Genomic DNA, 72,089 nt, shown 5'->3' with positions numbered 1-72,089 from the left:
AAAAAAAAAAAAAATTTAATGACTTTTTTTGTCTTGAGATCTGTTTATGTTTGGGGTAAATTTCAGGTACTATGTGAATAATAATAATAAAGATTTTTAAGTATGGAAATGTTAATAATTATCTCCCCCAAATAAACATATGAATAACCCTAGCAGAGAAAATAGCACAAATGTGAAACTAAGAAAATTCATATTTTCTTGGATGTGTATTCTTAATATATCAAAACTATCATGTGTGGCAACAATTCAAAATTCTCCTAGATTCTTATTTATTCCTCATTATATCCACTACTGACTGCTATACTATTGCATATCAGGTTAATACCAAGTTTTTCTGAAATATGAAAAGTATTATTATTATTAGGTATGCAATTGGACCTTGGATTTATTTCATTTTCTTTTCATTTGCACCTCATAAATTTTTCTCATCTCATAAAGTTGTAAATTATATTAACATTTTATACACAATTTCACTTTATTGAAGCAGAAAAAGTTGATAAATTACCAATTACAAGAAAAAATGTCTATGAGGAAAAGTATAAAACTAAACATCAGTTCAGAAAAGGGCAAATATAAACGTTAAGATTTCTAGATTTAGCAAATGAAAATGCAAGACACCAAGTTAAATTTGATTTTCAAAAACAAATTAAACACTTTTAGCATAAGTATATCCCATGCAATATTTGGGACATACTTAAATGCCAGCAGATTATCTATTGCTTATCTAAAATTTAAATTTAATTGAGTGTCTTGTATTTTATCTGGTTAGCCAAATAAAGGTGAATTTATAAGTACTGATGTATCATTTATCACAGTTTCATCTGTTTTTCATCAACAGATTTCTATGTAACAAAGTCAGATTTCACACATTCAAGAGCTATGACTTTCTGCTGGTCTCAGGGAATACTGCCTCTTCTAAATTTACTAAATATGGTTTTCCCTTTTATTTAGGGATAAACCTCTTAAAAGGGATCAGTCAGCGGCTTACACACTTCTAGCACAGCAGCAAGAACACATTAACTAACATGTATTAAGGGCGTTAACACATATGAGCCAGGAGATGTGCTAAATGCTGTACATTCATTGCCTCTTTTAATCCTCATAACAGCCCTCTGAGGTGAGTGCTATTATTATTACCATTTCACAGATGAGGAAACTGAGCTAGGAAAGGTCAGGTGACTTGATTAAGGTTGCGCAGTGAGTCAGTGGAGAAGTGGAACCTGAAACTCAGACCAACCTGACCATGTCAGTCCCCACAGTACCATGTTGCCTTTTCTCTCCCAGTTAGGAAAGAGACAGCCATAGGTGCACCCCTTACCCCACATACACACGCCCCGCACCGTTCCTGCTCTCTTAAAGATGTGTTATTTAAGGATGGCCAGATCCCATGTGACCCCAGCTGGGTCTTCCACCTCTACTACCTGAGGCCATACAAAGGCATGCTGGGTACTCCCAAACCCCCCTAAGATGGTGAACATGATACGTGGGCACAGAGAGAGGAGGATCAAAGGATTTCCCATTGGATTCCAAACCAGGCAGTTTGCTTCCTTCCATCATTCTGCTCTTTATCAGTAGACTACTGTTTTAGAATATTTTATTCCTAATGGTAACATTACCTCATTTTTGCACTTGATACAATTGAGTACTTGATATTTGGAATGGCCTCCTTGTCTATATGCTTATAAGCTTAAGGACAGTTTTTCTGAAGGTCTAAAGATCGGGCCTTGAAGGAGAGCCCACAAAATCACTTTGTGTTCCATGTTCAGTAACCTCCGCAACTCATTTTGTGCCAGAAATTCACCAGTGCACAATAAGGGGCCAATAGGCAGTGGCGGGAGTTGGCTCAAATGCCATAAGGTTGGAGGAAGGACATACCAGGCTTCCTAAGTACTTCACACAAGGCTGCCAAAGGATTAGCTGGTTGTTCCAATGCCAGGTTCACTTAACAAGAACATGGCAAGTTGTGGATGCTAATTGGTTCTCACAAGTATTTTGGATGGTATAAAAATACAACTGCAGGAAATAGAATTTCCCCGTAGAATGTGACCCATTCCTGTAAATACAGTGCATTTTATAGATTTTAATGTATGAAAAATATTAATTTGGGGCATGAAATTTTCAAATGTATATTGCTCTCCCCTCCATGCTACAAAGCTTCCACACCTACAACAATTAAAATAAATACAGAGTAATAGGATAGTTTTGTACTCCCGTTCCTTTTTCTCCATCTTGTTAATTCATAGCTTTGTCCCGTGATCACCGGCCTGAACAATGGCTTGTTTTCATCTCAACATCTCTTTCCACACATTTTATGTATGTATATGCATGCATATGCATATGTGTGTATACATATGTCAAAGAGATTTCATTTTCATTTTCAGTCTATGTTACCATTCCTGGATTGGGTATACACCTATTCAAAATTATAGATTTTTATATCCTTGAAACTCAGAAAACTACATCATTGGACTACTGCATAATAGCTCTCAAGTGCACACGGACCCCACCACCTAGGGTCTATGGGCATCAAGGCACAGGTTTGAGAGAAGGTGGAGGATAAAAGAAAGGGCAAAGAGAAATAAGGGTCTACAAGGGGAGAAGAAAGTGTATTCACCAGCCCCACTCTAACTCCAAATACCCTTTCTTAGCGACATCATAACCAACTGGTAATAAAAGTAGCCAAAAGACTCTGTTAACTATGTTACTAACTCTCAAATAACATGCTCTGCCAGGCTCTTTACAAATCCTATACCTTTCGTCCTCGTAACAACCTTACGACAAATTATAATTCACACCATTTTATCTACCTTAATCTTTCTTTCTGACAAAGATTCTCAGTTAATCTAAAAAAATAAAGCCTCATTTTCTTTTAATTATTTCCAAAGCAAATATTTCAGAAATACTCTTTCCCTCCCCACACCTGTGTGGGCCACTAAGAAGATAGCTAACCTGTGCCTCTGTAAGTCCCTTCATTGAAAAGTCCTTCGGGAGGCAACTAAAGTCACGGAATCTGCCTGTGGACTGAGGGTTGTGGTTCTAGGAGCTGAACCTCACCTCCTGAATGGGAAGTCAGGATGCAACTAGGGGAGGATCCTTCCCGACAGCAGCTGTGCCAATAATTCACCTGTACGTACACAGTGGCGTTTAGTGAGTCAAGAGTGGCCAGCATTCAGAATATGAAAATAACAAAATCCTTTATTACACTATGATAGTGCTGACCTGTCTATTGGTATTAATATTTGACAACGTGATTTAATATTGACCAATATCAGAGCCATATGGAGAGTAATGTTCTCTATATTATAAATTACATGCATTTCATAGTTAGTTTGGTTTGTCTCATGGTGTAGCAAACACCAAGAACTGAACCAGATTATAATTTTTGACCTGCTAATCCCATGTTGCCAGAAGTAATCATTGTAACTGTCAATATGCCTGTTAGATTTACCTTCACGTGACCATTAACACCTTGTCTCAGTTTTCAAGCTTTCTTTGTTAACTACTAGTTAGACTTTGAGACCTTTCAACAAAAGTAATTGCTACGATTCGCAAGTGATGATAGAACAGGTCACTGATTTCCCCCATTACCCAAAGCAGTCTTACTAGAATGAAGGTAGAGTTTTGCAAACTACCTGTTTTCACAGCACATAAATAAGAGACTGGTAAAAGTCTATAGACTGTATTATATTACAGTTTATATTATGTTATTATATTATATTGTATTATGTTATATACACTAACTACAAAGTTTTTTTTTCCTTTGTTACATGATTTGTAGTTTTTTATTCAGTTCTTGAACTTTAAATTATGTTTTTCTAATATTATATTTCAATGATGTGCATTTGGAATATCACTAAATTCAAGAAGCACCTGGTTACAGGTGGCCCTGAACTAAATGTTATGTTAATCGAAAGCTAATGGCATAATTTCTAACCAGCAAGAATATTCTAGAGTAGACAGCCTCATGAAGACCCATGAAGCAAAATTAATGCGATCAAATAAAATATTAAGAGAAAGATAGATAACTATCTTCTAGGCACTCTTGGAAGCATATTACATACAGTGAAGTAGTTAATCCTCACAACAACACAATGATGTTGGTACTATTAATTTCCCCATTTACAGATGAAGAAATTAAGGCAAACATAGTAAATAGCAGAGGATTCAAATCCTGGCATCCATGCTTTTAACCTTTACACTACTGCCTCTTGTCCATGAATTCATGCACTGCCACTAGTGCATGTGTAGTATGATGATGCAGAAAAATACTAGATTAGCCAAGAATGAGTTCCACTTTCACATTATATGGTTAATCTAGGAAAATGTTTTCAAAGACTAGATGTGGGGTATTATGGGTTGTATAAATGCTTAGGTACTTGTGCAATAGAAACATTTTAAGAATAAGGAGCTCTTCTTAGAGGAAGCCAATAAATGGTAAGTAGGACAGAAAGATTAAATTGTTGTATGTGAGCACTGGTGAAAGTGAGGCACAATGGGTAAGTCTCTGAAGTACAACACACAGTGAGGATCTTGGATTTGCTCCAGGAATAATAGGAAGTCATTAAGTAGGGTCATGACACAGAGAAAAGGAGCAGCAGCAAGAGTTAATAGCCACAGGGTTTCCCTGGTGGCGCAGTGGTTGAGAGTCCGCCTGCCGATGCAGGGGACACGGGTTCATGCCCCGGTCCGGGAAGATCCCACATGCCGTGGAGTGGCTGGGCCCGTGAGCCATGGCTGCTGGAGAGTTTAGAGCCACATTCAAATTAAATGGAATGGGTGCTGGCAAATTTAACAGAGTGCTCAAAATTAAGGATACCAATTCTTTACTGGCTTTCCTATCTTTTCTTCACTGGACTAATTGATAGAAGAATTAGAGCCATACATTGGGTTAGAAGAAGGAAAAATTAGAAGGGACAAACCTTATTGGGTAAGACTAGTAGTAGTAGTAGTAAAATAATAATTTATTTGAAAATGTATGCAAGGAATAATTTACCCAATTGCTTCTTTATAAGTGCCAATAATTTTGCAATTCTGAAGAATACAAATGGCCAATCAGTGATTATTAATGATTTATAACAGTACCTTTCAAGCTATAACTTGCATCAAAATTACCTGGATGGCTTGTTAAAACACAAATTGCTAGATCCCTCCCCCAGAGATTCTGAGTTAGTGGGGCCTGAAAATCTGTATATCTAACAAGTTCTCTGGGTAATGCTCAGGATTCTGATTCAGGGACCACAGTTTGAGAACCACTGGTCTAATAACAGGTTAAGCATTTTAAAGTATCTTAACTAGTCCACTTAAGATACCACATTAGTGTTTATAAATCAGAACATAATACAAAGAAATGAGATAATTTAAGGAAAAAAGTGTTAATCAGAGGCAACTATCATTTTTTAAAGTACATAGGAGAGAAGAACATGTTAAAAGACACTACAGAGATGTAATCAGCAAATTCAGACTCTACAGGAAAAATATGTAGTTTCTTGAACAAATGAACTACAGGGAGGAAAAGAGAGAAAGTGGTGGAAAATAAAGCCCATCAATTAAAAAGGTCTTAAAGGACCTATTAACCAACTGTGATGCATGGACAGTTTTTTATTCCAATTCAAAAATGAAAAAAAAATCTATGAAAAACATTATGATTTTTATGACACAACTGAACATTTAAACGATGCCTAAGTATTTAATGATATTAAGAATTACTGCTAATATACGTATGATAATGACCTTGTGGTCATGTTCAAAATACACTTATCTTTTAGGGATAATGGGTAAAATATTTACAAATAAAATAAAATTATGTCTGGGATTTGCTTCAAAATAATACATATATGGATAATTTTCTAAGTCACTTTTAATTTTTAAATTTTTCTTCTCTTTTCATTTTATAGTACTAAATTTTCCAGACTTCATGAGACAAAAGGGTGGTGGAAAAGTGACAATATGGCTTCTAATAGATTCCTAATAACATGTAAGAAGAAAATAAATACCAGGAAGGAAAGCCACTAAAAAGATGAAAAGATTCAAGTATAAATCAAAAAACTTTTGAAATGAAAATGCTCATATAACTTGCTTATAATGTACAGTTAATTTAGAAAGGCAGGAAGTGGATCTCTCTCCGTTGATCTTCTTCATCTCCCATCATGTTATCAGAGTTGAATTGTTCCGTGGCATTCAGACATTCTATGAAATTAAAGTTCTTTGTCTACACCAAAAACCATGCCAGAGAACACAAAGAGAATTACAAGTTATCAGATCCATCCACAAATAACAGCATTACAAAATACCATAAGCAGAGGGCTCCTGAGAAATCTTTCATTCTTCCAAACCCCACATGTAATAGACTGTCCTGCTAATTAAGTAAGACAGATGCTGCATCTGGCCAGAGAAGGGGATACATGTCATGAACAGCCAGGAGAACTACTACAAAGTGCTCAAGATAAACATGCTACTTCCTTCTTCCTCCTTCCTAAGCATACCTTGGAAGCATGCAACTTACTTGCCTAAACATACCTTGCCCATAACTTGGGCTACTTTAGTTCAAAAAAAAAAAGGGCATGTTTTATTTTTAATAACAACTGCCAGAATGCACTTACACTATATGCTGGTCTGATGTAGGAGCGTAGGGGAAATAAATAAATCATAGTTATGAACTATAACAATGTAAATAGGCTTTATTACACTCAGATCTTACATGCCTTTACAAGGATAAAATTAGATAATACTGCCATTTGTCATTATATTACTGCAGAGTTTACAGCACGTTAAAGCAGAGAGAGGAATGATATTTTGTTATTTTCAATAGGCAGGAAACTGAGGCAGTAGAAGAAAAAGTGAATTGCCTATGATTTTGCAGCAAGTCAGAAATTCAGCTATACAACTCTGTTTGTATTTTGGAAAAACAACTTTTTGTTAATGATATCTGTGAGTCATGCTTTTCAATGTCATTTAAACACAGAAAATAGGTAACAGGGGCCTATTTGATGCCAGGCCCCATGTAAATTGATTAGGAAGGCATGAATACCAACATTATAATAACGGATACTTAAGTGCTATCATATATAGGAAGCATTATATTAACTAATTTGTTTCTCATAAAACCTCTTCTACATACGTATCATTTTCATTTCTATTTTACAGATAAGGAGCCTGAGGCACAGAGATGTTAAGTAGTTTGTCTAAAGTCACACAGATGGTAACTGGCAGAGGCAGTGCAAAAGGATACATTAGACATGGAGTATAAAATTGAATATGTGGTCTTGGGCCTTCAGTAAGAAAAGGGGAGATTTTCATCGAGAAGGGGAGACAGACATGTAAACAATCACCAGTAATACTAACAAAGAAAACGAAATTGAAATGTGACCAAGGATCTGGCAGTATTTAATAGCGCATATTCAACTACTCAAACAAAATCTCTCCTTTCATATCAAATAACTTTTCTGCAGGATATATCTCTTTAATGCCATCATTAATTACTCCATCAAGTAATTCTGAAGGCTGAGGTGGCCACAGAAATGAGGGAGATATAGTCACTGCCACGGCTCCAGAGGGTCTGTATACATTGGGCTGGCTGGGCTGACAGAGGCTTACAGTTTAAAAATAAGAAGTGCGTTTGTGTAACACACTCTTCTAAATTATTTTTTAAGATCAAGTATGTTTTATTCTTTCACTATCCCTGACATAAACTTAATAATTGTTATGTGAAGTAACCACTTTTTGATTTATTTTAGTAAATTCTGGCTGCAAATAGTCCTGGATTTCATAGAGTTGTGTCTGTGCTCTATTCTCTTTATCTTTCAAGGCTACAAAGAAAGGGCCATATTTAAGTCACCCTAAAATAAGATTCTGGTGTATAATAAGTAACATTTTAAAATCTAAAAATTAATTATAGGTATTTTCATTATAAGATGTACTCTTAGGTCTCAACATACTGTAATAACTCTAATCACCGAACATTAATAGATATTGGGAATGATTCAGAATACGGAATTAATACTGAATTTTGCCCACTGAAGTGTCACTCTTTGGCTGAATCTACTACACTAAGGGCCACAAATTTATCTCCTTCCCTCAAGTATGCCAACCACTTGTACTTTCCTAAAGATATGCACAGCCCTCTTAGAGAACATACAGCATCTCAACATGAATACCAATCAGTTCACAATCACTGTTATAACCTAAGACTCAAGATTCTGTTCAGAGCCTGTTTATCTCCAAAGTCAAGATTATTACATACTGGCATGGAAAGTAGCTCCAATGTGCTTTCCACCTTGGAGGATGTCCAAGTATTGGTTCAATTCTAAGGTATTCAAACTGAGGGAAGTCCCAGTTTTCCCACCTACTGAAAACATTCTCCATTTTACAGATTGGTCTGAGCCGAGACTAGTAGATTTAGGAAATTCTGAACTCAACAGAAAGGACCTAAAAATATTTATGGAATAACTGCTCTGAGTAGAGCTGTCCCTATCTTAACACACCTGTGCAGGTCTCAGAGACCAAAAACGGGATATAGGAATGGGCATAGCCCTGATGTCCCAGCATACACTGCTTAAGTCACACTGGGGACATCCTGTAGAAAATGAGTTTATAGACACTGAAATTATGAAAGCTATATTTCTAACGAACACTTTAAGTACAAGTTGTTATTGTTTGTATTAAAATGAATGAAATTCCCTGGCAATTATAAGAGGCTGTAAAACTGTCTGGGCTACTCTTTTAGACAGCATGAAATACGTCTGTCTATTCCTTCCACGCATTCAAAGGTATAATTTATTTCAGTACTCATGTTTGTGCTTAGACTTTTCCAGTGCATATTGTGGGCATTATCCAGTATTCCATCAAAAGAACAGTGGCTAGTGTTATATTAACTCCACCTTTTTAGTAGTTTTCCTCCTTTGGCAAGGCTGTGCTTCTTTTAAATGTACCTGATTTTAGCATAGAGAGTCAAATCTCATAAAAGTCAGACTACCTGACTCGATAAATCTGTTCAAAGCCTTTTACTGAAGTGGGAATTCTCTGTTTCTGAGAAATTGAAAGATTTAATGAATATATTCTTGTTATATTAGGATATCTCATTTTTCCCTCTCATAAATACTTGGGCTGATGATTTCCCACCCATTGGCAGGGAATGGCATTGCGCTCACTGCCATTGTAAGTGCTCAGACCCAGTTTAATTTCTCTCACAAGGAGAGTTGACAAAAGATCACAGCCACTAAGCCCTGGAATTACCCTAGATATTGCCCTCTGTGCTGTGCAAATGAAATCCTACAGAAGACCCTTTGGAAAAGAAGAACACGATTGTTAACACTCAGAAATCCATTTTGCACAGGGCAGCATTCATACACACAGACGTACAGAATGACAGGCAGAGCTGCCAGTTCCTCGATGAGAAAAGTCAGATGCTTAGCGCTACACACACACACACACACACACACACACACACACACACACACACACACACACACACACACACACACACACACTGTCCCGCGCAGACACATACACCCCTCCCCCTGCAGCTCAGAGCCCCCAGCTCCCTTCTCCCACCCACCTCTCTCCCTCTCTCTCTCCCTCTCTCTCTCTCTCTCTCTCTCTCTCTCTCTCGTTCTCTTTCTCCCATGCCCTTGATTGACTACCAGGTCAGATAAGAAATTAAGACCAGTGAAATCAGAACCAGACAGCACCTGTCCCTTCTGCAGCCAGAAGAGAACTGAAATAAAGCTCTTATGAAACTGCTGTGATCATAACCTTCAAAACACTGAACTCCTCCCAGCTGTTGGCTTTCTCAACCAAAGGTTCCACAATAGAGACGCTGGCACCAGGGCCCCAAAAATCTATTTGTATCAGAATGCTGTCATTTTGGGACAGGGCAAAGCGTTACAAACTGTAAAGATCCCTTTATAGCTACAAAGATTCTGAAAATAGATGTTGCCCTACTGATTTAGACTTGCTAATAGGTAGATCAGTTTGCTTCTATTTAAAATGATTCATTTGCTGTGAGAGAAAAATGATAGTAAGCAGTGATAAATACTTGGAAATGTGAACAACGCTTACTATTGGTCTTCATTCAGAGGACACGGGCACTCTTTTCTATTTCTTACAACCGAATTATTGACATTTGTAGGCAGCTACTGGATCATTTGCAGTAAAGTTGGGCTCTCAGGTAGAACTGTGAGTTACTCATTACCAGCAGCAAACACATAAGGACGGGAACAATTTATGTGCACAGTGGCCCATCATACGTGCCTGAGTGCACACTGCTAGCTATGTTTAGTGAGAAAATTTTCAATGATATTTTTCAGTACTTTATTAGATAACAAATATTCCTTTTTTTAAAAAAACTGAACAATTTCTACTTAGTTCAAATTATAACAAAAAGTAACAAACTACTAATTTATAGAGAGAAAGGTTTTTACTCTGGGAACTTCAAACTGATCGTTGTAATGATGTGAAAGCATTTCTAACTGAATAACTTCACTAATATAAACTTTATTATCATAATAACGTTTTTCATTTCTAAGCAAGGACTAGCAACATTTAACTGAATGCAACTGAGATATCACATAATTAAAAGTAAGGAGCCCTGTGAACAATACATATTTCTGTACTCATCGCACTTGCCCACAGTTTAGCTTAGAAAGAATATTCTATGTTGTCACATTGCCATAGTAATTGCATATGGAAATTAGTCATTTGTTAAAATTGTACAAGAGACTAAAGGTAAAAACATTCAAAAGCTATTTTAGACAGATGTTAAATCCTCTCACATTTGCATGTGATGTTACAAATATACATATATACAAGAGTGGAGCCAAGAAATAGAAAAAGTCTGTAAATATTTATACGCAGAGAATATACACTGTGTTCGTATACATACTACCTCTAATCTCCTTCTTCTAATGATTTATTTTATACTGTCTCATTAGACGCAGTTTTTCAACTGTGCTATTTTTCTTTTGAAATAGTAGACTGTTTACACGAGTGCTTCAAAGATATTTATGTAATTAGGGTTCTATTTCTACATTGGCTTTTAAATCCAAGTTCCTCTCGTTTTGGAATGTCATGTGCCCACAAATCAGCCGCACAGTGCCGCGCTGTTAGCTGAGCCTTTCACTCGAGGCAGGGCGGGTGGTGCTTAAGCAGAGAGACACCCAAACCGAAACACTGGGTTTGGAATTCCGGCTCCTTCACCTCCAAGCCTCTCCTTTCTTCCGTTTACCCATCTTGAAATAAAGAGGATAAGGGCACCTAATTCACAAAGGTGCTGTAAAGATAAGTACGTTAATATTTGTAAAGTGGTTACAGTAGTACATAGCACATAGTAAATGCCAAATAACTATCTGTTGAAAATAAAATGAGCATTCTCAACTATTACTACATATATTCTAGCATGTAAATTCTGATATATATCTAATAAGATAGCTTTCAAGTATATATCTGTGTGGGGTTTTTATTTTCTGTTTCAAAGTAATTGCAAATTGATATAATTATGACAACAAAAATAATTTTTAAAAACATCAATAACATATAGTAAGTGTTTACTATGGCCAGGAACAATTCTAAGCATCATCTCATGTAATCCTCCCGACTACTCTATGACAGAGGTACTGTCATTATTTCTACTTCACAAATGAAGAAACTGAAATTCAGCAGACAGTACATAATTTACTCAGGTCTTCAAAATTTTAAGTACCAAACCAGGACTTGAGAGGAAGCCTACCTGAGTCCAAGACCAGAACCCAAACAGCTTCTGCCTCCTTCAATAAAAGATTATTCAATGCCTCAGTTTTTCTTGGGCCATCATTTCTTTGTACTTTGATAACTGAACTAGTTATCTCAAGCCTTTCTTTCGTACAGTCATTGGCTTATATTGGTTAAATCTCATTATTGAAAAATAAAGTAGTTGATGCCAGGCCCCTGGGGATGGTTTCTAAACTTTTAGCCACACTTGAGCTTGTTTTAAGCTGAGATGGAAAGAATGCAGGACTGGGGATCACAAAATCAGGATCCCAGCTCTGCTCTTACCACTAACTATTTGTGTAACCTTAAACAAGAAACTGAATGAATCTGGCCATGAAAGTTTATTGTGACGCAGTTACTCATGTTTTTGCACTGTCTATTACTTATTAAATAAATTGAAATGGAAAATAGTTTTTGCTGTTGAAGAAAATATTTTCTTGAACCTAAAAATATGAAACTAAAATTACTCTTTGACTTCTCCCTACAGTAAGATCACTTTAAAAGTTAATTTTTTAACACACGCCTAAATCTGATACCCTTCGTAACACAATAAAATTCATAGCACTTGGCTTCTCACAATTTAAGAGGCCACTGGTTAACATCCAAAACATATTATTAAAACAATATTGTTTCCTGGTCTGTTTTTCAAGGAAGAAGAAAAGTCTGATATCTTCTTACATACATAACAAGAAGTTTGATGGCATTCAAATGGGTTAAATGAACCAAAGGAATGTCTATCTGTGTGTGTGTGTGTGTGTGTGTGTGTTGCTTTCTCTCCATTGCAAGCATTTTTACAGGTCATCATGCCCCAGTACTTCTCTAATACTGAGAAAAAGAAATCAAATACTGTGAGAAAAGGAGAGACCGGGTTGGTAGATGGTGACTGGGTTCCTATGTTCTGCTTCTGTCAGCAGTCACAGAACCATAATCTGGACATTCCACTAAAAGTCCAAATGGGGGTCATAGCAGAGAAGGCAACAGAGTGGACGGTGGACAGAAAAGACGTTTGAAAGCTTTATTTGCACAAGTGGGAGCGCAGCACCTTTCCAGGGCCTGAGGGAAATGACACAAAGGGACCATATGCCACTGTGGTGTATGTCCAGGAGTGTTCGTATGGGTGCTCACCTTTCTGTAACTGCCACTGGGGCTAATGCCCCTAGTTTCAAAATGTCTTCAGCAAATGCTGAAATCATTCTTTTATATTAAAAGAGCAGATGACAAAAGGAATTCACTGAGAGTTTTGCAAGAATAAGGACTAGCTCAGAAGGGATAAAGGCAGCTGATGAAACTGTGAAGTCCAAACAAATTATCTGAACATTCTATTAACAACAGCCCCTGCTGACTTCAGTGGGTGGCAGGGAAAATGGGCTTGAAGATTGTATTTGGCTTTATATATCATATCTTTCATATTCAAGGAACAAAGATTTTTAATTGTTATACAGCACATAGAATCACTGTTACTAATATACTAAATACCCGCATGTACAGAAATATAAGCATCATATATGCTTATCTAAATATTTATCACTCAAGAGATGAGATTTTTGGTCCCCTCAAAAACTCCGGAAGTATTTCTGTACTAGAAAATACCAGTTCTTAAAAAATTTGAAAGTATTCTTTTAATATCATAAATGTTGTCATTTGTCTTGGCAAAGTCTTAAATTAGGAGCTATAGTTTTAATTCACAAACTATGAGTTGGGGTTTGGCATCTTGTGGCGTTGGGTCTCCAAGACTTATAAGGAATATTTGGGTCACAAACTATCATTCAACAACAATTCCACACATTTGTAAATTACTTTGTAGGTTTTAAAACTCTCAAAAACCACACTTGGTTATTCTGAGGATCAGAGAGCCACATAATTCCTAAATCTCTCCATAAAACAGTGGCTCTTTAAAATGTATGATTTTCTTTTCTCCCCAAATAAACTTTACAACAGAACTTTTCTACAAAACATAGTATTAATGGGTTTATAAACCATTTCACTGCAGGGCAGCCATCTGGAAAAAAATTACGTTAAATTGACTGGGATCTATATTAACATCATTTTCTCGTTGATTATTATTATAAGCAATCCAATTTAGGTTAAAAAATATAAATTTCAATGCTTAATACAAGAAACTTCCATTTTCGTTTTTCATGAAATTCCAGAAATGTTGAGGTGAAAGAAATTTATAATGTCGCTTACCTCATATTAAAAGTGTGCTGATATGGGGCTTCCCTGGTGGCGCAGTGGTTGAGAGTCTGCCTGCCGATGCAGGGGACACAGGTTCGTGCCCGGGTCTGGGAGGATCCCACATGCCGCAGAGCGGCTGGGGCCGTGAGCTATGGCTGCTGAGCCTGCGCGTCCGGAGCCTGTGCTCCGCAACGGGAGAGGCCACAACAGTGAGAGGCCCGCGTACCGCAAAAAAAAAACAAAAAAAAAAACATGTGCTGATATAAGTCCCACAATAAAATCCACATAGTGATCTTATCCTGTTATTTCATTTATGTATATGAAAACATATAAACCTCTGTCCTTTATATTAGATAAGTGCACTCACATATCTTTGCTAAAAAAACCTATTGCCTGTAGGATTTATAACCAAATAAATGTGTATTTATACATGGAATAGGTTGTATCCTAATAAATATATTCTTTATAACAATCAATATTGGAGTCCTAAGATCGATTTTATGAAAAAATGACCATTCCCCTCCTTACAGCCTAAAGTACCTCACATCCCCCATGAGCCGCCTCCCAGGTAAGTCAATAGGAGCTCCACATGGGACCTGAGAGGAGAATTTTGCCCTGTAAGTGTAATCCATTTATTGGTTTATGGACCAAAAAACCTCTCGGGAGTGTTACAAACTCATATGCTTTCCTTGAGTGATGGGTTTTGCACTTGGATTTCTTATTTAATTGAAAGATGTGTAAAAACTTATGTATAAATAGAGTTCCCTATTGGTTACACATTTCAAGAGCACCTCAAGAGTATAAATTATTCCATCAAGGGGTTGGAATAAATTATACTCAATAATTGGAATCAATTTTCCCTAGAGTAAGCACAAAAAAATTCCCATTAACGTGGATAGAGGTTGCATATAAAGCATGAGATGAAAATATAATATCACCTACAAATTAGCTTTGTATTCCTGAATAGCTGGAGAAGTAGCACAGTGAGATAAGCCTTCTCATATTGAACTATATCCTTTCTGGGTAAAGTCCCCACTGCATTCGGATGTGGCACAATGTCAGTGGATAAACTGCAGAAAAGAGAATACAAAAGCCTAAGTGGACAGTCGCTGTTTTGTGTCGATCTCTTATTAAATGGCAGTGGCATTCCCTGGCTCATACCTACCTTACAGTAATTCTGTGGAAGACTGAAGAATTATTATATGAAAAATACACCTCAGTCCTTTGAAGAAAGAAAAGGTTAAAGTCACCAATTTGAGCATCAGTAGGCGCAGTGGTCACATATTGGGGAACTTAATATATCCCAGCTACTGTGCTAAACATTATATTTATACCATTCTGTTTGAGACAATGTAGCAAAATGGCTAAACGTGCACACTCTCCACCCAGACTCCACAGGACTCAAATATCAGTACTATTACCTTCTAGCCGAATAACCTTGTGCAACTGACTTAACCTCTCTGAGACTCAATTGCCCCATCTGTAAAATGGTGATGACAACGGCACTGCCCTCACAGGGCTGTTGTGAAAATTAAATGTGTTAGTTTATATGAAGCACTTAGAACAGTGCAAGGCACATAACGAGTGTTCACTATTAACATTGTTGTTATTGTTAATTTAAAGGGAAACAGAGCATAGTTGTACATACCCCTGTAATCAACAGTGTGTTTGTGGCAAGAGTCCCAAAAAGAGTCTATTCTGCACAATGGCCGCGGGAGCTAGCATAGGTCAAGCTGGAAGCCAAAGGTGAGTAACTGAGGGCTGTACGTGTATAGAAGTCTTCCTAAGCCTCCCAGAAAGAATGCAGATTGGAGCTGGTAGCTAGTTATCTGGACAGGGTTTCTTTACTAAATAATGGAAAAGAGTAAAACAATGGCCATCCTTTAGCCTCTGTTGCAGAATGCATCACTCTTCACCAATAGCTAATTTCTCTCCCAGCAGGAGGATTATATGTCCCCGTCATGCTGAAGTCAAATTTGGCCACCTGACTTGCTTGAGCCAATGAAATATGAACAGAAGTAATATAGTGTCACTTCTGAGTAGGAGCTTTCATAACCCGGGTAGTAGCACCAAGTTACTTTTTCTCCCTTTCATGGTTCTGGCCAGTGTTGTAAGCTGATGTCTGGAGGGGGGAAAATGATGCTGCAGAGATCTCAGGTGACCCATGACGGACATAAAATTTGAGACAGAGATGTACTGTCTTTTATTGTAAGCTTCTGACATTTGGAGGTTGTTACTTCAACACAAACTAGCCTATGAGGACTAACACAAAGCTAAGACAGTGCCCCAGATGAGGGAGGAAACTCACCCTACGGTGATGAGAACAGGATGCATTAATGAGGATTACCTGCTGCAGGGGAATCACCTGGTCAACTTCAGCAGCCTCAGGAATGGCCAAGTTAACATCATGCATGACAAGAAGATTAATTTCAAAAACACAACCCTCAACAGTTACAGAATAATTAGGCAATAATTAGGACCCACACTTACATGGGGAGCCAGAGAAGGCAGAGACCCTGGGGCAGAGAGACTGAATGTCCTTTCAGAGGAAATCATGTACCTCTCATCACCTCTTTGAGTTGGTAGGAATTCGAGGGGCAGGTGTTCCCTTTCCTGGTGGCGGCTCAGTCTATTTTTATTCCTGCTTCTAATGTAATGCAAGCCCTTTTTTTATACCATCTTCTTGCTCCCTGATGTTAGACAAACTATCAACAGAATGGCTTGAGAAGTAAAGTTACATATTAAAAACAAACATCTGAAAAGATGTCAACAAAATAAATAGCCAACAAATATGAATAGAACACCTGCAGGGCACTGTGGGAGGTACCACAGATTCACAAAGAACTGCTAAGATCCAGCCCCTCCTTCAAAGAACACTAATAAGTGAGCTTTTCCTGTGCACTAACCTTTGGCTAAGTACTTTACAGGAGTTATCACCAGAGTCCTCAGAACACCAGAGGAGGGTTCTACGATTATCCCCATGTGCCAGGTGAGGAAGTTAGGCTTGGGACGTGAATGGGATAACTTGCGTGAGGTCCTACAAGAAGAAGAGAGCCAAGACAGGATTTGAATTCTGGAATTTTGACTCCAAAAGCTGAGGACATAACCACTACCTGATAGTAGAAAGTACTATTCAAAGAAACTTTATTTTGGTTGGGGAACAAAAGCATTGACAAAGATAAATTTCAGCTGTAGTAATAGTCATAAGGTAGAAGATGATTAATTGACAAATGACTGGCAAAAGACAATGAAGTTGAAAGGTGGGTTCATAGAAAGAAGATAGCCCTAGTCACTTTCATGGCCTGAAGAAACTTCAGATGGAAAGAGGGCTCCGAGCAGGATTAGTAAGGATTGGATAGGTGGTCATTACAGAAACCATTAGAAAAAACCAAAACCCTAGTAACTAGGTACCACTGAGGAAAGGTCACCAAAAAAACCACTACTAATAAAAAGCAGAGCAAGTCTTTCATCCCAGCTTCAAATATGATTTCACTGCTAGCATCCTTCACATATTTCTTGATTCTAAAGCTGAGAAAAAAAGAAAGCAAAAACTTCAAAAGACCTTTTTGACATTTATTTCTTTGCTCTAAACACAGCTGTAACATTATCAAGATTTCATTCTTAAAGAGACTAATCTCTCTGGCATAGACAGCACTGGCTGGGTAACCAAGTCTGCTCTTGTATTTATCTTACTGTTTAAGAGACAGCTATGGATTTTAGCTCACTTGCCACTCAGATGAGGAAACCAAGGTCCAGCCAGGCTGCGACAGTGCCTGAGGTCACACAGCAAGAGCAGCCTCTCATATCTCCAGATTCCTAAGGACAGTAGTGGCTGGGGCAGCTGTGGATTCCTGGCTCCCGCAGAGAACCAGGAAAGCTAAAAGTGCTGCAAGAAACAGGGAGCAATACAGGCATTGAAAGAGTCCAGAAAAGAAATTATTAAATACACAAAAATGCAAACTGCTTTCAGCCCCAAGTATTATGCACTGAACTTCAGAAATTTCTAGGAAGTCTTCAACTTCCATCTTATACATTATAGGAAATGTCACTGCCTGCATAGTTTAGATTTTTTACTTTATGTCGGAAGAGAATATGAGATTCTCCCCAAGTCTAATAAAAGTGGAATACCCCTTGTTAAGACCTCAGTCAACTTTATAAATTAACATAGATCTTTTGCTCCCTTCCACACTCATTTATCTCTTAATTCTATATGAATTATAAATTCATATTATTACACTTAGTTAATTTGAAAGATAAAATTTTTAAAGGTGTTCAAGTGAAAGTAAAACTTCTTCAGAAGGTACAGTATTATGGACCCATTAACCACGGTTTTGTTTTAGAACAAAATAAATCCACACAGAGAGGCATGCTGAGTTGGGTTCTGGGTTCTGCCCTTAAAGCTCTTAGAGAATTGTCTGGAATTATAAGTGCCTCAAGCAACTTTCAGGGCCTACTCTGCTATAATACTCCATTTAATTGAGTAATTGCTGGTTTGATGATGCTGGGAACAGCATTATCATTCCCAAAGCAATGACAAAATTGTGGAGTCAGAAAACACTTCCAAAGACATTTTAGAATTTTTTTTTAATTAATTTTTTAACCTCTTAGCGCTCAGTGGAGTGAAGGGGGGGAGAAGAAATTTCCCTCTGCTTAACAGTTGATTATACTCACTAAAACAAAGTTAAGTGTTCAAATAGCTGGGGAAACGTAATGATATTTTGAATTTAGGTGATTTACATATGGTGGTAGCATTGCTGTATTAGCTTTAAGTTAATGACTGCTTTAAAAAAAAATTCTATTTACTAAACCAAATCAAAGTTATCTTGTGCTGAGTTTTGGAACCTAAACAGCCCGAAGCAAACAAAAGATGAGACAAAAAAGACTTAGAGAAAAGCATTTTTGTCTCGTATTTCATGAATCTGAATCTCAGTTTGGGGTTCTACCAACAGAAGTTGAATCAAATAAAATAAGTGAAAGTAGAACTAGCTCATCATATACAGAAGAAATTCTATGAATCATAAAAAAAATTCCCAATTTATGATCCATGAAGCCCTCCTAGACTATTCTAATCACTATGAACCATTTAAATATAGTAATTACTGACGTATTAAAGCATAAAATCGCTCCATTAAAAACATGCTAGGATTACTTAATAGGCTAACAACCATAGGAAACTCCGTATTTCTGTGCTGGTTGTAAACAGAGTGGTGCTTCTTCAGAACTAGAACATGATTCAGAACATTTCAGAAGCTTTTTTTACGGCATGGTTAACCAGAAAAATCCATTTAAAATTTGAAGTTTAAAAAAAAAAGATATAAATCCTATGTTTTTCTTTGTATTTTGCAAATTTTATTGCATCAGTCAAAAAATGTGACTCGGGTAGTAAAATGTAATGGCTGCTCAGTGTAATGGTGCGTGTTTGAAATACAACCCATTTGCTCTTCATTCATTTTGGCTTCATAGCTGGCAACACTACAAAATTTTTTCTATAAAATATTCTTTGTTGTCCTGTTATCATATTCATGTAATTTCTTTATTTTATCTTTCTTGATAAAATATTTTCCACCCATGTCTGCTTTTTATCACTTTACAACTTACTGCCACATGCCCTTTTCTCTTGGCAAGGTTTATGAAGTGTCTTGGCTAAGAAAACTCTTGAACTGGCTTATCAACGGGCAATTGTCGCCTAGGACTTGAGTGACCACAAGGCATTATCTGAGGGTCACTACTGGACCATCCGCCCTCTTTCTCTAGCGACATGTTTTATGATCACCTTGAGAAAACAAACCAGATTTTTTTTCATAATTTATAACATAACAACTGAGTATTCACTAGCTTCCTCTATCTGCCCCCCGTGTGTAGATTTTCCATAAATCACAAACACACAGGGCATTCCTTGGTTCTGTCCGTGCCAGCCAGTGCATCGGAGTACATGGAGGACACCGTGGCAGCCGAACAAGTCGAACATTTAAATACCCTACTCATCCCTGGTTTTGGCTTCCTTGCATTCGTCTAGCTGTTTATGGACACGCAAAAGCTCCAAAAGCTGTTTTCCTTGGCTGTGAATTGGACTCTATAAAGTGTGTCTTAGTAAGAGTATTGTATTCCTGTCCTTTAAAACCCAGCCAGGTACTTTTCAGCTTTGGCAGCTTTTCCGATGCCTGCGCTGGCAGGGCCTTATTCCTTTACGATTACTGACAACACACAGGTCCTCGCGCTCCGCTTGACAAAGTCATCTTTGCACTTTGTTAACATGACTTTAAAGTACAATCTCTATCCTTCCCCAAATCGCTTATATTTGTTTAGCATTGGAAGCCAGTGAATGATGACCCCTATTAACAAGGGAAATACCGAAACATGAGTCAATTTATTCATTTAGAAAAACAAAAAGGTCCTCATTAGACCTTCATAAAAATGAATTACTCTGATGAGCTCTGGGAGGCACTACCCTAGGCAGTTTGTGGAGCACAAAAAAAGAAATTATATAAACCCTGTCAGTAAAGAGTGTTGTTAGAAAACTCCAAATACATGCATGTAAAATAACTGGAGAATTTTATATAACAAAGCAGTTGATGAGAACGTGTGATACACTGTCAACTGAATGTAAAACAGTAAAAATGATATTCATTTCAGTTTAGATAGATGGTATATGTCTTGTAAAACAAAAGATACTCAACAAAGGAAAAATTTGGTAAACACCACAATGATCACAGTGTTAGGAAAAACAAAACTATCTGGTTACACAAAATTTTACCTGTACCTATTTTTGTCGACATTAGCCTATATTAGTCTTATTAGTCTTAGTTTATAATAATGCTAACAAACGTTCAGCACTTATTATAGCCAGCTCAACATTCAGTCTTAGGTTGCCTTCAGAAAGCAAAGCCTGACACAAAAGCTCATGGGTTGCTATTTTATTAAGGAGTGCAATCCCAGGGAGCAATAGTGAGGGCCAACGGCAAGGAGGTAGTCCCCTCTAAGTGGAACTGATGGCTTAATCATACAGCATCATCCTCCCAAAAGTTTGCATCTTACGACAGTCTTTCCAGAAGGAGAAAGGAGAGAGATTTTATCTTAGCCCACATCTTTCAATTGTCAAAGATTGCCACAGAACTCATTACTTCCCCCACGTTTCTGGGCTGTGCATGTGCGGGCCCGGAGCCGTCTCCCATAGCTCCCCCCTCCTCAGCATCAAGAGGAAAATCCCAGGGCAGGCAGCGAATGCACTGGGTGCAGGCCTTAGGGAGGCCCCGTCAAGGTGCACCTATGTGAAGTTGATTCCCTTCCAGCCGCTGCACCTGCCCAGGACTGATCACAGCTGGGACAGGAAGAAGGTGAGCCAGGGGTGAGGATCTGAAGTGGTACCTGGAGGTGTCTGATCACACTCATCACTTCATTTAATTCTCCCATCAGTTATACAGACTAGGTGCACGTACATCCCCACTTTACACGTGAGGAAACAGGGGTTCACTGAGCCTAAGAAGCTCACCTAAAATCACGTAGCTGTTAGCAACCCGTAATCAAGAAAGTTTAAGCCCATTCTATTATTATCAATTGGTCGATTCAGCCAGGACAACATACTGTGTTTCCCACAAACATAAGTGTAAAAAACATAAACATATGATCTCATTTAGTGAAAAGAGAAGTTCTTAACCTGACCTTCCCAATTATCACACGCCTGAGAGTAACTATAACATGAGCAGACACCAACCTCTTGCCTGCCCCCCAAACCCACCTCACTTCTAATAAATCAGGACAGAAATTCATTCTAAAGAGATGTGTGTCTCTCTAAGAAAGATGGAACACAAACAAAATAAAACACTTTTCTATTCAAATAAAGACCTTAATGGCAAGGTGACTTGGTGTGGCACAAAGGTAGGTGTGTAGAACAGGAAGAGAAGGAGAATTACAAGTTGAAGGGATAGCAGATGACATAAAGCGACATAAAGCATCATAAATCAAGGTCATATGTTGTAAGTTAACTGTGCATTCTTGGAGGGCAGGAGCAGGTCTCTTTCATCCTCATGGCCCCATTGCCCAGCTGAGTACAGGGCACCTAGCAGGTGCTCATCCATTTATTCTTTCAGTCAATAAATATTTACTGAGAATCCCCTATATGTCAGGCACGTCCTATGGACTGAAATACAGCATCGAACAGAGCTCACAAATTTCTTGCCTTCATGGAGTTTACAGTCAAATGAGAGCAGACTTTCAAACTACAAAAAAATATAAGCTAATTTCATGGGGTAATGTGTTAATAAGCAAATAAAGTAAGTATTTGGTAGGCTAAACTGAACTTACGGAGTTACGGTAGAAGGGAACATAGAACTGTTATCTGAAGGAGACAAAAAAAGGCTTAAAATAGTCACTAGTCTGTATGTTTTAAGACATCAAAAAAAAGGGAGTAAGTGGTTGAACTCCTCTGAGCTGTTGTTTCATTACCTGTAAAATGAGGATAAAATCAACTTCATAAGATTTTTAAGGATGAAAGAGATACTATATGTAAGATTATTTTCTAAAATACAGAAACAAATATTAGCTGTTGTTATGACTAGTATTGTATCCATCTTTTAAAACATGTCACTTTATAGATTTGTAAGAGCCACATACACACACACACACACACACACACACACACACACACTTTTTTCAGAGGAATATTCTCTCATTTCACAAACAAATTAACTTCTCTCTCATAATTGATCCATTTGAGAAATTTTTTAAAAGAGAGAGAAAAAAATCTGAGCAAATATTTCTGCAAAGGAATGTAACCAGCAGTCAAACAAAACTTTGTTAAGGAAGTTATTTCAGTAAAATCCACCCATCCCATTCACGCATCTCGATTATCTGAAGGATGAAACTCAATGTCACATAACCGACCAGACCTTGAGAGCTTCGGACTTGAGGAAAATATTCAATTGTCATGCAGCTCTAGTCACATCTGTTTTCTTATGAGGCTCCATAAAACAAAGAGATAAATAGCATTCACAAATGACAGATGGTTTTATGTTTTATTATCTGTTAAAAATTTATATATATATTTTTTAAGAGAGAAAAGGATGTACTAAAAGTCAAAACTTTGGCTTTATAGACACTTAACAGCATCTGTCTAGAAAAGAAGAGAAAGTTGAGTCAAAATTTGAGGTTTGCAAAACAATGTTTTGCTCCATGTGGTGCATTTAATAGGTAAATCACTGCATTCATACTCGAAATGCAGCAACCTCCGTTGCCAACATAACTTCTCCTACTTTATAACTGAAGTTTCTTGGGAGAAGTGGAATACGTTCTGGGTACAATTTAGCTGTGTGAAGACTTGCTAATAATGGACCGCTCTTAATCTGGGGCCCTTAATTGTACTTAAAGTGTTTTTATTATGAGAAGCGATTAAGTACAGAGCACTTACTACATTCACAACACAATAATCATTTGAATTCAAGTCGCTGAAACTGAAATTTATATGTTGAAGGATGGCACAGACCTGATCATCAAGTTTACAACTCGAAATGCCATACATATTTGCCATGGTACACACTTAGTAATTCAACAAATTATTGCCTTCTCCTTTATTTTCCAGGCTCGGCTCAAACATGAAAAGGAAATTTGACCTGCATTTAATGACCAGCTCTGTTAACAATTTTGTCATGGTACCTGCATCCTAGTTCGACCCAAATGTAATACTTGACCAGCACCAGATGCCGCAGCCTTAGTTTCATTAGCATGAAAAGGCATGCGTGGCAGTTGTTAACAGAGACTGCTTAAATAACTATATTTATGTAGTTTTTCTAAAAAAAAAAAATCTGTGTCTTACTCCGGAGAAGATTTGAAGCAGAGCTCATATAAATCATATCAACTGAAAAATTCAACGTATGTGAAAAGTACTCCATTCCCTGATACGGTCAATATGGAATAATTTATGTTTGTCAACAGCATTTGCTAAAAAAAAATTACAATTAGATGTCATTGTTAGATTCTCTTTTTACTTGTTTCTTGTGTGATTTCCCCTTTTGATCTCATAAGAGCTTACGAGCCTAATTTAACATTGAATTATACCTAAAGAACTTTCATATACATCTGTCAGAACTGTCCATGGATAATAGAAGAGAGTTAACAATAAGCTCACTACTATCGACACCACCACTATCCCACCCCTTTCCAAGAACTTGGAAACAAGTTTGCATTCTGGGAGAGAGAGTATATAATAAATATAAAATGGATTGGAGAAGAGATGGCCAAAAGAACTTGACTGTAACCTAGTTTAAGTATTATATCTAAATAGGAAAAAAGAGAGTCAAATAGCAGTCAGGTCAGTCACTGAAGCCTAAGATAAAAAGAGGCACAGATGTAGATATCTGTCTATTATAGGATTTTAAAACTAACCTCCTCTCATGCTTTCTATTTCTCAAAGAACATGACTAGACGGAGAGGTCATGAGTAGGTATACAGTAAAAAACAATTCACTTGCGCTTTATTCACTGTAAAATAACGCACTGGTATTCTGCTTTTGCGTATTAGTCTTCTGTGAGTTTTGTTAGCATGAATTAGAATCACTGAACTTGACCTGCTCTAGGCCAGTGAAGTTTCTGAGTCAGTCAGGAAGGGGACAGACAAAGACCTCACCACTTTTGCAGGCTCTTGGGAAACAGTCAATTGTTTTTCTCTTGGTGAAAATCTAACTCCACTCCTTAATTTTTTATTCAAACTTCTATAATGATAGAAAGAAGTAAAAGCCTCAGAAAAGAAATTTCCTACACTTTATACTTATTAATCCCAGATTATTTTCAGTAAAATTGACTGTTTTTACAAAGTAAGGTTCCTGAAATTTTAGGACAGGCCACCTAGCAGAGAGGGTTGTTGAAATAACAACTAGAGTCTAGTCACTAGACCTAGAGTTCTCCAGCATGGCACGGTGACTAGGCATCAGGGGAGAAACGGCATTTTATATTTCTCTAAAATCAATCCACATCTCCCCCAAAAGTCTGCCTTTCCTACACGGTGTGCAACTGTGAAGACAATAATGGCGACAACAGTGATCATGATAGCTAAATATGTGGGTCTGTGATACGTGCCAGTCACCTAGCTTCACATATATTTCATATACATTTAACAAATACATGTATTTATACTCATCTAGACTTAGCAATAATCCTATGATATAGGTATTATAATCTCTCCCATTTTGTAAGTAAGGAAGTTAAAATTTTGATTGCTTCAGTATTATACAACTAATAAATGATGAGGCTGGAATTTTAGCCCAATTCTTTCCAAATCCATAAACCATGCACTTGACCACTAACCTATGTATTGCTACCAACAAGTGCATCTAAACTGTTCGCAAGTTTATTGGTAATTCTTCTTATTAGAAGATTCTTACCACAATTTTTGTAACCATTGTGTAAATACTATTACATATAATAGCATTACCTAAATAGTATTATATAAATAGTATAAATACTATATTTCTGTTTACTTATCTTGAAATTTGCTCCTTCAGAAACCTCCCCTACTTTTAAAGTTTTGGAAATATTAACTGCATATACCTTCACATGAGAATAATATTTACTCTTATCCTCTTTTTTGTCCAGACTGAATGCTTCACCTGTTTAGTTTCACTATAGGTAGCCTCTTCTGAACTATCCCTGGCTCTTTGCTGGCTTTCTTAGTCTGTTCTAACAAATACATTAGTGACAACAGCAAAAAGCACTGAGCACTGCATATGCAGACACATCTGATTTTGAACAATGTTTTTTTCTAATATACAAAAAAATGTGAAACTGAGGAAACTTGCAGGGGGATGGATGCTTTCCTGAAGGTCATCAGTGTAGAAGGGGGATTCATTTTGTTTTGTAGACCACCACAGGATAGAACAATAACTGTTAGAAAGAGAGATATTTCTGCTCAAAATCAGGAAATTATTTGTGATGTGGAGAGTCCAACAGATTTGGCTCCAAGGAACTGAGTGCTGGAAGCCCTCTTTGTACAAATCTTAAAATCACAATGCTACACTGTCTTCAAGGCCTGTTCAACTCCAATATTCCATATTTCTTTTTGATGACACACAGCTTCTTCCAAGTTTAAAACCCCAATGGTTGATGCCTTTAAATACTTTTAGAATAACTGTTACATCTTATTGAATAAACTTAGCCTGGAGAAAAACAATTCTTCTTGAACTCTTAACTGCCCACAGCTTAAATAATAGGGCTAACTTCAGTAATGCAAAACAGTTATTCTTCTGGGGTCTATATTGAGTAGCCTTGTGGAAAAGAACCATGTTTTCTTTCATCCAACCTGTCATTTACTGATTGGATTATTGTTCTATTGCTTTATACGAGCTAATGTTAGTATCTGGGGATAAAAAGAATTTTAAAAAACACGGTCCTTCTCTTAAGGACCTCAGGAAATTTGATAAGGAATATATATAAACAACTATACTAAATGTGACAAATGCAATAATAAAGGTCTGCGTAAAATTCTACAAGAGCCCAGAAGATGGAACAATGTCTTTATATCTATTTAACATGGGGCTATCTTGTATATAAGAAAATTGATTAAAAGGAAAACTAAGAATTCCCTGGCTGTCCACTGGTTAGGACTTGGCCCTTTCACTGCCGTGGCCCAGGTTCAATCCCTGGTTGGGGAATTAAGATCCCACAAGCCTCGCAGTGTGGTAGAAAAAAAGAAAAAAAAAAGGAAAATTCAGCCAATTTTGTTATTGCTGTCCTTTTTTTACATCCTGCCTCCTCTTCCCACTTTTCAACATCTATTTCTTTTATTATAGGTCTTGACTTCACTATTTAATTTGATATTGCCCCATATAATAATAATCACATTATGAGGAAGATATTTACATGTTTTTAAATTTCTTCTTTCCCATCCAAGCAATTTCCCTCTCCCTTTTTTAAATTCTTAATTCAGAAATATTGCCAATATCCTTTTATAATATAGATATATAAGCTCTCTACTCCTGGGAATTGAATTTCTGTTCTTAACTGTATTGTTGTCATGTATGACAATAACAGTGACCCTCTGATAAGATGGCACAAGCTTTGACTTGAAATTATTTTGAATTTCTACACTTTAATGAGGTTTTCTCTCCACATTTTTGTTGATTAGGTCTTTCGGTCGCTCTTCTTTATCTTTCTCACATGGGTGGAAGATGAGTAATCAAGGTTTGGGGTATAATCTACAACCAAGGGGCAGGAACTAACTGGCCCTTGACCACATAACCAACATGCTCTAATGAACAAAGCTGACCAAATTCAAGAGTGGCTCAGAACACATTTTATCATAATAAGCATTTCCAGCTTCAGACCAAATAACAAAGTTATCTGAGACTCTCGGGTTAACGTCATGTTTATCAAACACGCCTGATCGGAAGAATCACCAAATGGCATTCAATTGATAGACCTCTCCCTTAAAAGTCAGATTAAGTAGATCAGGGGTGGGATCTGAAAATATTTAATTTTAACAAAAATCTAAAATTATCCTAACAACCAGGAAAATTTAAGACAGCTTTAACCTACCACCATAAGTCATTGTCATCTACTACACACTTATTAACTTACAGACTTCATGATATAACTCACTAATGATTTAATCCAATCCATGCCTCCTCCTGACAGCAAATACTCAGTGTACTAAAGACATTCCAAAATAAATGATGTGTACCTTTCTATATGTTCTGTTTTAAGAAAAATTGTTATTGAAGAACATAAACAAGAGAGAGTTATTTACACCAGTATATACAAATCTGAGGAAAGGAATGGAAACATTATACAAAAAAAGAAAAGAAATAACAATTATGCATTAGCCATAAACTTTAAACCCAGCACTGATTGGATATACTCAGAGAATTTTACACTCCTTCTCTGACCCACACTCACAGTTTGTTGTTTGTAGCTACAGCAATTCAGACCTTGTAGCTGCTGAGCACATAAACATTAAAACAAACTTTTCCATCACTTTCCATGTATCTAGAATGCCTCATTCTCAAATCAGGATTCCTCCATTTCTTGCCAAATCAAAACATTCCCAGGCTTGCAGTCCTTTTATTTTTGGAGACCTTGCACCATATTACATCAAACATATTAAGACGATGCCTCAATCACATTAAATATAATTTTTCTATAAATATTTCAAAAAATTTTTATAATCTGCCTTTTGATATTATTTGGCCACAAAAAACGAATTTAAGTCACAGCTGGCTATTATCTCTCACCAGTTACCATGCACATTTTAGGATTCTTCAAAAGGGGAAGATGTATCACCTGCAAATTGTTTTCAAATGTAAGAACTTTCATAAATAATAAAATTAACAATTAATAAATGGCAGATATTTTATTGAGTATTAATCTCAATTTTGTAATTTCTTCTTCTATTTAGAATCAAATGAAGGTTTTTTGTTTGTTTGTTTTTTAGATAACAAACAATTAACCGATCTCTAAAAAGCTTGGAGGCCCTGTATGCTATCCCTATAATGCTTGATGGCCCTGCCCCATCTAAGACTATGAAATAAATCAATTAATCTAATGTTCCTCTTTCACTGTCCCATGCCCATTCCAGAAGTTCTGCACCTTTGGGGTAAACAAAATAATACTCCTGGGGTGATCAGATTTGATCATCTAAGAACAGATTTGAGAGAGGATTTTGAGAGCATCATTTATGTCCAGAAATGTTTAACAAACTTTTATAGTTTTGTTTGGGGGGTTGTTGCTCTTTTCTGAACCTTACAAAATTATTCTAGATAGTTAGGCCTCCCTGCTGTTCCCATCTGTCAAGATGTGTCAGTTCCGTTGCAGAGGAACTACTCTTGGAAGGTGAAAAGGGCAAGCCAGTATGAATATAATCAGAGTCATTGAAATTAACTTGCTAACTTACCTTCTCAAGTGATAGATAAATGTATTTGTGAACCTGTTAGGACTCTGGTCCTTTGTGCTTATGTGCACAATTAACTTTTTAAAACAAAACATCGAATACTTAAACACATATCTAAGAGCAACAATTCTTTGTCAGTATGAACTAAGAATTATCATCTTGGAGGACTAGGAATGAACTGACTCTCAAATCCTGAGTTGGATAAAGAATTTTATTTTTCTCATTATTAGTTTGATAATAACAGATCTAGAAGTAACACAGCACATCAGCAAAAGCCTCCTTTCACAGTATTTGTGTCAGAGCTAGCAGCATAAATGCTGAAAATCTTACAGGCAATCCTGCTCTGCTAAGATCTGCAGATTTAACTGTTTAGGTAGCTCAGATAAGCTTTGAATAAGCATCTGAATTTCTGGATGCTTATGGAAAATGAACCAAATTCCTCTCCTTTTGAGATTCACTTATGTCTGATTCTAATGCATTCATGTAGGAATAACAGAAGGTCTTGCTTTACATACCTAAGCTTACCATTAATATTAAACAATGAATTTAATATTGTCAGCCATGTGGTACTTCATTCATTCCAGTGAGCAGGAATCTTTTGTGTTTATTTTATTTCCAGCCAGTAAAATGCTATGCTATTTGCTTTCTTCAAACAACTGCTGTCTTTCTCTGGGGAATTGAGGCATTTCATGGAAAAGTGCAATCACGATTCCAAAAGACTAAATGATATAAAAACCATAAAACTGTACATGGAGTCAGGATGTGGTAATGTAACAGCAGAGGAGGCTGCTGGTGACAGGCTTTGTTTTCCTGCTCTAGTTAAAATCCAGTTACTGCTTCCATTTGTTTATATGTTGGATTCCTGTTAACATTGATTATATGCTGTTACTTTCCTTTCCCAAATTAAAGTTGCAAGTTGAAAAGTTGCACACCACTACGAACGTTTACTTCCTCATAATTTATTTGTTTGCAATCAGAATAAATTGTCACTTACCTGGTGAGCATATGTGGTTCATGAGTCCAAAGGACACGTTTCTAGAGAAGATGTTTTCTGAGTCTCTAGAAAAATTTACAGATCTGTCGTCTTCTTTTTAAAAAATCAAAAAATATGGGGCTTCCTGGGTGGCGCAGTGGTTGAGAGTCCGCCTGCCGATGCAGGGGACGCGGGTTTGTGCCCCGGTCCGGGAAGATCCCACGTGCCGCGGGGCGGCTGGGCCCGTGATCCATGGCCGCTGAGCCTGCGCATCCGGAGACTGTGCTCCGCAACAGGAGAGGCCACAACAGTGATGAGGCCCGAGTACGGCAAAAAAAAAAAAAAAAAAAAAAAAAAGGCTGCTCAGACAGGAAAGCTGACCAACAGTAAGTAATAGTTTAAAACACACTTTAAAACCAGATTTTTTTTAACTCTAAATATGTTTGCCACTAAAAAAAAAGAACCAAAAAAAAATGAATAATACGTTTTAACCTTCTACTGTCTTCCAGGCACTTTTGCTTCTACCCACACTCCTTCATTTCATCCTCACAACTTTTTGCAGGAAGCAGTGTTAGAGAATCGATGACCGAAACCGCTCGACTTGGCCAGGCACGATAATAACCGCTTGCACGAGTTGTCTCGCAACAGGAGGCCTCAATAAGGAACACGGTGCTGCCACGGAAAACTAACCGGAGAATTCGGGAGGAACCAAAAGGAGGGAGCCGACCGCCCAGAAACCCTCACATCGGAACCCATCTTGGCTGAGAGACGCACGAATGCGTCACCAGGAAGGGCCCTGAGTCAGAATGATTGGCCAGACTCCATCTGGAAATTAACGCCATTTGCATAAAACCTGAGACTGCGAGCCCTGCGGCAGAGCACTCTCGGGCCCTGGAAGGGGTCCCCCCCTCTCCGGTAAAAGTAGATGCCTCCTCTTTATTTTATTGGTGAGGAAACCCAGGTACACCATAACCTTGGGTAACCTGCCCAAGGTCACACAGGTGTTAAACAACTGACCTGGGATTTGAATCTGAGCTCTATCATTTAAAAGACACTGCTCGGGTTTCCCTGGTGGCGCAGTGGTTGACAGTCCGCCTGCCGATGCAGGGGACATGGGTTCGTGCCCCAGTCCGGGAGGATCCCACATGTGGCTGGGCCCGTGAACCATGGCCGCTGAGCCTGCGCGTCCGGAGCGTGTGCTCCGCAACGGGAGAGGCCACAACAGTGAGAGGCCCGTGTACCGCAAAAAAAAAAAAAAAAAAAAAAAAAAAAGCCATAAGATATGCCAAGTGAAACATAATTATTTTCATTGACCTTCAGTACTAATAATAAATGTATTTAATTTATTATGTATTTATTAAATGCATTTATTGAATTAATTATTTAATGTTATTAAATAGACTAATAATCATAATTGTTACCTTAACTGAATTATTGGAATAATTTTAAACAAATTAATAATAACTTAATGACAGAAAATATAAAGGAAATTCATGAGACCTCCTCTCTTTTTTCTTAATTCTTGCTCAAAATTTTATCTTCGGAAGTCCAGAAGTTGTTATTCCGTTTGAAGTTTCGAGACCTTTTTCACATGAGTAATCTTCACTTCCAACCAACTTGGGCCTATATAGGTCAGCAGCTTCAGTTTGATTCTCAACTCATTACCATCCCCTACAATTTTGCCTCTGCAACCTAAACTCTAAAAACCCTCTCTATCCAGGATGCTCTACCTCCCAGCTCCCTCCCACCCTTTCTTTGTTCACACTTCTCTGTGAACTTCCTCAGAGCCCTGACCTCTCTGTCCTCCTCCAAGTGTCTACTTTCTGGTTTCTCTCTCCCCTGTCCAACCTCAGTCCTCACTGTTCATGGCTGATCATGTATGTTCTTACTTCCAAAACACTCCTTTGCTCACACCCATAAACTTCTGCTGTGTCTTCCGGCAGAACGCCAAACTCAAATTAGTGGTATTATCTGTGCAGCGAAATGAGTGCCTCTGAGGAAATCATACCACGTGTTACATTCATAATATCTCCCCTTAGTAAAGCCTGAAACACCAGCTACTAACACTTTTACTTGACTAACTCCCCCATCTTCATCTCATTTCCTCCAGGTACAGCAAATGGTTCCCACTAAGATTCTTGCATCATGCCTGCCCCCCAGTCTCCCTGAAGTCTTACTCCATGAGCCAGCAGCCTAAAAATAGGATGGATGGATAGATAGATAGATAGATGATAGGTAGATAGGACACGCTTGATTCTCAGTTCCCTTCAGAGTACAATACACTCTTTCTCTTCTTTGCTACTTAACCTTTAAGAGTAACTGTACTCTTAAAGGTACTGTCTTCATTCCTCATTTTCAAGTCAATTCTCAACCCACTTAAAGCTGCTTTCTGTCTCCACTGCAACCCTACTCCAGGATATCTTCAATGACTTCCTTTGTTGCCAAATCAGTGGATACTTTTTAATATCATTGCTTAATTGGCACTGCCGATTATTCCCTCCTTGGAAAAACTGTCTTTCTGTGATTTCTAAGATTTTGAGTAACCTCTTATTTTTCTCTCTTGTTTTTAATCGAGTTTCTCCTCTGTTCACTACAGAAACATTTGTGTTTCTCAGAGTCCTGTCATCAGCTCGCTGGTGTACTGATTTTAAATGCTTTCCCTGATTGACCTCATTCATTCTGGTGGTTTCAACTAATGCCAATGGCTCCCGATCTCACACACACACACACACACACACACACACACACACACACACACACACGCATCCATAGATATCCCTGGCCAGCCCAGCTGTCTTCCCCAAGCTTCAGAATCACATATTTAACTGGCTGCTGGAGATCTCTACCTACATATCTTACGTAGATATAAACTCAACACATTTAAAACTGAATTTATTTTTTTATCCCCAAATCAGTGCTCCATCCATTAAGACCCCTAAATCAGAAACCCCAAATTCATCTTTGACTCTTTCCACTGTACGCTTCTAATCAAACGTAAAGTTTCGCTAATTTTACTCAATAAAATTTTTCTCCTCCACTGCTCTAGGCTAGGAACACATACTGACTCAGTGGGATTGCTAAGAGTCTCCAATCCAACACTGTCTCCAAATGGTCCATCATTTGAAAATACCCCATGCAAAAATACCCAGGTCACTTCCCTGCCTAAATCCTTGGTGGTTTCCATGGCCTTCAAAGAATCAAGGCTTGCTCTCTGCAACTTTTCCAACCTCATCTCCCAAGATTTACCGAACTCAAGGGCAGACCCAGGTTTGGTGGGACCTAAGGCACCTATAATTTGGAGAAAGAACCTTCTTTAAGAAACAAAATTAGACACAAAAGTAAACGTTTCTTTTGAGTAAAAAAAGAAATCACAACAGATGTTGAAACCTGAAAATACAGGTCCCTCTTCTGTAGCTCTCCAGGCAATTAAGCAGAAATGTTTACACAGAAATGATTCTACATTGCAACCTGGCCTCCTCTTCCCACCGAAAACCTCCACAACCCCCAGAAATCATCAGGGACTGTAGTGAGAGAACCTAAAGGCTGAGCTTCACTAGCTTTCTAGTAAATTCTGTTCTACTTGCACTTTAAGTTCCAACAAACTAAACTATGTTCCAAACTCACTCCAGGCAGCTTGTGGCCTCTTTGCCTTTGCTTACGCATTAAAGTCACTTGTCTATTCCATGCCCTGCCCCAGCTTGCCCTGCCTTCCCCTCTCAGCCTCCATCCATCCATCTTGCCTACATAATTCCTAATTGTTGTTCAACAACCACCTCGAGTGTTGCCTGGCTCACCCACACCGGGAGACTCCCCTTCTCACAGCTCTCTTAATGCCAAGGGCAGCTCTCCCCTAACGTTTGGGGTCCGGAGCAAGAGTACAAATGGAAGCCCACTGTTGTCTACCAAAATATCTAAAAGTTATAAATCGAGCTGACAAACTGTTAAATAAAATAGATTCTGTACTCCCGCCGTGAGAAATATATCTTCTAGATGTCTGGGCTCAAAGTTAGAATTCTTGACCTCCTTGTAGTTCAGAGCCAGGACTTGTCACACTGGGAGAGATTTCTCAACCCCAGGATCACATCGACTTCTCTTCTTAACCAACTCTCTCCCCAGACTTCCTTCCACACAGCCTTCACATGTGCACATGTCGACAGCCCGGCCCTGTCCTAGCTCCAGCTATTACCCTACAAACAGCTATCCCGGGACCACCCTTTGGGGCTAGGTGTGTGCACATCAGGGGCACAGTTCAGGGGGTGAACTCAAGAAAGAGGAGAGCACAGAGAATTCCAGATCCAGTACATGGTCTAGAAGGGGAGGCAAACTCTGGTGATTACATTCCCTTGATTCTCCAAACTCTCCACCCCATGGGAAGGGACAAGCCAAAGGAGAATGCAGAGTGAGCCTTTCTAAAGCACACAGGCCAGAGCAGGAGCCCCTCTTGCCTGGGTCTAAGGGGGATACTGTTTATATGAATGATAGGTACCTCTCCCCATTAGACTGTGAGCTCTTTATGAGCAAAGGCTGTTTTTTAAACCATTGTTGCCAGTGAACTCTAAATGCCTAAAAATAAACAAAATGAGTAAATGAATAGATAAAGGAAGAAAGAAAAGAAGAAAAGCATAAATCTGGGGCTGGAGGGCCTATAAAATTATCCCCATCAGACTCCCTACTGATCTCTAGATTCTGTTCACAGAGAAGGAGCCTTTCCATCAGGATGCAAGGCTTCTTTAAGTGCAGTTCCCTGGGATGCCAATTAAAACTACAGCGATTTGAAATATCTAGGTGGCGTCCAGCAATATGCCTTTTTACAAGTTCACCCATGATTCCGATGTATCTTGACCAGGGGTTTAAAAGCACAAATACTATTCGAGGTAACACCAAGAATCATCTTCAAAATGAAATGTAATCATCTCTCAGTCAATAAATACTGTTGCCTGGTAGCAGATTCTTCCCTGATTCAGTAGTGAGAGAGTTTGCCTGATGTAGAGTTGGAAGGGGCAAGGGGAGGGGAGGATGAAAAAGATAAAAGCAGGAGATAATAAAACTACACCACTTTTTAAGAAATGAAAGCACAGTACCTAACACATTAACTGGTACCAGGTAACTGCTCAAAATGTTGTAGGTTAAAAGAGGAAAATAACTTTCAAAAGGCTCTCAGCTCTATTCACAGTTGGCCCTGTCTCTCTTCAGCTGGGCAAAGGCAAATAGAAACTGTGCAGTGAGGTATTTTTGTCAGACGCAGCTGCAATTTCTGCTATCACACTTCAAAAAATTCAAGTAGGGTTTTTAAAACCGTGTTATTGTTATGAAAGACTTTTGTTCCCAGAGAATTCATTAATCAAAGGATCACCGAAAGGACCTTACAACCCAACAATTTGTAGATAGGATGAGTTCTGTACCAAGTCTGCGATGTTTCCTTCATTAAGTTTACAGAGAAGGGTGTTGCAACAACTGTGTGATGTAGTAGAAAGAAAAGGAATATTGGAATCAAAATCCAATGATTTTGGATTTGGAATACTATCTTGGAACCTTGGAAAAGTTGCTTAACTTATCTTTGCTTTCATTTTCTCAACTCTAAAATGTAGTTAATAATAAAATTGTCTATTTCACAAGGCTGTTCTTTGAGGTTTAAATACAGTGATTTATGTAAAGCACCTTCACACTAAGGATGTTTGATAAACTTCCTTTCACTTTATCTAAAATACAATAGTCAGACGTTCAGCGCATCACCCAAGACAAAGATACATTCAAATCTGCACTTGCCAACTTGACCTTCTAGCCAACGATCAATTAGATTTTTCTGTACTGGTATAAATGTTTCTCACACAACAAATACTTGTTTAATCATGATGTATTTCTTATTAAGCCTTACTTTGATAGTCCATAAAACCCTGAGTTTCTCACATAAAATTTAGTACATTTACCAGTGGCTACTATGTCAGACTGCTTCAATTAATGGATGTAAATTATCACATTTAATTGTAATTACCCAAAGCAATAAATAAATGAGTGTTTGGATTGAACTTAATTTGGGTTCAGACTTTGACTTGCCTGAGTTCACTACTTTTCTCACTGTTTGCTAGGCTCCTACTAGATATAGAATGAATCTGTTCTTTTGATTTTGTATGAAGAATGTTAAGCCCAACAGTTTCAATAACAATCCGTTAGTTAAATTCTCCTATGTTCTTTTAAAATAATTCACAAACCCCAAACCAAAATGTCAGGCATGGGCAACTGTATACAAACATATTTTCCAAAATTGTTTGAAAATTTGTAGCGGTTGCCCTCACACATAGAAACAATTTTTATAGTGCCAGCGTCACCACTGAGGATGATGGTATCAGTGGTCTCGATGAATTCAGCCTCAAAGTTCTTGATTGACTTTTAAATTCTTATTCATATCCTTGTTAACATTCCATACAACAGCTTCTCATTTTCTTCAGACTCTAGATCTAGAAATGCCTTCTTTTTTTCTGTGCGTGCATAAAATGCACCTAAACCTGGAACTTCGTCAAAAAAAAAAAAAAAGATAATAAGCTAGAAATCTAGAGGCACAGGCTAACTCCTGGATTTAGTACTAAGCCCAAGTAAATAATTTAACCCTATCTGACAATATTATTTAAGATATTATTAAAACTGCAATCATTTACATTTGTATAACACTTTTGCATTTCATAACATTTTAATAATTAACACATCTAAATCAAGCAAAAAGAAAAAAAAAAGACCATGAGAAAAGCAGTGGGAATTTCTGTCCACATTTTCAAGAAGCACTAAGAGTAATAGATATTAACAGGTCTTTCTCAATTGGACACACAGTCTTTGATTTATGCCTCATACGATTGGCTTTGTGCTCCATTTCTTAGAGTCTTGGATGGTTAAATCTTTACCTTAATTGGAAAAGTCCATCCTGTAAGCTTTCACCCCCGGAGAGGTCAAGCTGCTGATGTTATTTCTCAGAAGAGTTGTGTCAAATTGTTGGAAACCATTAAATTAAATGATGCTTAAGTATCTTCAAACCACTGAGACAATCAGTTCTATATAAATATGAGACATTGTCAATTCTTCTCTTCTTAAAGGCATCCTCTATAGGCAAAAACAAAAGAAGTATTTTCTACTATAATCTCCTCAAAGTTTAGAATCAATGCAGCTGGAAATGTCTCATAGCTCTCTCCACTTTTTATGCCATAAATGTGTCAAGAGCAAAGACTGAAGGGACTCCTTTGGTGTCCATACTCTGTGTCTGTTGTGCTCGTTCAATTAAAAGTTTATTTTTCCTTCAGTTTTGTTGTTAAAGGTATCCAGAGCTTCCTTGGTGGCGCAGTGGTTAAGAATCCGCCTGCCAATTCAGGGGACACGTGTTCAAGCCCTGGTCCGGGAAGATCCCACATGCCGCGGAGCAACGAAGCCCATGCGCCACAACTACTGAGCCTGCGCTCTAGAGCCCGCGAGCCACAACTACTGAGCCCACGAGCCACAACTACTGAAGCCCGCTCACCTAGAGCCTGTGCTCCGCAACAAGAGAAGCCACCGCAATAAGAAGCCCACGCACCGCAAGGAAGAGTAGCCCCCGCTCGCCGCAACTAGAGAAAGCCTGCGCACAGCAACGAAGACCCAACGCAGCCAAAAATAAATAAATAAAAATAAATTTATATTAAAAAAAAAGTATCCAAAAAAAAATAGTATCGGTAAGCAACATGGAGTGTAGTGTTTCTGTGAAATGAATCAGGGAATCTTGACTTCCAGGAAATGCTGAGTTAAATTACCCTGGTCCTTTAGTAACCGTGCTGTACAGTAAAAGCAGCATTGCTCTGGAGTGCTGCTAACCCACTTACTATTATGTGACCTTTTATTGTAGTACTTCTTCACCTCACATTTTCATTTCTTCATCCATAAAATGAGCAGACTAGAATGCAATATACTTAAAACTCTAACATCCAATGATTGATTCTTTCTGAAAAACAAAATAATAAATTGATATCTGAGTTTTACTAGCTATACTAGTTTGTCCTCATTTACTTGAAATCCCAACATACAACACATAGCCTCTGGTTTCAAGTTTTAACAAGATGCATGGTACTTTTGATGTCAGCCATCCAACTTAAACTTGTAAACTAATCAAGCATTTCTCTGAAGAGGTAAGAAACCAAACTGATATTCAAATAATGTAGCTATTAACTAGTCCTGTCTGGATTAAGGTGCTATGCTTGTGGGACAAGAATATAAAAGAATTTTGTAGCCCATAAAAACAATTTACAAAGAAAGGATAAAAATCACATTTATAGAATTCTTAACTGTTTTATTTTACCAAGGGTGTATTATTGATACTGAGTTCTCAATTATATAGTACAGGATTTTTAAATACTGTATATTTCAAAGTATTGAATTATAATTTACTTATAAAATTTAAGCTCAATTCTCCCATTATTCTGGTAACACTTACTATCAGATGCAGGTAGTTTTGAGTAGCAAATACATTACGATGGAGCTTCAGGAAAAAATGGAATCTTTGCCTCTAACACAGCTCTTCAACCAAACCACAAGTTGCATGAGTTAAGAGTAAGTATTGAGTGTGTTCCCTCCCCTTTAACATAAATGGTCTTTAAATATAGACATTAAAAGGATGACCAACTCAAAATAAGCTGAATATCCATTATGCGATGATAGTATTGTGACATGAGCTACAATTATAGAGTGTTAATTTTTATACTTTCATGTACTTCAATACAATGCTGTATTAATCACATACATAAACACATGTTGTGTGTTTTGTTTAGAATAGTAATTTTTTAAGTTCTAAAATAAAATGTTAAGCCTATTGTTTCTGTTTTGTTCCCATTCATTTATGGCTTTTTTCTTTCAAGATTGGGTAATGTGAACCTCACCGTAGCCTTTCATTTGAAGTTTTGAAAAACTCTGGACTCTTTCTTTATCAGCAAATAAAGATAAGAGTAGCATGCTAAAAATGCCAATTTTACTTCTTGTCTTGAAAGGTGATAATGTGCTTTCCAAAGCAAATTTTCTTTTCTAAGTCCAAAGACTCAGTAATATCACCTTAATAATCTTTCATCTTGAATAACACGATTCTTTGAAAATATTAATTACAGAACCATTCATGATATCATTTTGAAATTGTTATACCACTTGTAACACTTTAGCGAATTCAAAATGTTGTACAAGGAGAAATCAATATTATTAGAGGGCTATTGACCAAGAAAGATTTTTCAGAAACACCTCTTTTCTGAGCCTAAGTGAGTAAAACAAGCTTGAACACTAATTAGGTACTGAAAACAACAAGCTTTGTTTGGGTGGAGAAACACGTCATTAGTCATAGGTCCTATGAGTGGAAAAATTTTAAGATACTCGAATCACGATATTTAAAAATAAATGCCAGTATCTATAATAAGTCCTTCATTTTAATCAGGTTTTTGGTACAGTTAATTGATGCATTCTTGTAGCAAATAACTATGTAATGGAAAGAGATGATTAAAAATGAGTAACATGCTTATTTTAAAACCCAACCATTTCTATTGATGTAACAGGAATAACAAATCTTAAATCATAAGCATTGTATTGTAAATAATATAAGGTTTTTGACTTTTCATTTATGCTTCAGAACCCTAACCACATTGTCTCACTTATTTGTAATCCATCAACCCAGGTGACAAATAGTCTTCTATATTTACCCACTCAGAATATACAAGAAGCATACTGTATTAGCAGCTGAAACTACAAACGTTACTGTCAATCAAACAGTCTGGCCGAGTACCATATTTCTTGTCACCAAGAGGCTTAAAGCAAAGAATCTGTGCCTAATTCTTTTAAACCTTATAGGTCAAAAGGTTTTAAAATTATTTTTGACACCATTTCTTTGCTTTGTCAACAGGCCTGAGTACTTTTTAGCTTGTAAAGGATATCAAAAACGACTCATTCTAACATCACAAATTTATGGGTTTTAAGACATCACTTTTCACAGTAACATAATTCTGCAGGCAGATTAGATGATTGCTATGCCTCAGAAAGATGTTGATATGACTTTGAAAACTGTGTCCTAAAAGCTTGGCTGCATAGTACCTAGAACTGGGCCAAATGGCCAGTGGGTCCTCAGAGGTGTTTTTGGCTATGGTGAAGGCCATGGCCCTGGGGTAGGTAGTCCTTACTTAAGGGAATTGCAACTTCTAGAGGTATCAGCAATTCCCTGAAGCCTATACTGAACCACAGGGAAACATTTTAGCAGTTCTTTTGAATTAACTCCTCAAAGCCCAAATCACAAGATTCCATGCGCCTTCTGATTAAAAAATTAGAATCAATTTCTCCTTGTACAGGAGCATTTGATACACATCTTTCTCCCTTGAGCTTTTACTCCTCCCTTACTTGTTTGGTATTCAAGCCACTTCAGTGCACCTTCTGGTTTTTTCTAAAACTTTTCCCATTTTTCTCCACATCTCAAATAACGTCCTCCTTTCAATCCTATGAACTGAATTGTATCAATGCACTTGCTCACATCCAGGTACGCTTCTCTTCATTTGATTCCCAACACCCCTGCTGAGGTTATTTTTCTGCCCAACAGACTCTTCTGCTCAGAGTAGCTCAGAGAAAAGTCTTATCATTCTGTTAGCACACTGCTCCTGGGAAGCAAATCTATTCCTTGCCTCTTTTGTCTAATCTTCTCACTCTGATATCAATAAGCCACCTTCATGACTACACAGCTTACACCTGATATGTCCTCTCTGCAAACTTAGTGACTCCACTCCCGTCTTTAAAGTCTCTCTCTTCGTGAAGCTTTTCTTGACACACTGAAGAGCAATGACAAGCGCCTCCTGGCCTCACCCTGACTAAACATGAAATACTTTTCACGGCCTCTCAGTTACCACCCAAGAGTGATACACAATGCTAGTATGTGGGGTTTTCTTGCTTGCTTGATGTTTCTTTTTTTTTTTTACTGTCTCTGTAGGTCCTTATACCGTGGGGTGTATACTCATCATGTCAGTCCGTGGGGATGTGGTAGAGAAACTGGAGAGTCCTAGAAGTTGCACACAACGCAGCAATGCATCACACGCAGTCGCTACCCAATCAACATTTGTATGATGATGTTGAGGATGCTTAGAATGATCAGGTTTCTTCAAACTCCACCTGACTTGAGGAGAATTATTCCTCCTTTTTCCATTTATTAGGAAGCTTGGGAGTACCAAGTAGTCAACAAAGAGGAAGTGATTCAGAAAAGACTGATGGTAATATTTACTCATGTACTTAAACATGAGAGAGAGAAATTTAGAAAGATTTAGGTATACTATAATTAAAATAAGTCATGTAATTACACAAACATACGTAATTACACAAATATATATATTATACAATAAAAATAACCCCCCCAAATTACACAATTAAGCATCTTCTCCAAAAAGGAGGAAACATAGTTGTCTTAAAATTCTCTCTCTCCTCCCAAACTTTCAACACTTGGGAAAACAATCACTATTATAGTAATGGTTGCTTTACAATGAATGTTTTATTTTTAAAAATGCCATCCTCAATGAAAATTGAGCTTACTGAATCTACTGCATACTTCCCAAATCTCGTGTTTTTTACACATAGGTAATGGTGGTATACACTAAGCCAGAGCTTAGGTTTGTTGCTATTGTGAATGTGTTATACAGCAAAGGATTCTGTGGTATTTAAATTTCACCATGTTCTATCCAAATGGCATTTTGCAAGCTCCATATTCATAAATTTGGGCTGTAATTGCTATTGTAAATGAATAATAAGTAATAAACATATTGTCCTGAAATGACTTTCAGTTAGCTCTCCAACGTGCCTTTTTTTTGTCCATATGAAGAGAATGTTATAATTATATGATGACATAGGGTGGGGTGGTCAAGCTTACCTGCATTTGCCAATAAGCCTTTTTTAATAATTTTTTTCTACAGTTTTATTTCTAGAGCCTAAAATCTCAGGCAATTTTTGTTTCCTAGGTATTTGTCTCCATATTTCCTTCCCTAGATTTTTTCTAAAGAGAAAGAAAAGAAAAGAAGCACTCTATACCTTAAAAATTTAAACTAAGCTCCCTTCCTAAATCTATGGTAAAACCCATGCCTTTCACATTTGCAAATAATTTTGCAATAGACCCTTCTATCACATTACCTGGAACTAAACAAAGCAGGGACTTCAACAGAAAAGGTCTGTAGACATATTACACATAGAAACATAAGGTCATTGTCTTATAAAAATTAATACGCTTTTAAGAGATTTCCTGAGTGAGGATGTTTCACATGGAATGTATAGATTGTTTAGTGATATGCATGTAGATAATAAAAACTATCCCCCAAAATGTAAAGTTTAGAATGAATCTATAAATGGCTCTGGTGCGGCTTCCTTGACTTCAGGGGTGTTTCATATCTGTGGGACTCCAGGCCCAGTGACATTTTGATGAAGTTTTAGTGGGAACCTTTACAAAGCCATGCCTTGTACTCAATTGTACCCTAGAGAGAATAGTATGATGATGAGGTTCTGGTATACCATTTGCCCTTTTACATAGATATATTTTCCTACTAAGTCAAACCAATAGAACCTCATTGCTGGGTAAAGGTTGAGCTGTATTTGAGCCCAAGACAGCTTTTCCCTCTTTCTCTCACCTTTCAGCTTTCAAATGCCCTGTTTTAAAAAGAGGCAAGCGGTTTATAGAGATAGAGTTGGATTTAAAGACACTATTTATATTATAGAATCAGGATTTCTTTTTAAAAAAGATTACAATACAGTATTCCTATCATTCACAATAATGTAACTGAGATTATTACCATTTGAAAAAAATCCCATTATGTCTTAGGCATGAAGAGAACTCAATAAATATGGAGTCTATTGAAGAGAAATCAGCATGTAACTATGAAATAGTAAGTTAATAAATAAAATCCAATGATAATTTACCATGATAAAATTAGCCAGTAATATATATGAACTACCAATTTCAAGCCAACTCTCATGAAAAGCTGTTTGCCATTCTTCTTACATAGCAACTGCATGATTAATTCTATTCTCTCTGTACATTTATGTGATGAACTCTCATTACAGACTCTAAGTTTGATATTCCACTTGTAAAACATCAGAACTTGTTAAACTAATATGTTCCTCTGATGGTTGTTTATTTCCTCCAACTTTATTTTATTTCACTGTCATCCAGTTGTAGGCTAATCCAAGGTCAAACAAAGAAGTTTCCTCTGAGAACCAGAAATGGCAACTCTGACTATTATGGAGTACATAGTTATAGCTGTTATAACATGTACTTTGCTGAATACACCACCTCTTAGCTTATAGCTGACAAAACACGATTGTACAGTGAGATTCAGTTCCCTTACCATAGATTACACTGTGTTGATTCTGTTTTGCTTTTGGTCAAATGCCAAGGCAATACATCTAGCAACAAAAAAGCAATGCCACTAATTAAAACAACATATTCAGTCCCAACGTATGCAAAAGGAAATAAGTATTTAAATAAACATGGATTTGATAAAGACTGTCATGATTAAAATTATACAAAACAAAATGAAGGCCTCAGAATAATGAATTCCCTCCCCAAAATCTCCCATCTTGACTGGGTTGAGAAAGTATTCAAATCACAGAATATTTAAAGATAAATAGGATAGCAAATATGAAATGATAAAATGGACAAAATAAAAAAAAGGAATTCATACTATGAAATAATTTTTTTCTCAAAATAGGGTCATTGACATATTCTTTTAAATATCTTTCCTATAAAATTGAAGTATAATTTAAAAATTTTTAATTATATTATGTTTTAATTAACTAATTATCAGATCATACATTCGTAAAGTCCTATATTAATTTATTCGACAAATATTTACTGAGCACCTACTAGGTGCTGGGCACTGTAGTAGGTGATGAAGTTAAAAGGATGAATAATATAGATCTTTTCCCTTCCCTTAACAGAGCTAGTCGTTCAGTGAAAACTAATTGAGCAATGAGAGAACTAGAAAAAAACAAGTAAATAAAAAAGACAATTACCAAATATGACTGAAGAAACTTAACTGTGCTTGAGATACATAATGTTGGAAGAATCTACTTTAGATAGTATGGTCTGGGAAGCGTCTCTAAAGAGGTGACATCAAACCTGACCCCTGAAGGATAAGGAGGATATGGTCATGCAAAAGACAGGGGAAGGGGGCTTTCCTGGTGGTGCAGTGGTTGAGAGTCCGCCTGCCGATGCAGGGGACACGGGTTCGTGCCCCGGTCCGGGAAGATCCCACATGCCGTGGAGCGGCTGGGCCCGTGAGCCATGGCTGCTGAGCCTGCACGTCCGGAGCCTGTGCTCTGCAACGGGAGAGGCCACAACAGTGAGAGGCCCGCGTACCAAAAAAAAAAATAGACAGGGGAAGGAACCAATGAATGCAGAGGTTTTGTGAAAGACGAGCTCAGAGTGGTCTAGGAACTGAAAAAAACATCAATGGGGATAAATCTGAAAAAACAACGACCTGAGATGGGGCTGGAGAAGGAAGAGGGGTTGGATTTATAGACTCTGAATGAAGAAGGAACTATGATGGTAGCAATTGGAGATTGGATGAATTTAAGATATATTTTGAAGATAGAAGTAATAGGACAGAACTGTACTTTACAGAACTTAGAGAATGAGATCCAGAAGGGTTAAATGAATTGGACAAAGTCATGTGGATAACTGCAGTGCTGGTACGAAATCCCAAGGATCCCAAATCACAGACCTAAATGCCTTGTATTATACCAGTCGTTATAGTTTCTCACATCATGTTCCATACTTACCATATGTTTATTGCAGTATCATCCTTAGAATCTAATCAAGATACATTTATGAGGATATAAATGTATATAAGTGAATGAATTGAGTATAAAGTTCTAATCTTAATAAATCATAACCTTTTTCTTATCTAAGAACTTAATGATAGCTGAATTTCTGTTACAGTGTTTTGGTCACAGATAACATTTGACACCACAGGTGTATACCTCATGTTCTCAACAAGGACCTGACGGCAAAACTGCTAGTTATCCACCAAAAATCCATTCTCTCCTTCATCTGGACATATAACTACCCAGCTAGATTACATTTCCCAGGCTCTCTTGTACTTAAGAATAGCCATGTACTAAGTTCTCACCAACAGACCTGAACAGAAGTGATCTGTGCCCCTTCTGGAACTGGCCCTTGAGGTCCTGAACTTGCTTCCTTTGTGTTCTTACTGCCCATGCAACCAGCCTGAACAGGGATGTGGTGGTGATGCAGCATAGACTATGCAGATGATGACAGTGCCCTTGAACCTGTCAGAAAAAGGACTTTGAGAGCACCTGAGTCTTGAATGAACACAAGGAGTTGTGTTGGAACTCTAATGTGAGAAAGAAATAAAATTCCTAGCTTTTAAGCCACCGTATTATAGGATCTCAGTATTTCAGCAGCCTAGCTTTACCCTAACCAATAAAGACTCATAAATCTTTACATGTCAGTACAATTATACTTGCCATGTTGGAAGAAATCCTGAACCGTAATAAGGAGGAATATAAAGAGTCAATCAAGTAGTTCGCTGGCTTTCCAAGTCCTATTCTCAAGACATGTCGGTGGGAGTGGAGGTAATTCTGATACATGTATTCCCTGCTCCAGCCTCCCATGAACATATACAAACACTGGGATCCACTGTTCCATGTGGCTTTCCTAGGCAAAGGGGGTAGTTCTCAAATTGTAACCCATAAGCCTCCACCACCACTTTGTGTGCGTCCATCATTAGAGATCTGAAGTCGTGACTGAGGAATATATTTATTAAGGCAATCTATGCTTCTACGATAGATCATTGAGCTGTGTGGGTAGGCTATGGGGTACCTTGGGCATAAGTTACTGTGAGGATGGAATAGACTAGCTTCAGTTCAGGGCCAGAACCGTGACTCATGAGCATATGGGTGGGATCGGTGCAGCAAATAATTTGCAGCCACAAGGTACTGAAGGCAACCAAGTCACCAATGCCATCATGTGAACAGGCTTCAGTCTCTTCAAGGCTGACAAAAGTTCTACTATTCAAAAGTATGTCATGAAGATAACAATTTAGAACCATTGGTTATGGGTTCCTGGTTCAATCAGCTGTGGTCAGTGTAACAGGGTCACATGACAATTTATAGCAGATGACAACTCTGGCTGAATTTCTCGGAAGGGTGATTTGGAGGTTAATAGGCAATTAGTAATTCATACATTATCGAATAGTAGTAGTAGCAGTAGCAGTATGGTGGTCACAATCACAATAATGATAATAATAGCAAATGTTTATTGAGCACTTACCTAGTTCCAGGCACTGTGTCAAACACTTTTATATACACTATCTAATTTAATCTATAAAATTTTATGATTATCCCCATATCACAGCTGAAGAAACTGAAGCGTGGCAACATTAAGTAGTAGAACTAGTACTCAAACAGGCAATATAACTTGAACGCCTCAAGTTTAACCATTATATTATACTGTGACTTTACCCAGCCAGATCCCAGTCATACTCATATTTGTGTCCCCAGAGCACCTAGCATATAATTACCTACATGCAGTAACAAATACAACTGCCAGCCGATTAAAATAACGCAGTCAGGGTTTCCACACTTCATTCTCACTATTGCGGCTCTTGAATAAAATGTGCAAGGTGTAAGTGTCAACATGGTAATACTCTAGGACAGAATTCCAGAAATATTTGTAGATTAACATCTTGTCTGCTAATTGTGTCAATGCTGAACTTCAGTTGTAAAATATGAATGTAAAGAGTATGACAGGGCTTCCCTGGTGGCGCAGTGGTTGAGAGTCCCCCTGCCGATGCAGGGGACATGGGCTTGTGCCCCGGTTGGGGAAGATCCCACATGCCGCGGAGCGGCTGGGCCCGTGAGCCATGGCCGCTGAGCCTGTGTGTCCGGAGCCTGTGCTCCGCAACGGGAGAGGCCACAGCAGTGAGAGGTCCGCGTACCGGAAAAAAAAAAAAAAAAAGAGTATGACAGCCTTGTCGATGCAATTAAAGCAAACATCTCCACTCTGTATGTTTCAGCTTCAGCTCATAGAAATATGGCCTCTACCCTCTACACAGGAATAATCACTGAAAAGGGTATTTCCAGTTTCTTTCTCTGACCCACTCTACACTCCTATTCATTCCTATATTCAAAAGGATGAGCTGCTAATCTAGTTCACAAGCGCCTTCTATTCACTGGGTTCATTTACCGATGGGCAGGAGCCACTGTGCCTCAAAAGCAGGAACCAGGTCTGCACGGCTTCCCCTTTAACCTCCAGCACACTCAGCAGCAGATCCTCCCCATTCTCTCACGTCTTGAGCTCAGGCCTGAAGCCACCTTGTCCTTCATGTCTCTGTGGGGTGAGAAGACCTGCTTTTGTGGTATCCCTTTGCCTCTCTGCTCTGCTTAGACCAAGCACGTGATTTCAACCTTCAATCCTCTTCATGCAACTGGTTCAATATGGTTTCAGAGTCTGTATTATAGGCCACCAGAGCTCTACAGGCAAACCTGAACATGTGGGTCCCATAGTCAAGGCAGGAAATCCCCAATCCAGCATATCAAGAGAGTCCTGGCTTTTGAAATAGAGAGTATTCAAGCATGAACTTAAAAGTGGTGTTTTTTAAACACCTGATTATTTATGGGCCCCATGGGTCAGAACCTCTGAGTGGAGACAAGCAAGTACCACCCCAAACCCACACAACTTCGATAATCACTAAGGAAGAAGATTTATAAAGTTTCCAAACTGAAGATTCAGAGAAACTTCTATAATCCATTGCTATACTAATTTTGGCCATTGTACCCTCCTCAAAATAAATCCACATCATACTGTTGACTATGGTTGAGATTCCAATTAAAAATAAGATACCTACTTTGGGTAAACTAATATTGAAATTTTTACCACAAACTAAAAAGTAGAATTAAAGAAAATCAGTTCTATTCATAGGTCAAATGTGTAAAAGTAAGAGACGGAAAGACAGAGGGATGGAGATTTAATTTTCATTCTCTCTAATCCCTAGCAAGCTACTCTGAATTCCAACATTACTAAACACAACAATACAGCAGAGAGAAGTAATGTTTTGGTATGATTTCTGTTGTTTCCAGAAAACACATATAAATTGAAAACGAAAATGCCAAAAGAATGCTAGCTTCCATACCACATGATACGTATTAAAGATATTTTAGGGGAAATCTGGATATTCAGTTTCAAACTTTCAAATGTGCTTTGCATATAGAAAGTGTTTGATAACTATTTGCTGAATGTTGAAGAAATGAACATCTTGTGGTTTTATCCTTATACCTAATGCTGCATTAAGCATTATTGTATACATGCATACATGTATATACATGTTGTATACATGTATATACATGTTGTATACATGTATACACGTTGTATACATGTATACATGTATATATGTATATACATGTATATGTTGCTAAATTTTACTATTGCTTACTTGTACTATTACTTACATTCCCAACAGCAATATATGTGAGTATGAATTCCCCTTCAAGCCTGCTAAAAAAAGAGATTTTTTTTTAAGCAATACAAGAGCAATTTAATTATATAAAACTTTTAAATTCCTATATGCCAAAAGTTGCAATAACAAAGTTAAAAGATAACCAAGGAGCTAAAAGAAGATATCCTTAATACTTGCAGGAAAGAGTTTATATTTTTCATTTCAAACAATCCAAATGAAATACAGGTGAGCATAGGAATATGTAATTCACAGAATATTATATACATACATCAATAAACACATGAAAATAGTCAATTTCCCTAATAGTTTAAAAAATACTAATTAAGACCATAATAACTTCTTCACCTTTCAGAATGGAAAAAATTTAACAAATTGATTCAATCCTTTAGTGAAGAGTGTAGGGAAATTTGACTCATATATTTTTCCTGGAAGCAAAAACTGGTACTTTTTTGCTGTAAGGTAATTTCCAGTGTCTATGAAAGACTCATATGTACAATACCCTACAACCCAGCAATCTCACTTCTACAGACCCATACTAAAGAAATAACACACAAGACATACTTAAAGAAAGTCAGAGAAGCATTGCTTTTAATAGTAAAAAAAAAACCAAAAAATATGGGATGGTGGCCGGCAACTTAAAGTTCTATTATGAGGAGGGGTTAAATAAATGAGAATACCACACTATAATGGAATCATATTATTTGGGAGTCATGAATGTAAATGCTTCCGATCACTAAATAGATATGATGATGAAGAGTTGAGTGTAATTAATAGGAAGCAAAACTCTGCCACCAAAAGAGATTCCAATTCATTGTTTTTCAAACACAAGCTATTTGCCTATAGCAATGAAAGATACAATTAAGTTCTGCTTCTGTCTACTGGTAAAACTCTAACTCTGTGGTAGAACATCTTACATGAGTATTTGGGGGTTAAAAAAAAACACTGACAAGGCATTTCAGATTGGAAAGCAGTTGATTTTTTATCATATTATGCTGCTTAGCATACTTGAGGCTCAAGTTTAGAATTTGTTATTTGTAATTCTTATTATGCACACGTGCACACGCTTGCTTTATTTGGTACTTTATGCTACTCCATCACTCCTTGTGGTCAGGTTGAGTTTGAGGAAAGCATTACTATAAATATACAAAGTTTTCTTAAGGAGATAGAAGGTAAGATTGATTTTGTTCTTCCAAGAACTCTAGAATCTCCAGGCCCAAGCTATTTACACTGTTTGTTTGATCACATTCAGCCCCGTTGATTGGGGGACTAAGTATGTCATCTATGGTCTCCTAAACTGGCTCTTAGGTTCAAAATTAAAACCTGCATCTCTCCTATGACAACTTAGGGCACATAATGAAGTAGATTCCTTAAAGGGACCTAAACCATTAAGCAGCAAAGACCAAGTGTTTCAAGATCAGTTTTTAAATTAATCATTCTAAAAATTAAATATTGAAATATAAAATGCTGTGGCCAGTAATTTTATCTTGAACTCTTTAGAAAAACACTCTGCTTATTCAGGCAAATTTCAAGGAGCTTTATAAATTACAGAGAAAACCTGTGCCTACGAGTCCCAGACAAGCTGAGATTGACCCCTGGGGCAGTCACTGCAGACTCTTAAGTACTGAAATGGTCTGGGCTCACACTGGACTCAGTAAATGGAGGCTGATTTAGTGACATCAACAAGCGAATTAATAGTCCAGATTAGTGCCAGCAGAGAAACTCTTGTCTTGTTGTTGCTTTTGAGAGATTTCTCAAGCATGCTCAAATGTGAAAAGGAATAGATTAATTTTTCTCTGTAGCTTTGCCTTAGGTTTCTGTTCCATGATTTCCCCAACTAAAAGCAATCTTGCACCCTCCTCTGAAATTCCATTTCTGCATTCCCATCTCATCTCCCCCACAGTACAGTTTGTGGACATTTAAACATACATCCGGTCATGACACTCCTCTGCTCCAAACCCTGAGATGACCCCTCTGCCCTCGCCCATACCATGCAAAGAAAAAGCCAAAGTCCCCAGTTCACTGTCTGACTTTCCTCTTAAATACTCTTCTTCCTCTCCTCACTTTACCGTACTCCAGTCACCAGGCCCCGGGCTGTTCCTCAAACACCCCATGCGCTTGCTCTAACTCTCAATGACTCTGCAGAATTTCTTAGAGAATTACCAAAAAAAAAAGTAAGAAGAGGCACACCCGTGTGAATAGAACTTGGGCGTTTCTAACAGAGGAAGCCAAACCTATCTGACGCTTTCTCCATGGATGTCGTGGAAGAGTCTAACACTTCTCAACAAACTGTGTTCTCCCAGTAATACCATCCTACTAAATATAGCAGGCATTGTTTTAGTTAGCAAACCTAGTCATAGGTAACGGAACTCAATTTTTTATATCTCTTTTCAATTTTATTTTTAACTGTGGTAAACTACGTAGAAAATAAAATTTACCATCTTAACGATTTTTAAGTGTACAGTTCAGTGGCATCAAGTACATTCACCTTGTTGTGCAACCATCATCATCCTTCTCTAGAATCTTTTCATCTTGTTAAATTGAAACTTTGTACCCACAGAATAATAGCTTCTCATTCTCCCTTTCCTCTGCCTCTGGCAACCATCATTTTACTTTCTGTGTCTATGAATTTGACTACCTTAGCTGCCTCATATAAGTGACACTGTACTGTATTTGTCATTTTGTGACTGCTTATTTCATTAGCAGAATGTCCTCAAGGCTCACCCATGTTGTAGCATGTGTCAGAATATCCTCCCTTTTTAAGGCTGAAAAATATTCCATTATATGTATATACCACATTTTGTTTATCTTTCAAGCAATGGACACATGGGTTGCTTACATCTTTTGGCTATTGGGAATAATGCTGCTATGAACATGGATGTACAAATATCTCTTCAAGACCCTGCTTTCAGTTCTTTGGGGTAGATACCCAGAAGTGGATTTTCTGGATCCTATGGTAGTTCTGTCTTTTAATTTTCTGAGGAACCACAATACTGTCCTCCATAGTGACTGCACCATTTTACATTCCCACCAACAGTGCACAAGGGTTCCAGTTTCTCTGCACCTTCCCCAGCATCTGTTATTTTCTATTTTTTTGATAGTAGCCATCCTAATGGGTATGAGGTGGTGGTAACAAGTCAATTTTTATAGCATAAAAAAATATTTGCAAATTGAGAGTCTTTGCCATTACCTAAGTACCCAAGCTGACCATGTCTTAGCAATTATCAGAACAGAATTTGGTTTTACAAAGATTAGATATTTCAGGCCTTAGCCTAATGTTCTAAAATATATATATTTTTTTACTGTCTGGAGGAAACTGCTAAGGACAAGTAGAAGACAAACGAAAAGGCTAATGAAAAAATAAACTTATCAATCTTTAAGTGGTTTGAGACTGATGAAAAGCTTAGTCAAAATTCTAAAGCACCAAACAATTTGTCTTTTTGATCAGTAAAAGGTGAAAATTTAGGAACTTTATATCAGGTGTCCTGAGGGGTTTCTTTTCCTTTCGTATTTTTATTTTGCAACAACCTGAGGACTGTTACTCAACGGCAATAATTTGAATATTGCTGAAATTTTGAGGATTATTTTTACTATTTTAGTAGGTGGTTATTTTCCTTTTAATGTGTATTGTCAAAATGTTGCATACTTGAGAGTGATCTTATTACATTCTAGGACCAGCTTTTTTTTTCCCCGAGTGTAATAGTATACAATAATTGTATAATGCTAGTCAACAGAAAAACGGGATTCACTTAAGAGAATTTGTTTTTCAGTTAGCTTTGCAGGGACGCACTTATTCCGCTGAGAACAGGATACCTGCGCTGACATTCACTTAGAGAAGTAATAGCTTGCCAAATCCTACTTATCAACGTGTACCCTTCTCTCAATTAATTCAAGATTTCCAGTTTGTTTACTTTCATCTCCAAAATAGCAACAATTTCCTTTAATATTTCAGACAGTCTGGCATTTAAGTAACTGATTGATTAATGTTCAATTGCACTCAGAAGGCGACAGCAGTTCTCATCATCCGTAATTCATTAGCATATAATGGCAATGCCGTGCCAATCAAATTAAAGTTGCATGTGATAAGAGCTGTTTGTTACTGATTGAAATTTCCCCCACCCGCACGACTGTTGTAACTTCATTTGCTCAAAGTAGGTTCTCTGCCTGCACCCAAATTGCTTTTATTCCTTTTCTCTTCTCCAGCGTGTCACATTCGGCAACGGGCATCATTTCTCTGCCTATCTTGCTTTCAGCTGCATGTTCCTGTTTTTCCCTTCTTCGTCTCTTTGCATTATTCATTCCTGGGCTCCAGCAAAATATTGGAATGTGTAGCACATGGCAACAGAAAGAAAGGATATTCCTTCGCAGAATTCATGTTGTGTGTATTTAAATGCTTTCAGCTTTAAGAAACTGCCATACCGAAATTAAAGCTATTTGCATATATACGAACCACTACATACCGAAGGGCATGATGCCTCTACGTGGAGGATAATCACCAAAAATCCATATCCGTGTTTTCAGAAAAACATAAAAATATGATTTATATACATTTTTTGTTGTGCTTTTTTAAACAAGGGTTAAGTAACAAAATAAAACATGTCACATTTTGTTTATGCTTTTAGGCCTCACAGCCAAATATGTCTTTAGTCTGCAAACATTTAAAATTTTTAACTTCAACATTTCACCACAGAAGACATCTGAAGGTTATCCTCTTCCCTTTACTCTAATAAATTCTATAACTCAGAGCTTGATCAAAGCACTCCTCTCTTTAACAATGTAAAGAAAGAAAATTTTAAATTGAAGTCGTTTAGAATTCCTCAGTAGTTAAAATGGTTCTCATAGAAACAATCAAACCTTCTTTAAAGTTGCAATTAATTCTTAGTTAGGGGAAAAATTCCATATGGAATAAAATTCTCTTTGGAAATCATGTGTTTGCATTCCTGCTGTATGATTATTCTTACCACACCAGAAACTTCTTAATTAATTGCACTCTTCATGGCTACACTAAAACAGATGTAAATAAGTGCTTTTTATAACTATTAACTTTCACAACAGGCTTCCTCACAAGAACTGTACAGTTGGATTGTTGGGAGGCAGCGGAGGGTGTGGGCAGCTGAAGGCTACCTTGGCCAGGGGCTCCCTTCTCATTTGCATAGGCAGTTTGTTCTAAATCCAACAAATGGACAGAAAGACATGTCTAAACAAACAAGCTCAGGAGTTGCCTGTGCTGAAAAACAAATTGGACTTACTTGTTGAGTTTTGTGTGGTGATTATATAATTAGTGCTGTGAGTTGGGGGAACCCACCCCTGCACTAGCTTGCTTTTCTTTTTCTTTTTTTTTAAGTTGGCAAGAAAGCAAGACTACTGAGAACTTAAACCAATGAAAAATGTAACAGTGAGAGAAATTAGAGTAGTAAGAACTAATAAAAGCAAAATACAGGACAAGGTCTTGTAAGGAATCCAAGAGGAGTCGACCTGGCCAGCTGCCAGTCCTTATTGATTTGAGGGATGGAATTCATTAAGGAGGGAGCACGTATGTGTCTTCTAGGAACTCCAGCGCACAGCACGGTGGCAGGGAAGGGAGCGAGCCCATCTGCGTGCACTCTAATAGCAGAGTATTAATTTCAAGTAGTCTTGTTAACATACGTTTTGAGGCTGCTTGGAAAAAAAATAGCAAAAATGTTACAACCACACAAATCTTTTTGTGCATCCTTTGTGCCCAACATTCTCCCATCGACATGTATATGCCTCCTTGCAGCAGGTTTTTCATCATGAATTTACTTTTTCCCCAAGGTTTATTGAGGTATAACTGACAGATAAAATTGTAAGATATTTAAAGTGTACAATGCGATGACCTGACATACATATACATTGTAAAAGGACTCCCCCCATATCGAGTTCATTAACACATCCATCACCACACACAGTGATTTTTTTTCTAGTGAGAACATTTAAGTTCTCTCTTAGCAAATTTCAATTATACAATACAGTGTTATCAACTCTAATCGCCACATTATCCATGAGTCCTCAAACTTTCAGTTGTGAAGTTACTTTTAAATTAGCAGGTTACCCTATAATCTAAGTGAATCTGAGAGGGAGATCTCCCATTAAGCCAGGGAGAGTGTCACAGAGCAAAAAGGAAATCTACAAGTGACCAGAGGCAAATCAGACTTGAAGCATGGGCATTTTTGATAAACCCAGGTACATTTCTTTCTAGAGATAAGATTCTCTCATGGGAAAAGGAAGACCATCAGGTGCCGTCAACATATCAATGAGAGTGACCAGATGAAGTTTGATCTGTGAGAAGTTAGGCCCTGTGACATTAAAAAAATTCATCCATGATTCCCCTCACAGGTTTTTAGCATGTGCTTTTTCGGAAGGGAGTGCCCCATCACGACCTCATGTGAGCTGTCTGATGGTGGTTTCTGAAGCCTGTTCAGCTTTGCCATCAAACAATAATGCCAATAGTAACAGCTAGCAATTATTAAGTACCAAATACTATGTACTTTACATAATTACCCCTAATGCCCAAAACAATTCTGCAATCTGGGTATTATCTCCATTTTTACAAATGAAACCTGGGGCTCAGAGAGGTTAAGTAACATGTTCAAAGACACACAGCTAGTTATCATGGAGCCAGAATCCAAATTCAGAGTTGCCTGGCCCCAAAGGCTAAGCTCTATCTACTATCCACTGCTTCAGTGAGATCCCTTCACCCCACTCTCTAGATAACAAGAGCAAACCCAGGATGTCTCGGAGGTACCATACCCTCTGAACAGCCCTTCACACATCTCCATTTTGCAAAGGTCTCTTGTTTTTCCTTAAGTAAAGCCAAAGGACTGCCTTTCTCTTTACAACTGTCCATAAAATAAGATTAATCCAGCTTCACAGGATTTATAACTCTGATTTAAGGGATGGGACCAAAGTCCAAATACAGATGTAGAAATGATTACTGTTACACCTATCATGTATGAGGTGCTCTCCACAATCACACAAAGTGAAGGTTCCATCTGTTTCTGTGACTTAAGGCACCCCATCTTTTATGTAGGTCTTCCTACTTTACAACCATAATTCCCAGTTTTAAGGCATAATGCTGCACACGCACGCACACACACACACACACACACACACACACACACTTCCTAAGTTTATCTATATATTGGTCCTTTTTTTTTCCAGATGCATGACACTGGAGGATTTAGAATATTAGTGGTACTCAATAACTATTTATTATCATTAATTAGCTGAATGCCTCAAGAAAGCCTAATGAAAAGGAAAAAAGGAGTTTGGTTTAAGAAAACATATGATTAAGCCTCCCTGCTGACATCCTCTTTTTGATTACAGAACTTGCCTTTTAGACTCACTGAGAAACTGCATTTTCAGTGCTCTGTTTCCTTTATCCAAACTGATCTCTCTGTTAAAGAGAAAGGCTGTTGGAATAAATTAGAATTAAACAGGAATTCCCCACATTGTATCAGATTCAAATCATGTGACTTAATCTTTTAAATTGTCTTCCTTGGGTTTTTTCTCCTTCCTTCATTGTTTAGGCAGTAATTTCTCCCCAGACCTTTTAGTTCCTCTTCTCCAACTTAGTTAGGAAAGGGAGGGCTGTAAAGAGCTGTTCTGGTGTCCTGGGATTTGTACTTAGAAGATTCCCTTTCCCTCTTTGATAGCCTCAGAGCCGAAACGGCTGTTACACACCACTCATCACCAACGGTGTCAGAAGTATCAGCATCTTCAAAAACAAAGTCATTACATTTTCAGTTAAAAATAACCATATTCTAAGTTTACCTGTGTTCCCTGCACAACTTTTTAAAGTTGAAGTGAAAATATATCTTGAACCCGTGTTTGACATGCTCAGTAATGCCTATCAGGTGTAAGACACCTTTGTTTTATTTCAAGAAGCCAGCAGCTTCCTAGCAGTTGTCAAAACTAGAAGGGTCTTAAGATTTGCCTTGGCTAGCATCCCGAAGTGTTACTCTAACCCCCTGACAGATCTTTCACCAGGAGAATATGCATAAAACACATTTACCTTAGTACAGTGGCTATTTGATTCGCTTAAAAGTAATAGTGTTCCTGGGACTTCCCTGGCGGTCCAGTGGTTAAGACTTCGCCTTCCAGTGTAGGGGGTGTGGGTTCAAACCCTGGTCAGGGAGCTAATATCCCACATGTCTCCTGGCCAAAAAACCAAAACATAAAACAGAAGCAATATTGTAACAAATTCAATAAAGATTTTAAAAAATGGTCCACATCAAAAAAAAGAAAAAAGGAATAGTGTTCCAAGTTATGTAATAAAGTGCTGCAGAAAAAAAACACCGACAGAACAATTATGGTAAATGTAAGGAAAATTTTCTGGTACAGATGTTATGTGATGCTGAGGTTTCCTCTAGATCTAATAGTGTCGAAGAGGGTTAGGGAGAGTAGAACTACATCTGATTTGTTCTTTAGGCTATAAAAATTATGTATGGGGCCTCTGAGAATTGACTTGATTTCCAAAGATCTAAAGAACAGAGGAAGATGTGATGATGGCCTTTTGTTTATAGAAGCAAACTTCCAGTCCTGAATGACTGTATGGGGGGTAGAACAAAGTATGGTTTTAATTCTATCCTGGATCCAACTCTGAATAAAGCGGCCTGGCTCACTGCCAACACATATTCTTTGGTTCAGAAAGTCCACTGAGCCTGGGCGAGAGAGGGCTCTGACCCTAGATGTCTAAACTAGCAGGCCAAGATGAAATGTATCAAATATCTCATATAACTTAAAAAAATGATCATCATCTGTATAGAAAAAATAACCTAGAATATCTTTTCCTAATTTTCCTTTTCCATTTTCTTTATTTTACACACCTTACTTCAAAGAAATATGTGCAATAACTCTGCAGTCTTGCACATTGAACCTAGAAGTGCATACATCTCTATATTGTTTGCATATTTCATTAATATAAAGCAAATTTCTCAACTCCTTTGTAAATTTTAGATTGATTTTTAAGAAATAGAGTGTTATTTGGAAGCGGTTTATAAATTCTATTTATAGTTACCCAATTGAACTAACAGACCTCAGCAAACAAATCATGTTATCATCATCACCCAACGACTGAGCCAATGAGTGAGCATTTTGAGTGGATTTGTATCAAGTTGTTAATGAGAGCTAGAGCGGTGGCTTATTTCACTGGATTTCTACTTCTTGAGACATGGAATCACGTGCTGAATAAATCAAGTGCAAATGGCTTCATCTTAGCCTCCAATGATCTATACTAGAAAGTAACTATGTACTGAACGCCATCAGTAGGCTCCAGCATGGCGGCCTAGGAGCCCAGAAAGGAGGGCTACTAGCCAGCTTTGAAGGGCATCCATATGAAAAGGATTCAGAACCTCTTCACGCATGTGAAAAGAAGGCATCGGGAGACAAAATACCTAGTCATGTTTCAGGGTCAGAGTTACCTGGCCAGTAACTAGCCTTTTCAACGTTGTCTCTCCCACGAGAAACAGTCTCTGGTATTATCTGCTATTCTTACAGGGATTTATGAAAGTTTCCAAATTGTAGGGCAGGCACCAATGTGACACAGACAGGCAGTTTCTGTCCTCATGGAATTTATAATTCAAGAGGCCTACGAGGAAACATCAGAAATCTCCCTAAGCCACCAAACAAAGGAATAAGACGAGTCTCCCAACAACCCTACCACAGTGGAACGCAGTCATGCCGTAGAACCTGCTCAAGTTCTCCCTCAAAGTGAACCCAAGTTCGGAATAAAATGTGATTATCAGCTAAGAACAATAAATAGTATGTGAAAGTGAGAAAAGAAACCCTTGTACCTGATTGACTTTCACCCACTTGAGTAACAACTACACTGACACATGCTTGTTAAAGATAAATGAAATGATAAAACTTGTAAAAGGCTTAGTGCCTGGCACATAATAAGCACTCAATAAACACTGGCTCTGACGTGTTGTCAGTAAGAGAATCAGAAGGAGCCTGGGGGTAGGAAGCATTGTCAATGAAAGAGGACATACATGTTTTTCAACACATGTAAAGTCCAGCACAAGTGGACCAGATTGAGAACCTCCTAGAGATCTATGGAGTCCTGAAAATACCTTTACAGCACAACAAGGACTTGTTGGGACTTTATAAGAAAGGATTAGGAACATTTGTTTATTTTTTAAAAGACTGCCCTATGGGGGCCTAGACGGAGATATGAGGCTTATAGGTTTGGGCTGATCCTCCCCAGATTTGGGGGTTGTTTAATGGAAATCATCTTGGATTTTAAGCTGGCTATTCCAGACTATTCCCTTAACTAAAACAAGAAGGCCCCCTACCTTTGCTGAGAGATCTCAGAATCCCTGAAGTCAGGCAGCCTCCACTAAGCCAGCTGCTGTTTGCAGGATTCTCATGAGCTGGGACTTCCCAGGTGTCAGAAGCAAACAATAGATCACAGCTGGCATTAATTGGCAGCACCCCGGCTGGCAGTCTCAGCAGAGAGAGGACAAACATTGAGCAGGCCACAGAGAGAGGACGCCCCTCACTCAGCTAATATTAATTGAAATGTCTTCCTGGAATGCTGTTTTGCACATTGCAATGAAAACAGTTTGTTTTTAGGATTTAAACATCCCTCTGCTGTGTTTGCAATCTGAACGCTACAGCATGTGTTAAAACATAAGATCCAGGGAGGCAAACTGACTATAAACAGAGTAGTTTAGGAGCTGGGGGGTGGGGAAGCTGTATCTTCTGCAATTTTCAAGCTGGGTGAAGTGCGCAGGAGTGATATTGCAGCACAAGCAAGGGAAAAGAAAGATATTTAAACTTCAGAGGAGTTTTCACCGTGTGTGTTGTTGGTAAGAACCTTAGAAAAGGAAAAAATGATTTAAATCCGTGAGTTTTCCCCCTGATACTACCCTCTTAAAATCCTAGGGCCATCATGCTAACTTGTATCCTGGTTTCTAGGGCAAGCATCTCAATCCATCTAGTTAAAAGATACCTAGGAATGTGGTTCGAGGCCAGTAGTATAGATTAGTATGCTAATGTTGTTCTAAGGGTAGCATTGTTAAATAAGCCCGAGATATCTCTGGAATCAGACAGAGCACACTATGCCAGCCCCTGTGTATCATTTAGGATTATACAGGGACTGTTAAGAAGACAGAACAATTGCCTCACATTTCTCTGTGTTGGTGTCATCTCCCCTTCGTATCTGGGAACAACACCCATATCTTGTCCTCAGCTACTGACGTTTGTCATAAATTCCAATTGAACTTTTGCCAGAAGGGCTTCAGGATGATTTTTTTAAAAAATCTTTTCACAGTCTTCAGCACGTAATGATTCATTTCGGAAGTATTTGGGACCCAGCACTGTGCTAGATATTACACAAGATGATCAAGAAGCAGGAAAATCAGTCCTTACTTGGGGAATCCAAAGATATTTTCGTGACACCAGTAGACACTCTGGAAGACAATGAAAACTTGCTGGTATGAACTGAATACATCAGGGCTGAAGAGGTAAAAAAAGAAAAAATAAGGCAAAGATATCTGTGCAGTTTAGTCATCAAAGGCTTTATGTAGAACATAAATTTGGAACTGTGTTTTGAAGAAAATGTGGGATTTGGATAAGGAAAAGTACTTCAGATGAAAAAAAAGCAGAAGGAAAAATAAGATAAATAAGAAGGCCATAAGAAGAAAAAGAAAAGTGTGCTGACCAAGGGTACTCCCAGTTCTTTTATATAGCAGAGAAGGAGCAAAGCTGGGGTTATTTTGGTTCATCCTTCAGATATTAGAATATCCCAGATTTTACAGATAGAAACATTGACACAAAACATAATGTTGATAAGTAATTCTCCAACAATTATGACTTTAGCCAGTGTTGATTGGTCAAAACCATAGAACTAAACAAAGGCAGTCAAAGCTAGCCTGGGACTAGTATCCACTCCAGTTCTGGCTCGGCTCGAAGTTTTTGATATGTAGGAACACGTCCCCAGGTCTTCTTGGGCACCTTTAAATCATTATTTCTCAGTGGGTGCAAATATCTCTTCAGTCCACCTTCACTTCTAGGTACCTTTCTTCATTTCTTCTCTCCTTTCTCCTCTCACTTTTCCCTTCCCATTCGTATGCAAATGATGGAGTGGAAAACACTTTCAGAACTTTTTTTTCTATCTGAAAGCATTCCTATTTCTTTTTTTAAATTATTGAATGAAAGATTCTTTAAATTTGATAGCACTTTACAATTTTCAGAAGTTTCACACACATGATTTCATATAATCCCACAATAACCCTTTTCCTCCCTCTTCCCTATATTGCCCCTCCCCCCTTCCCTCTCCCCACTGGTAACCACTATTTTTTTCTCTGTGTCTGTGAGTCAGAGCAATCCTGTTTCTCATCTGTCATGTGAACATTAGCCTGCTAATACCTTAGACTCAGTTTGCATAAGTATAATACCTAAGAGCCAGTGTGCTGTGAGGAACAAATTCATATAATCAAAAACATTTTGCTCAATTTCAGTGGATAGACAGTCATGCAAAGAATAACAACCACTACCTTAAAAAAAAAAAAAAATAAGCGAGTGCCTTCATTGCTGTATGCTTATCTTTTTTTTTCTTTTTTTTTTTGCGGTACGCGGGCCTCTCACTGTTGTGGCCTCTCCCGTTGCCTGTTGCGGAGCACAGACTCCGGACGCACAGGCTCAGCGGCCATGGCTCACAGGCCCAGCCGCTCCGCGGCATGTGGGATCCTCCCGGACCGGGGCACGAACCCGTGTCCCCTGCATCGGCAGGCGGACTCTCAACCACTGCGCCACCAGCGAAGCCCCATGTATGCTTATCTTGATTTAGGAATGAAGTTTATATCTTAAGTTGAAAAAAAAAGCCCCATTTAAATAAAAGTTCCAAGACAGAAGTGAAACTTCACCCACCTTTAATCTCAAGGAAAACTGTGTTATTCAGGACAACCCACTGTCTAGCCAATCACTCCCCTGTGATAATCCTTCCCACTCAGTCACAAGGGTGAGGGAATTTAAGATGAGTTTATTATTATAGTTTCTAACATTCAAAACTAGGACCTAAATAAACACAAACAGTGGATGTTTAAAAGTTAAGAGTGTTAACACAAACCATATTAATAACTGTAAATGCAGTCTCTGTGGAATCAGGTTTCTCTTATAAATGGTTGATTCCTTTTATCACAGTTACGGTATCTAGTGGCAGAAACAAACTCACACATCACTCTATTAATGTGCTTACAACCTACCGATCCAGTTGTTTATAAATGGGATTCAAAAGGAAAGGATTCATTTAATGCATTTGGGAAATGCTTTGAGATCTCTTGAAGAAAGGACAGATATGCAAAGATTCTGCATTTTCATGGGTGACTTGTTCTCCTGGATTTAAATACTGCAGTGGAGAATTGGGACACCTTAATTTTCTTTTTCACTCTGTCTACACCCCTGATGAGCTACCTCCGTGAACTCTCGGGCAAGTTCTTAAGGGTTCAGAGCTCATTACTTATGACCTAATAAACAAAAAGCTATGAGAAGCAGAGTAAAAACTGGAGCTTCAAGTCAATCTGAGAGATTTTGCTCAGGAATGGATCAGATTAAGGCAAGCTCTTACCAAACAAAGATAATGCAGAAAGGAAATCATATAATTATAGAATTTTAAAGCCAGAAACAACCTCAGAGCTTATCGAGTCCCACCTGCCCATTGTGCAAATGATGGATTTGAAATCTGGAAAGAATAAATAAGATTCCCAAAGCCATTTTCTCAAGTGCTTCCCTCTGCCAGGAATGCTCCTCCCCAAACATTCTTTCCAGAAAATTCTACTCATCCTTCAAAATTAGCATCCCCTGTTCTGACTTTCTCAGCTCTAAACCCAAACCCAAGTACCACCAAGTCAGAATTATCACTCCCCACTTCATGTTCCCATAACACTTTATTAATACCTCTATCTTTTCACATAGCGTAAAAATTTGTTGTTTGCATTGCTGTATCTCATTTGACTGTGAGATCCCGGAGGGCTGGTAGTATCTGGTACCTCGTGCAGCACCTGACAGACCTGCCATCAATACAAGTACTATTACTTCATTCACTCCTTCATTCAGGTGGGTAAAGGGAAGTCTCCTTTGCCTAAACTCTTCCTATTTGTTTCCCTAAACTTTTTCTATTTTAAGGGTTTTCTGTATTTTAAATAGCAAACACACTTTTAGACAGTGAAATTTCTTTGAATGAACAGGAGTCTGCAGAACGCTTATGAAAGTCAGAAAAGGGAGTCGTGCATGCAAGGCAGACCTCAACAGCTTTATTTACTTAACTATCATAACTGAGTATTTCACTGAACATATTCAAATACTTAAAGTTCTCACTGGTAAACCTGCAAATAACTACTTAAAAGGGTGTGTGTGGTGAGAGAAACTATAAAAATGTCAAGTTAGGAAAGCACTGATCTGTTCCTCTTCATCTAATTGCTGCCCTGTGTAAGTTGATGGGAATTCTCATAGTGAATTACATGGGATGTGAATCCGGCCCAGATGTGTTCCCGAGACTCCTCAGCTTGGTTTCCAGTAAACGTTTTTTATGATTTCTCTTCCCTGCCCTTCATAATAGCCACAGATAAGTTACATTCTATATTTTAATTCTTCAAAACAATATATTGTACAGTATAAATCAAGTCTGTGTTATTTTGTGGTTTAAACGAGGATGGATTGGGGTGAAATTTTTATCATAATTTCAAATTTCTACAGAAAGCTAACAAGCCTACTAATTGATATACATTCTGTATCAGAATCTGTATATCAGGACATGAATCAGCCGAGAAACATTTTTAAAGAGTAACAAAGGACTAAGTGACTTTGATGGAATGTGATAATTTTCTGTAGTCACTTTCTTTGTCACAATCACAGCTGAAAGCAGAACATTTTCTTAGGATTTTAAATATTATAGTTGGGCTACCATTGCTTTTCATTGTAAATCTGTTTTGAAGAGTTTGTCATTTTCCTGACTCTATAAATTGAACAACATGAGTTTTTTAAAACAAACTAAAAATGCTACAGAAGATTAAAAAATATGTAATTCAGTCATCCCTTTATTTGCCACTATTAGCTTTTCTATTTTTACAAGCAGAATATACACATTTGTTACCCAGAAATTCCACCGAAGTACCAACACTATACATTTTACCTTTTCATTTCCTGAGTTCCTTAACAGAATTATAGGAATTAAGCAATTCTCATTTGACAATTCTCAAAAAAATGAGAGTCTTTTTTTTTTAAGCTTAAATGTCTTCTTGCCTAGGTATAAATATCTAGAAATTCATTTTTCATTTCCTTTTCTATTTCTTTACCTCCTTAAGTGATATTCTTTTTACCTCTTTACTCCGCTTGTTAAAGCTAAATGAGACACAAAGATTCAAATTCAAAGTTTCATGGAAACTTTCTATAGTGTGTGTGTGTGTGTGTGTGTGCACATGTGTGTGATCCCTACCAAACGAGAAATTTTAGTGAATTCTTAAGCATTGTCAATTTGAGTCATAGTATCATTGTTTTATAAAAATGCCACAATCTGATTACAGGTAACGGGTAGCATTGTTTTGATACTGGTTTCTCCAAACCAAAACTTTATACAATGTCCTTTTCTTTCACAACATGAATGACTCTGTAGTGAAAAATGAGTCTTCTCTTTTTGACAGTTTTCCTCAATTGCAGAAGTTCGTTGGATAAATGTAAGGCTTGCAGTTAAAGCATCGTCAACCAGACTTTAAAACAAGCACCAGTTTTTACTATGTTCTTTTCTTCTCCACTTCCCCACCTCCTCCTTTCCACCCCAAGGCACAAGAAGAATAAATTTAATTGTTTAATTTAACAAATCAAATTACCTCACTGGGAACTTGCCATGACACTGTCCTTAGGCACCCTGTCTACCAAGACACCACATATAGGTGAAAAGTTTTCAAACGAGGTTCTTCTCTGGTTATTTACACTAAATAGATTTTCTTGGACAAGGTCCCAAATGGACTCAGCTTACCTGGAATTCCTAGCAAGAGTGATTTAGTTAATTTTGTAGCAAGGATTCCATGTACCAGCAAACCTCACAATCTGTGAGTGGGTGGTCAGTATGATATGTTCTTTCAAGTTAAAAATAAATTTTCGTCTGGGAGAGTGTTTTGACTATGTTGCTTATCTATGACAGCTTTATAGATAAAAAATTCCTCCTCTGGGCACCATTGAATACTAAATAAACCCACTTGGGAGCAATTTAGTAGCTATAACTGTAATTAGTAACCCACATTTAACTTCAAGAATTATATAGACCAACTGCCAAAATTGTCGGTGCTAGCATTTTCTTGGCTTTGGGAAACCTAAAACAAATCTTACTTTTAGTGACCGAGATATTTTCAAACAGTCAAAATTATCAATTTCATAGTGCAGAATAATTCTAAGTGAAAACACTTGATGCACTATAAAATAAAATATTTTGTAATCAATTTTAGAGCCTTAGTTTGTTCTTGAAAATTATTTTGATAACCAGTGAAAAGTTGTCTCATATGAAATTCATTACTGCCAGAGTCTAGAATTTTCAAAATACTAAAGGAGAAATAAATCTGAATAATTAAGAATAAAGCAGCCCCTCTTCAATTTCTTTTTCTTTTTTAAAAAATCTTATTTATTTATTTACTTATACACTGGCGGCATTGGGTCTTTGTAGCTGCGCGTGGGCTTTCTCTAGTTGCGGTGAGCGGGGCTCGTCTTCGTTGCGCTGCGCGGGCTTCTCATTGCAGTGGCTTCTCTTGTTGTGGAGCACGGGCTCTAGGCACGCGGGCTTCAGTAGTTGTGGCTTGCAGGCTCAGTAGTTGTAGCTTGAGGGCTCTAGAGCACAGGCTCAGTAGTTGTGGCACACGGGCTTAGCTGCTCCGCGGCATGTGCGATCTTCCCGGACTAGGGCTCGAACCCATGTCCCTTGCATTGACAGGTGGATTCCTAACCACTACGCTACCAGGGAAGCCCCAATTGCTTTTTCTTAACTAAAAAAAGTTAGACTATAAGAGACCATGCTATTTTGAATGTTGGGAGAGTTCCAGAGTTTTACAAAATTATGGAGGGGGTTGTTTATTTAGACCCAGATGTGAACATTTTTATAGACAATTTCTTGGCAAAAGGAGAACATATCATGCAAATGAATATCTAGAGGATTTTTTATTAGGACTGAGAGATTTTCTGTGGGCAAGGTGTTAGTTATAAATTTATAATTCTTTGGGAGATGAGACAGGATGGGAACAGCTAATAATGAAGCACCCTTAGCAGTGTACACAGCATCCGTCATTTGGCCAATGTCCATCAAATTCAGCAAACTTCCTATGTTGACATTTTCTACATAGGTGGTTTAATCTTTTGTTTCTAAGTCTTCATAGCTGGTTTTCTCTATGGTATTAAATGCAATTAGTAACACAGAGGAATCGAATTCTAATATGTTAACTAATGTGTTTTCTCCTCAGTAATGCTTTCTTAATCTGTGTCCCTTCCCTATTCAAAGACTTTGAGACATCCATTGCCTTAGGGTAGGCTTGATAATTTGGAGAAGAGAACAAAAGAGTGAAATCCTTGGCTTTGGAGTTTTAAAGATTGAGATGCAGGCCTAGGACGAAAAGATCTGGAATGATAGGCATTTTCAGTTAGAACCAGTTTTTCCTACCCACCGACTCCCAGACTAGATGAAGTTTGCCACCGGGAAGGGAGAGAGGAGGGACATGCAAGATGAAACAATGGTGTTTGAGCTGCTCTGGGTGTCTGAACGAGAGGAGGGTTGATAACGCTGGAGCCTCCAGATAGGGTTACTGAGCTGAGAAGGGAGGGGCTCTGCAGGGGTGGGTCAGGGAGCCAGGGAGCCTCACAGAGTGTTTCCACCCCCCAGCTTGGCACAGAGGACACCAGAATAAAGATGGTGGTATGCAAATTCTGGGCCAAAGGGTTTGAGATAGCTGCACAAATTTCCCCACGGTCCCACCCAGAGAGGCTCGGGAGAACCAATAATCGGTCCTGCTCAGGAAGAGGGGTTCAAAAGTCACTGAAAGGGCTTCCCTGGTGGCGCAGTGCTTGAGAGTCCGCCTGCCGATGCAGGGGAAGCGGATTCGTGCCCCGGTCCGGGAAGATCCCACATGCCGCGAAGCGGCTGGGCCCGTGAGCCATGGCCGCTGAGCCTGCGCGTCCGGAGCCTGTGCTCCGCAACGGGAGCGGCCACAACAGTGAGAGGCCCGCGTACCGCCAAAAAAAAAAAAAAAAAAAGTCACTGAAAGAGGGAGAGCTGAGAGAATGAAGTCCATTCAGGTTTGAAAAGGAATCTAAATAGATCAACAACCAGAGACCTGATAAAATAGGGGTGTCTTGGTGGATGCCAGAAGGAAGAGATGACCACCACCATGTCTTGGCACCACGTAAGCCTCCCAGTTAGTGGGTTCAACCCTGGGAGTGCAGATGGAGATCCTCAGTGTGCTGAAATCTCTAGGGAAACAATCTGGCAACAACAATGGTTTCAGATAAGACTTTGTGACTCTGAAGTATTAACCCTACATAAAGACGAGGCAAGAACAGTCACACCAAGGTTTGGATTTAGTTCTGATTCCAAAATCTGAGCCAACACACTTTACTAAAATAATAATGAGTCACTTACATATTATTCAATAAATAGTGTGGTGACAACTGCCTCATCATTTTGAAAAGAAAATTACTCCTTTGTGTCAAAATAAGTTCCAGATGGATCAAAGATTTTGAATTACAAAATGAAACCATAAGAGTATTAAGAGAAAACATGGGGAAATACTTCTTTAATTTTGTAATGTGAAAGGCCTTCCTAAACATGACACAAACTGAGAAACTGTTAAGGAAAATGCCAAAAAATATAAACAAAGCTAAAAAATCAATAACAAAAGGAAAGAAAAAATTTTTAACTATTTCTATAGTTAAAGAGCTAATTTTCTAATTTACATAACGTTTGTACCAATTAGCAAGAAAAAGACCTAAGGGAAAAAAAAAACTAATGGAAAAATGATCAATTAATGTAAATAGGCAATTCACAGATATAGAAACAAAATGGCCAATAATCTGCAAAATGATTCTCCATCTGACTCTCAATGAAAGAAATGCAAATCACATATAAATTTTCATCTACCAGACTGACAAAATTTTTAAGTTTAATAAGATTCAGTGTTAATGCAACTATGGAGAGACAGGTTATGAGGAATTCTGACACTCTTGATGGGAGTTTTAATTGGTGTAAATTTTTTAGTGCAATTTAGTAATAGTGTTCAAAATCAACAATGAATAAACATCCTTTGAATAACATTTCCACTATTAGGAAATGACTCTACTGAGAAAATGATGTTCCCACTGATTAGGATGTCCTTTTTAGGATTATGTAAGGTAAGAATAAACAGGAAAATAACCCAAAGGCTTTTTAATGAGAGTATGGTAAAATATATTGTGATATCCTCATGAAACATTGAGTCATTTAAAAATGGCATTATGCAGCCATTAAAAAAAAAAAAGTTCATTTCTATGGACTCAAACAGAAAGTCTTTAAGCCATTTGATTAAATGAAAAAGTAAAGTATATATCAGCATTACAGTACAATCCCATTTGCAAAGACTTTGAAAAAATGTATATATACACATACATGCACATATATAACGTCTGTGCTGATAGATGCAATTATATTTTTCTACAAAAAATACATATGAAGCTTAAATGGTTACCTTTGGAGAGATTATTGGGAACAGGAGTAGGGGCCTAAAAAAAAGAGAGGGTGAGTTTTAGTTCTCATAACTTTCTATACATTTGGTGCATACATGATTTTTATTTTCATTTTTTAAAAGTAAACTTTTCTTTTAAAAAAATCAAAGGCACTGGAGTTGTTTCATTTATCTTGGTTTAAAATTTTAAAATCACACTTTAGTAAGGAAGATACACCTCTAGAGACCCAGACAGCTGCAGCTGCCAGCAAGGAGAGAATTTTGTCAGGCTTAGCATATTTCTAAGTTACTGATTATTACAAACTCCTGATTTCATTTTCTTATCCCAGATGACTTCCCTGAACCCTAACTCAAACTAACTCAAAACCTAAGTCAATGGTCTGGAGGTCTTCTCCACTTATGGTTAGTCCATAATTAAGTCAATCAGTGAAAAAGCATCAGAATGATTTGTAAGCCCTTTTCCTAGTGTGCTGGTAAAAGGGATATGGAGAACCAAGACAATGGCAGACATGCCACCTGCTTTTAGGCAAGCAGATCTATCTCACCTGTACGCTTCCCTTATAGGCACAGGCTAAGTCCCCGGCCCTCCAGTCACAACTCTGACACCACTTTCCCAGAGAGGCATTCCCTCACCACCCGCTTAGGGAGACTCCCATCCACACCCTCCTTCTTATTCTCTACCTTGGTTGCCTATTGATTTCCTTCTTGGCTCTTATGATGAATTGTAGTTATTTTTATTTATCTGTGAAATTGTTTTTGGTCTGTCTTCCTCATTGGAACGCATGTTCCATGAGATCAGGATCCAAGCTGACTAATGCCCACCTAGTAAAATTCCAGCACATAAGTACATGCTTATTGTATAAACTAAAAATGTGATAGGTATGTGTGTGTGTGTGTGTGTGTGTGTGTGTGTGTGAGAGAGAGAGAGAGAGAGAGAGAGAGAGAGAGAGAGAGAGAGAGAGAGGCTATACTATTAACAATAGCTAGGTTTATTGAGTGAATACAATGTGTGTAATATTTTAAGTATCTATATATTATATTCATGCCATACTCAGAATAACTATATGAGGTAAATCCTATTATTATCACTATATAAAAAATATTAAGTAACATGACTAAAGTCACATCCAGCTAATAAGGAAAATATATATATATTAATATATACATATCAGCTTCATATATAGTATGTATATTATATATATGTAATTCACATTTGTATGTAAAGTACATAGTAGAGATTTGCTTTTTTAATTTTAGCTTCAAAAAGAAATGGGTACTCTACCCCCGGCAAACCATGAAAAAAATTATCAAGTTAAAATATTCAATTCTATTTCTCCATTAACATGGAAGCAGGAAGCACTTTTCTAGTGAATAATGAAGGAGGACTTTCTTTTGCCCCTAACCTTTAGAAAAATACATCGATTCTTTCCAGAAACTCCAGAAGCAAGTCGCTCTACAGGGCCCACTCTGCGCATACTTTTGTATGACTACAGAGGACACCAGTGAAGCCCAAAGCAGCCAGAGAGCCATTCTATTGTATGCAGATATAACTGGCACCTCACTGTTTATATCTGGCATGTGGTTATATAGTGTCTTCATTATCATCAGCAGAAGCAACAAAAATAAGTCTGAAGCATAGTGCCTAGTGTTTTGAAAGACTGCACGAAAACTGATTCCCTTTACTTTATGAATTTTACAATAAAAGAAAGATAGTATAGATAATACAAACATGTAGGACATTTTCTATGAAAGCTCAATGAGAATGGATTGAAGCGAAAGGATTAACACAAAAGAAAGATGAATTTACCTTGACAGAAATATCCTACAATTCACTGCTGAATTCTTGTTCCTAAAACTTTCTTTTGTTTTCAATACCCATGGTCAAAACTGTGTAAAATATATGCAGCTTAAAACAGACACAATAATTATGAGTGTGCAGCTCTTTCTCTTACCCAGTGCCTTCATTCATACCAGCCAAGAAAATCATGCTAGCAACCACCATTTTTAAAAATTATAGTTACCAATAAGACTCTGAAATCAATTCTCCATTAAAGTGTGTTTATGGATTTGAAACAACCAAAGAAACGAACTTTAAGCAGAGCAAGCGAGCTACCATTTAAACTTTTTAACATCAGTGAGTAGAACATCATTACCAATCAATCAAAATCACTTTAGACCAATTGTTTTCAACTGGGAAAATTTTTGCCCCCAAGGAACATCTGCAAATATCTGGAGATATTTTTAATTATCAGGACTTGTGTGTGGGAGAGCAGGGGATGCTACTGGTCAAGTAGAGAATTGAATATTTGTATGTAGAACTCAGGGTAGAAGTCAGGACTGGAGATATAATTTGGGATTCACCAGTGTATAATTAAACTTAGGGGCTGAAAAAGATTACCTCAGAAGTGAGCGCTATAAAAAAGAGAAAAACTTATATAAGCTCTGCTATAGATTGTATTTTCCAAAAATGGTCATGACAATATTTCCCATCCCACTTACTCATAGACAATGTGACTCTCTAAGTGGAGTCTATGTCCCCTCCCCTTGAATCTGGGTAGGCTTGTGAGTTACAACCGAACAAATGTAGCGGAAGTGACACCACATGACTTCCAAGACTAGGTCAGAAGAGGAGACCCAGTTTTCCTCCTTGTTATTTGGTAAACTTGGACTTGGAGCCAGGGGCAATGATGCAAGAAATTTAACTGCCCTGTAGCTGCCATGCTATGTGGAAGCCAAGTCACATGGAGATGCCGTGTGTAGTCTCTTCAAATGTCAATCTCAGTTTTCATTGATGGGACAAAGGGGAAGCTGGGCCCAGTGTGGCTTTTAGGTCCCACGTCCAGCTCTCAGGACCCTACTTAGTGACCAGCCTCAGCATCTGGAAGGAAACCAAGGGAAACAATTTTCCCCCTAATTATTCAGTTAGTAATTAGGAAAAAATACTTTTAAAAAATGACTAGAGTTATCATCCATAAGCCTAGTATTGCTTCCCTTTGCTTAGTGATGGTGGGAACTCAGTGATAGGACAGAGGTTGTGTCTGGCACTGACCTGTCTTACTGACTGCTCACAATGTTCTCTGCTCTTAAAAAATAAAAATTTACCATGACATATCTATGAGGAAAATTGATTCATTATCAGTGCTATGCTTTTCTGGCATCTACCTTTCTCCTTCATTACCCATCTTTAAGTTATAAAGTCTCAGGTGCAAAGACACGTTAATCGGTTTATATACATTTCTGTATCACCTAGAGCTATTACAGATGATCAGCTATTACATGCTTTTGGATGCTCAGGAAATCTTTAAATCTTTACAATTGCTTCAGATTATTTGATGTTTATAATTATTGTAAGCACATTCTTCTACAATGCTACTAGGATGGGGTGAGAAATAAATTTCATGGACCAGGAAGGTGCTTATCCATCTCATTTCTGTTTGCCATACATTACACTAAATTATGAAATTTTGGCCAAAAAATTCAGAGAACCATGAGTAACGTGTTCGCTGCTAAGCCCTTGGGAAGCAGCATCACAGAGTTTCATGTTATTATAAGTGTTACTCTGTTCACTTAGCTCTTTGATTTGGAATAATCAGTTATGAATTATTTCTCTAAAATAGAAGATAAACAATTTAATAGCACCTTTAAAGTTATTTATATCATGTATAAGGTTACAGCTATCCAAAAGTATGACAGCCTTTAGAAAAAACTAACAGCACTCAAAGGAAGAAATTACTTCAGAAGTAATAATGAATCTCAAGCTTCTGTTTCAACTTCCTGTGTAAAATAAATTTAATAATGACCATTACAGGTCTTACAACATTTTCACTTCCAGATCCATGAACAGAGACAGTGGCAGTTTCAGAAAAATTGTATTGGATGAAAAAAAAATGCAATAAATTTTCCAAGAAAAAACCAAACTTCAAGCAAAATGTAAGACTCATAACTAAAGAAAAAGAATTCCAGGCTGATATCGAGCATGTTTCTTCAGCACATGAAGAGTTCTGAGAGTTATAGGAAAGTCTGATTTTGCTTTTTTTTTTTTTTATGGTTAACCAAACTAAATGTTTATTTAGCTAGGATATTGTGTCTTTTTTTTTGAATTTTATCTTATTTATTTTTTTTATACAGCATAGTACA

This window comes from Orcinus orca, chromosome 4 (assembly GCF_937001465.1).
Source record: "Orcinus orca chromosome 4, mOrcOrc1.1, whole genome shotgun sequence".
Classification (NCBI taxonomy): Eukaryota; Metazoa; Chordata; class Mammalia; order Artiodactyla; family Delphinidae; genus Orcinus; species Orcinus orca.
The sequence above is the reverse complement of the archived record's forward strand: the minus strand, read 5'-3'. Positions refer to the sequence as shown.